The following is a 68,457-nucleotide window of genomic DNA, read 5'->3' as shown; positions in this document are numbered from 1 at the left end:
ATCCTAGTGGGGAGTCCTTTGGGATGGATGCTGTGGTTCCCATGAAAGAGGCAGGTGATGTTGAAAGAAAAGTTCCAAACCTGCAAGATTGTATTGCCACTGACTGAGTTCCACTGAAAAGGGTAAGAGAGGTTTTTAAGGCCAGCTGCATTAATGAGGGGATCCCTGCCAAAAATTGAATTCTCTTATTTATACCATCTAAATAGTATAAGTGAGCTGAGCCATGAATCTTAGATAAACCACAACGTGGACTCTGACAAAAGAAATGTCGAATAAGGCAAAGGAAAAAGAGAGGATTTCGATGGGAATAACCAGAGCAAGCAGGCTCTGGGCAATAGTGGCAGTGTGGATTGGCCAAGCAAAGCTGGTTTGGCCAAATCCAAGAAAGGAAGGAAGTGTTTGTTTAGTGTGCAAAATGAAACAAACAGCAAGGAGAAAAGTCCCCTGATTTCCATCCTAGTGCTTCTAGATCACACCTAGTAGGCATAGCGGCATTAAAACATAATCGCATCTATCTAATCTTACTGCGCACAGCTGTTAAATACCCAATCTCAATCAGCAATTTTAGAGATGGGGCCTTCAATGCTTTCTTGTTCCCAATGTTTCACAATCAAACGAATGGATATTGGGAGGCATGGAGGGGAAGAGCATGTTAAAATCCCTAAGACCAGTTAAATAAAGTCTCCTGAAAATGACAGTGAAACAGAAACAGCACCAATAAATTGATTCATGCTGTGAAGAGCACAAGGCAGATTAATACAAAGAGCATGGCAGTTAACACCCTGTGGTGCCAAACCCATTCTTCGCCAAGGGAGACATTACTGAGAGGGACCTCTCACCCCTTACATTTTAGAAGGGACTTTAACCTTCCTAAGTTGGGCCTCTAACCCAAAGCTGGTCAAGCGTCCTCCCTTTTATTAAGAGGGGCTTCTAACCCATTCTGTGTTAGGAAAGATTCTAAGTCCCCTAAGTTGGGCCTCTAACTCAATCCCATCCTTTACCCAGGTATATGAACTCCACTTACCTAAAGTCAGTCAGCTGGTGTGCACAGATGATTTTCCTTTGGACCAGGTGTGTCTTCAGTATTGTCACTTCCATGGTTTGCCAGAAAGATGTTACAGGAAAGGGGTCCTGATCCAGACCTTTAAGAGAGCGTTCTTGGATCTCATGCAAGAAAGAATTCAGGGTGAGTCCATAGTGCAAACCAAAACAAGTTTATCAAGAAAATAAAGTGGTGGCTGGGCACAGTGGCTCACGCCTGTAATCCTAACACTTTGGGATGTTGAAGGGGGTGGATCACTTGAGGCTGGGAGACCAGACTGGCCAACATGGTGAAACCCCATCTCTACTAAAAATACAAAAATTAGCTGGGTGTGTGTCAGTAAGTCGAGATCGTGCCACTGCACTCCAGCCTGGGCGACACTGTCTCAAAAAAAAAGAGCAAGACAGTACAGATCCTCCATAGACAGAGTAGGGCATTCCCGAAAGTAAGAGGAGGAACATGTCCACCCTAGGTACACCACTTGTTTATATATAGGATAAAAAAGATCATGGGGAGATATGCTCTGCTACAAGGGTTTGTGATAAAGAATTAGTTTTCTTAATATATTTTGCAAGAATCGATATTACTGTTTTTAAAGCAAAATTAGAAGTGCTTCTGTTCTCAAAACACCAGGATAAGGCCAGGTGCAGTGGCTCATGCCTGTAATCCCAGCACTTTGGGAGGCCAAGGCGGGCAGATCACGAGGTCAGGAGATCAGGATCATCCTGGTTAACGTGCTGAAACCCCGTCTCTACTAAAAATACAAAAATTAGCTGGGCGTGGTGGCGGGTGCCTGTAGTCCCAGCTACTTGGGAGGCTGAGGCAGGAGAATGGCGTGAACCTGGGAGGCAGAGCTTGCAGTGAACCAAGATTGTGCCATTGCACTCCAGCCTGGGCGACAGAGCGAAACTCCGTCTCAAAAAAGAACAAAAAAAATCAGGATATTAGGACACTCCCACATCTGGGTCTGTTTAGTAAACATCTAGAGGCTAGGAGTACCTAACTTTCTGGGAATGCAACCTAGCAAGTCCCAGCCTCATTTTCTTCGCCCTCACCAAAGATGGAGTCCCTCAGGTTCGAACACCATGACAATTTCAGTTACTCGTGGTCAACTGTGGTCTGAAAATAGGTGAGCATAGCACAACTAGATATTTTGAGAGAGAGACCACATCCACATAACTTTTATTACAGCATATGGTTTAATTGTTATATTTTACTATTAGTTATTGTTGTTAATCTTTTACTGTGTCTATTTTTATTTATTTATTTATTTATTATTTATTTATTTATTTATTTATTTATTTTTGAGACAATGTCTCACTCTATCACCAGGCTGGAGTATAGTGGCACGATCTTGGCTCACTGCAACCTCTGCCGCCTCGGTTCAAGCGCTTCTCTTGCCTCAGCCTCCTGAGTAGCTGGAATTACCGGCGCATGCCACCACAGCCGGCTAATTTTGTATTTTTAGTAGAGACAGTTTTCTCCATGTTGGTCAGGCTGGTCTTCAACTCCCGACCTCAGGTGATCTGCCTGCCTAGGCCTCCTAAAGTGCTGGGATTACAGGTATGAGCCACTGCACCAGGCCTACTGTGCCTAGTTTATAAAGTAAACTTTGTCATAGTCTCTATGTGTAGGGCAAGCTTGTCCAACCCACGGCCTGTGGGCCACATGGGGCCCAGGGTGACTTTGAATGCAATCTCACACAAATTCATAAGCTTTCTTAATACATTAGGAGGGCCAGGTGTGGTGGCTTACACCTGTAATTCCAGCACTTTGGGAGGCCAAGGCAGGTGGATCATTTGAGGTCAGGAGTTCAAGACCAGCCTGGCTAACATGGTGAAACCCAGTCTCTACTGAAAATCCCTTAGTGTGGTGGTACACGCCTGTAATCCCAGCTACTCAGGAGGCTGAGGCAGGAGAATTGCTTGAATCCGGGAGGCGGAGGTTGCAGTGAGCAGTGATCATGCCTTTGCACTCCAGCCTGGGCAACAGGGCGAGGCTCTGTCTCAAAAAAAAAAAAAAAAAGATTTTTTTTTTAAAAGTTCTTCAGTTATTGTTAGTGTTAGTGCATTTTAGGTGTGGCCCAAGACAATTCTTCTTCTTCCAATGTGGCCCGGGGAAGCCAAAAGATTGGACACCCTGGTGTAGGGAAAACATGGTATATAGAAAGTTTGGTATTCTATCTGGTATATAACGCAGTATACTACCCGCCGTTTGAGGCAGCAACTGGCGGTGGAGGGGGTCTTGGAAAGTAACCCCCTGAGGGTAAGGTGGGACTACTATTTCTGGACATTTGGGATGGGAGGGAGAGGCTCTGACATGTATTCAGCTTGCAGTCTTGGACTGGAACCATCTCCTACAGTGCTATCACTACCATAACTTGCCCCATGTTTGTAATAGGCAGGAAAATGGCTCTCCTCCCAAAGATGCCTATATCTGAATCTCCAGAGCCTGTGAATATGTTATGTTACGTGGCAATGGAGAATTACAGATGGAATTAGGGCTACTAATCAGCGGACCTTAAAATCGTTTTCTTTTTTCCTTTTTTTTTTTTTTTTCAGACAAGGTCTTACTCTGTTGCCCAGGTTGGATGCAGTGGTGCAGTCATGGCCCACTTTAGCCTTGACCTCCCAGGCTCAAGCAATCCTTCCACCTCAGCCTCCCAAGTAGCTAGGACTGTAGGTGCATACCACCATGCCTGGCTAATTTTTGTAGTTTTTGTAGAGACGGGGTCTCCCCATGTTGCCCAGGCTGGTCTCGAACTCCTGAGCTCAAGTGATCCACCTGCCTTGGCCTCCGAAAGCGCTGAGACTACAGGTCTGAGCCACTGCACCTGGCCTGACCATAAAGTAGGGACATTATCCTGGATTATACAGGTGGGCCCAGTGTAATCACAAGGGTCTTTAAATGTTGAGTGGGGCAAGAGAGTTAGTGTCAGAGTGATGTGATATGAGAAAGAGTCAGGCAGCCATTGCTGGTTTTGAAGATGGAGGAGGGTCACAGGCAAGGGAAGACGGCAGCCTCTTGAAGCTGGAAAAGACAAGAATGCAGGTTCTCCAGCCAGGCATGGTGGCTCACACCTCTAATCCCAGCACTTTGAAAGCCTGAGGCGGGAAGATCACTTGAGGCCAGGAGTTCAACACCAGCATAGGCAGCACAGCAAGAAGCCATCTCTACAAAAGATCAAAAGATAAAAAATTAGCTGGGCGTGGTGGTGCACACCTATAGTCCTAGCTACTTGGGAGCTTGTTTGGAAGTTCTAGCAGGGGAGCATAGTACTTGTATACCCTTGACCAAAGACCAGTCCTCCTCTATCAGGGATGGCCATCCTCTTCAACTGAGCACACAGCTTCAGAAGGAATGCACATGGAGAGGTGAGGGAGGAAGGAGACACCCATCTAGCCAACCAGATTAGCCCAATCAACCCTAGTAATCAATGGGGTGATAGAAGTCACAGTCATATCACCCTTACATCCAGTCCTAGCTGCCTGGGAAGCTGAGGCAGGAGGATCTCTTGAGACTGGGAAATTGGGGCTGCAGTGGGCCGTGATCACACTACTGCACTCCAGCCTAGCCAACAAAGCGAGACCCTGTCTTTAAAAAAAAAAAAAGGCCAGGCATGGTGGCTCAAGCCTGTAATCCCAGCACTTTGGGAAGCCAAGACGGGCGGATCACGAGGTCAGGAGATCGAGACCATCCTGGCTAACACGGTGAAACCCTGTCTCTACTAAAAAGTACAAAAAAAAACTAGCCGGGCAAGGTGGCAGGCGCCTGTAGTACCAGCTACTCGGGAGGCTGAGGCAGGAGAATGACGTAAACCCGGGAGGTGGAGCTTGCAGTGAGCCAGATTGCGCCACTGCACTCCAGCCTGGGCGACAGAGCAAGACTCCGTCTGAAAAAAAAAATAATAATAAAATAAAGTAAAATAAAATAAAAAATACAGGTTCTCCCCTGGTGAGAAAGGAACACAGCCCTGCTGACACCTTAATTTTAACCCAGTGTGACCCATTTTGGACTTCTGACCTTCAGAACTGTAAAGATAATAAATTTTGTTGTCGCTCTTGTCACCCAGGCTGCAGTGTAATGGCGTGATCTCAGCTCACTGCAACTTCTACCTCCTGGGTTCAAGTGATTCATTCTCCTGCTCAGCCTCCTGAGTAGCTGGGATTATAGGCGTGCATTAGCATGCCCGGTTAATTTTGTATTTTTAGTAGAAGACGGGCTTTCATCATGTTGGCCAGGCTGGTCTTGAACTCCTGACCTCAGCTGATCTGCCCTCCTTGGCCTCCCAAAGTGCTGGGATTATAGGCATAAGCCACCACACCTGGCGTATTCACCCAGAATCTAACATAGGATCTGGCACACAGTCAGGGCTCAGTAAATATCTGTCGAATGAACAAAAGAATGAAAGATAGCTCCAGCTTTGTGGTTCTCCAGAGGTTTTGAGAGTAAAAAGCAGCCTCTACGCTTACCTCAGTCCTGGAGACCCTAAGCCATGTGATCTCAGTTTTCTTGTTTCCTTTTCCCCATCGGCCCATGCTTAACACTGCAAGGTTAACTACTATTCTTTTGTTTGTTTATTGTTTGTTTGTTTTAAGACGGAGTCTCGCTCTATCGCCAGGCTGGAGTGCACCATCTCAGCTCACTACAACCTCTGCCTCCCAGGTTCAAGCGATTCTCCTGCCTCAGCCTTCCAAGTAGCTGGGACTACAGGCATGCACCACATACTTTTAGTAGAGACAGGGTTTCACCATGTTGGCCAGGATGGTCTCAATCTCTTGACCTCGTGATCCACCTGCCTCAGCCTCCCAAAGTGCTGGGATTACAGGTGTGAGCCACCGCGCCTGGCTGACTGCTATTCTATGTGCAGTTTCCTCCTTGCTGTGGATCATTTCCTTCCTCTCTCTCTGGTCATGTGTGTAGGGAGCTGAGATGGAAGACACTTGTCACATACTATAGGTGATTTTACCAACCAGCCTTCTGTGGGTTATGCCTGAAATAGCAGGTTGTGTTTTCCTTCCTGTCTTGGATTCTGTCTGCTTTCCTCTCTTCTCCATAACCACCTCTATCCATATTTTGTATCAAGTTTCTGTCCTTTGAAGACCATTTTTTCTTTTTTTACTTATTTACAATATTCTTGGGGTCTTCATCTCTCCTTTTCTTGTGTCCTGAATGAAGCACATAGTTCTGGTCTTTCTTATAGCCTTTCTTAACCCTCTTCTCAAATGGTTCCATGGCTTTCCAGGATAGACAGTGAAAAGAATCAAAGGTACTCTCAGATACCCTCGGGTTTACTGCAGAGCTCCTCATGGAAGCCCTCAGTTTATTTTGTGCAGAATGGTCAAGTCCTCTCAGGAGGGGAGAGCAGAGCAGATGCTGGGTCACTGGAATATTGTTATTCTGTTGCTTTCTTTTCAGTCAGTCATTCTCAGGCCCCAGCTTCTCTGATTTCTCAGTGAGCTTAGTTTCTGCCTCTCAAGCTTTCCCCCTGTGTGCCTCAAATTAAATCTCTTCCAGAACCAGGCTCTGATGAGCTTGCCTGGTCACAGTCTAACTCAGAGTTCTCATGCCAGACCTCCTCCAGTGTGGCTGATGTGTCCTGTATGTTTTTGACTTTGGTAACTGAGTTAATTCCTGGGCCAGTCTTTTGTGGCCAAGTCTAGTAGCAGAACCAATGTTACTTATAGAAAGAACTACCTCCGGCCACTCAATCCTGGGGCTGTGGCTACTACGCATACGGATTCCTCTCTGGTACAAACTCTTTTTACCAAAACTATATTTGGAGGTAATATTCATATCTTTTCATTCTCTTCCATCCTTCTCCCTTTCCTACTCCACAAAGATAGCAAGTTTTTTCACCCTGTTGCCCAGGCTGGGGTGCAGTGGTGTGATCACAACTCACTGCAACCTCGAACTCCTGGGCTCAAGCAATCCTCTCACCTCAGCCTCCTGAGTAGCTGGGACTACAGACACATACCACCATGCCCAGCTAAAGATACCAAGATGATGAAACAAATGAAACAAATTGATCATTCAGTTTCACCCCCATCATCCCAAATCCAAGTGTAACATTTTCATTTTGGTGGAATCTGTAGGTCTCAGTTATCTGATCTGTTGGAGGTTGCAGCGTCAGAGCGGGGAGGTCTAGACCCAGGAAAATGGCTCATATCCTAAAGGTGAACTATGCCATCTGTTCCCCTGTAGGCAAGGCTCCTGGGTCTCACATGGTTCAAGGTATCAGAAACAAGCAGGATCTGAGATGTGTATTATGTGGTTTGCTGTCATTCTTCATTCTTGTATGAAGATACTCTCTTCTCCCTTGTTTTCTTTTCTTTTTCTTTCTTTTATTTTTCTGAGATGGAGTCTCACTCTGTCTCCCAGGCTGGAGTGCAATGGTGCAATCTCAGCTCACTACAACCTCCGCCTCCTGGGTTCAAGCAATTCTCCTGCCTCAGCCTCCCAAACAGCTGGGACTACAGATGCACGCTACCCACACCTGGCTAATTTTTGTGAGGCAGGGTTTCACCATGTTGGCCAGGCTGGTCTTGAGCTCCTGACCTCAAGTGATCCACCTGTCTTGGCCTCCCAAAGTGCTGGGACTAAAGTCATGATGAGAGATGAAGCCAGCTGGGCTTCTGGGTCAGGTTGGGACTTGGAGAACTTCTCTGTCTAGCTAAAGGACTGTAAACACACCAATCAGCACTCTGTGTCTAGCTAAAGGTTTGTAAATGCACCAATCGGCACTCTGTAAAAACGGACCAATCAGCACTCTGTAAAATGGACCAATCGGCACTCTGTAAAATGGGCCAATCAGCAGGACGTGGGCAGAACCGAACAAGGGAGGAAAAGCTGGCCACGCCCAGTGGCACCCTGCTCATGTCCCCTTCCACTCTGTGGAAGTTTTGTTCTTTTTGCTCTTCACAATAAATATTGCTGTTGCTCACTCTTTGGCTCTGCACTACTTTTATGAGCTGTAACACTCACTGTGAAGGTCTGTGGCTTACACTCCTGAAGTCGGCGAGACCACGAACCCACTGGGAGGAACAAACAACTCCAGACGCAGAGCTGTAACACTCACTGCGAAGGTCTGTGGCTTTGCTTCTGAAGTCAGCAACAGCATGAACCCATCGGGAGGAACAAACAACTCTGGACGTGCCACCTTTAAGAGCTATAACACTCACTGAGAAGGTCTGCGGCTTACAATCCTGAAGTCAGCAAGACCATGAACCCACTGGAAGGAAGAAACTCCAGACACATCTGAACATCTGAAGGAATAAACTCTGGACACACCATCTTTAAGAACTGTAACACCCACTGTGAGGGTCTGCGGCTCCATTCAGCAAGACCAAGAACCCACAGGAAGGAACCAATTCTGGACACAAGGAGCCATCACACCCGGCCTTCTACCTTCTTTTCATCCCTGAAACCTAAGCTAGTAACAAGCATACCTTTCCTTACCCTCTTTAACTGTCAGTACTTTGTAGAGCCTACTCCAGGAAACTCAGGGGTGGCAGGGAAGCTACCAGCAGCCGCTCTCTCTCCACACAATAACATGGGGGTGAAGCCCCAGGCAGATAAGTAGTGCCTCTCTAGTACCAGAGTGCTAGGAGTTCTTCGTCATGTGCAGCTGGTGTTGGCGCTTGGAAGAACCAACTGGACATTTCTGATTTTAGGTGGAGTACTAGTCCTGGGGACTAAAACTTAGAAGAGTGTTTGCAAGTAAACAGAGTGATATCATAGCATGCCTTTGAGAAACGCAAACTCATTGATGATAGTATGAAATTATACAATAGCAGCCCATATATGTTATGCTACTTTCCAGCAACATGAATTTTTGAAATGGCATTGCATACCCTTTTTTTTTTTGAGATGGAGTCTTGCTTTGTCACCCAGGCTGGGGTGTGTGGTGTGATCTCGACTCACTGCAAGCCCTGCCTCCTGGGATCACGCCATTCTCCTGCCTCAGCTTCCCGAGTAGCTGGGACTACAGGCGCCCGCCACCATGGCCGGCTAATTTTTTGTATTTTTAGTAGAGAGGGTGTTTCATTGTGTTAGCCAGGATGGTCTTGATCTCCTGACCTCGTGATCCACCCGCCTCAGCCTCCCAAAGTGCTGGGATTACAAGCAGGAGCCACCATGCCCGGCTGCATACCTTTTTAATAAAGATAATTTTTTTTTTTTTTTTGAGAAGGAGTTTTGCTTTTGTTGCCCAGGCTGGAGTGCAATGGTGCCATCTCAGCTCACTGCAACCTCCACCTCCCGGGTTCAAGTGATTCTCCTGCTTCAGCCTCCAGACTAGCTGGGATTACAGGTGCCTGCCACCATGCCCAGCTAATTTTTGTGCTTTTAGTAGAGACAGGTTTTACCATGTTGGCCAGGCTGATCTCGAACTCCTAACCTCAAGTCACTCACTTCCTTGTCCTCCCAAAGTACTGGGATTTCGGGCATGAGCCACTGTGCCTGGCTGGGTCATTTTTAATGTCCTAAAGTTCTCTTGTTGTCTTCACATAGATCTGGCTTATTTCTCAAAACGTTATAAGCATGTGTGTATGTGTATTTATATCTAGAATTTATTTTTTGACTGCCATGATGAATGGGAATTTTTTTCCCTTTTAGACTTTGTTTTGTAAACGTTTTGTCTTAGTTGAGGTTCTTATGGTAGCAATTTACAGAAATACATTCAGGTTCTTAGGCCTAGGGAAAAAAAAAACAGAAAAAGCAGGGGAGAATTCTCTGGAAGGCAGCCAAGGCCTCCCCTACAGGCCAAGGGTAGAAAGGAGAGTGGGCCTCACAAGGGGGAGGGAAACAAGAACTACTGAGTCTCCTGTTGCTTTCCCTTAGTAGATCTATTTTTCTCTCCCTCTGTAGTTCAGCCTTCTCTGCTTCTGCCTTTGTCCCACTTCCACGTTTCTGAGAAGCAAAGGGATACAGAGCAAACCTGGCTACAGGGGCTACCCATATAGGTGGAGCAATTCTCAGAAAATAGCTATGGGTTGAAAAGGCGCGGCTGAAACGGATTTCAAGACACTGCAATGTCAGGGACTTCAAAAGTATCTGTTCCTTGCCCAAGAGGGGCAGAGTTGGCAGTTACCGTTTGGGAGAATCTGCCCTTCTAAGTTCCAGATGATTAATAAACAGGGACTGACAATCGTCAGGTTATGGGATTAACACCTCAACAAAATATACTGAGCTCTTACTCTGACTTTATATTTGCATACTAGTTAGCTGTTGCAGGGGCTGAAAAGGTGTGATACCTTTCTTCCTCATCATAAGGGTCAGAGCGGACACTCGTATAACAAAAGATAGGCTAAGAGAAAAACCTAAAATAAACTAAGAAGTTTATTTAATCAAAGTTTTACATGACACAGCCTTCAGAAATGGCTACCCAAAAAGCCAGGGAAAACTGTTTCTAATGCTTAGATTCTATGAAGAATGGACAGTCTGGAGTCATGTGGTTGGGCAAAAAGTGTGCCACTTAATAGTAACAGACGGCAGGGGGAAACCCAACAAAGCCTTTCTGTGTAGCATTCCTTCCTCCCAGGTATAAGGCAGTATCTTTTCCAAAATGAGGGTCTTACTGGCCTACTATCAGATAAGGTAGGCCACATAAGTTCTTTATGGCCAGCTTTTTTTTTTGATGGAATTTCCCTCTTATTGTCCGGGCTGGAGTGCGATGGTGTGATCTTGGCTCACGGTAACCTCTGTCTGCCGGGTTCAAGTGATTCTCCTGCCTCAGCCTCCTGAGTAGCTGGGATTACAGGCAGGCACCACCACGCCAGGCTAATTTTGTACTTTTAGAAGAGACAGGGTTTTTCCATGTTGGTCGGGCTGGTCTCCAACTCCCGACCTCAGGTGATCCACCAGCCTTGGCCTCCCAAAGTGCTGGGATTACAGCCACCACGCCCAGCCACAGCCAGCTCTTACATAGAAAGGTGGGGGAAGTTTAGGTTTTATGGCTGGCTTTGCAGGAGAGGGCTTCTAGTTTCTATGACTCATCTTGGGGAAGAGGAATTCTGGTTTCTATGGCTTGCCCTGGGGGAGAAAGAAGGCTGGGAGACAGGAGGGCAGGAGAAGGTCAGGGAGACTGTGCCTGAGGCTTCCAGTATCTTTTCGTTCAAAATAGTCAGCATGCCAAAGCGCCATATTTTGGGGTATTGTTTTTCTGAGCTCCAACACTGCTTCGGATGTATCTCCACTTACTTTTTTTAACCTAAAAGGCTTTCAGCTCAGGGCACAAGTAGTATGCCACGAATGCAAAATTGTGTGGTTCAAATATTCAAAATATTTGCCATTTCAAATATTTTGTCTTAAGAAAATAAAATCTTTCAAATCTGGCAACTTGGGATGACTATGACCCTATTCCTCCTTTCCACTGGCTTATGATTCATTTTGATTTTCCTCTGTAGAAACGGGGCACTTCATGAAAGAAACTTTCCCTGAAAACCAGGAATTCTGTTAAAAGACCTTTTTGCTACTCTAGTTCAGTAGTTAACGATAGCATTTGACGGGGAGCTTGGTGAAAGCTATGAGAATTCGGAAGCAGGAAACTTTCGCAGTCCTGGCGCTACTGGTTACTAATTGAACGACCTTCGCAAGTAACCTAGCTTCTGTGAACCTGTTTTCTCATTTTCAAACGCGGTTGAATAACTACTTTTCAACTAGGATGTTATGAAAGGTAATAGGGTAAAGACAAAGGACTAGGTTCGCGTGGAGCCCAGTACTGCTGAAGGAAAGATACACGAGTTTCGAGGGAGACTAAGGAAAAGCAGCAAAGGACCCCAGAGGGGATATCCTTGGTAGCCTCAGCTTTTACACGATCTAAGTCCATCCTACGGCGGACACGCTCTCCTTCCACTGGAAAATGACTGTTTGCTTCGAAATAATTTTTCTCTAACAGAAAGCTCCATTTCTCTAAACTTGGCTTCTCCGCCCAGTTTGTAAACGAGTCAGGGTTTCCTCACTGGCGCGGTAGGCTCGCCAAAAGCCAAGCGAGAGTCCCACACTGCGCAGGGCGGGGGAATAATGGGGGCCCAGATAGGGGACATGCAGCCCAGGACGCCACCGCAGCCACAACCGCGGAGAGACCGCCCCTTCCGAGCCAGCCCCCGCACCGCCCCTTTCCGATTCGTTTGCATGACCTAGGGCGCGGTTTCCGGCGGCAGAGGCGTGTTTTCCGGTCGTCCCTTGGCTCGATTTTCTTCCGGGGAGGGACTTCCTTTCCATCATTGATAGGCGCCGGGCAGCTGAGCTGGTAGGAGGACCAAACTGGGAGAGTCGGTATGTCTGACCAGGGCTTATGTTCCTCCAAAGGGCGGCCAGGAGGATGCTCCTCCTCGCCTCGCTCCTCTTTCTCGCCTTTTTCTCTGCACGACGCCTCGGTTTGCGTGGACGCCCTGGGCTTTTGGCACTACCGCCCACCTGAGGCTCTTCCGCTTCCTCTTTCCCCCCAGGCTCCGCCCCCTAGCGTCCGGTGGCCATGACGACCGCTCAGCGGGACTCCCTGGTGTGGAAGCTCGCGGGGCTGCTGCGGGAGTCCGGTGAGTGGACTTCCGATTGAGCTGGGCCTCGGACGAGGTGGGGGTGGTGCCTTCTGCAGACACGCCCTGAGAGTCACGGCGTTACGACTGGTAGGGTCACCAGGTGTCAGAGTTCAATTTCTTTACTATTCCCAGGTTTGTTCGCCCTTACAGTGACCTTTTCCTGTGATAGCCCAAACCCTAGCCGTTCTTTGAGGCCAAACTCCCTCCCTCTGTGCCTTCTCTGACACTGTCAGAAGGAAGTGATCGTTACCTGACTAAAAGCCCCTGAGGACCAGGGACTGATCTTAGTCATAATCATTGTTGTGTAGCAAGGTACTAAGTACAGTAGATGGAAGCACGAGATTTGGAGTCGGACCCACCTGGGTTGGAATATCAACCCTCTTTCAAACTTGCCAAACTGTTTCCTGAGGCTCAGTTTTCCTCACACATTGCCAAAATGATTGTACTTAACAGTTGTGGGGATTTGTTGTAATTCATGTATTTAGTACAATGCCTGCAAGTATAGTAACTGCTTACACTTGGGAGCTATTGTTATTGTAATGACTTCCCTGGTGCTTGGCACTGTGCCTGGGCATAGTGGAGCCACAGTAGTTGTTGAGTACTTGGTTGGCATTAATTGTGGTAGAAAAAGCCTTAGCTTTGAGATCAAATAGGAGAGGTAACTTCCTGCCAATTATATGATCTCAATCAAGATTTTTCACTTTTTTGAACCTCAATTTTCATATCTGTAAGATGGGGTTAACAGTGCTCTTTGGGAGATTCTGAGAAGGTTTGAATGAGATATCAAAGTCATCTGGCACATACTACAGTTAATGTTAGCTGTCCTCCATCACTCCATGCTCCTATTGATGATATCTGTGGAAGTTCTCTTTCTAGCAGTTTTCTTTTCTTTTCTTCTTTTCGAGACAGAGTCTTGCTGTGTCACCTAGGCTGGAGTGCAGTGGCGCAATCTCAGCTCACTGCAACCTCCACCTCCCGGGATCAAGTGATTCTCCTGCCTCAGCCTCCTGAGTAGCTGGGACTACAGGTGTGCACCACCATGACCGGCTAATTTTTGTATTTTTAGTAGAGACGGGGTTTCACCATATTGGCCAGGTTGGTCTTGAACTCCTGACCTCAAGTGATTAACCTGCCTTGGCCTCCCAAAGTGCTAGGATTAAAGTCATGAGGCACGGCACCTGGCCAGTAGTTTTATTTCCTGGCTTGTATTGATAACTTTGCAAATGTCTTATATCCTTCTCTGGGAAGAGACAACTAGGAGGCCCTTTGAGCGTGGGAAGAGTCCTTGAACCATGTCTGTATCCATCCTCAGTGTCTAGTACATACAGAATCCTTCATGTCAGGTTGCAGGACTTGTTAATTTATTCAGCGATGAATGGTGGGTGTGTGAATGTGTGACTACAAGGAGGTAGCAGGAGAAGAGCTTTGTGGTAGCAGAATAGTTTTGTATCTTGATTGCGTGGCTGCAGGAATGTATATAAACAGCATATAGCTATATATACATATTGTACCAACATCAGTGTCCTGATTTTTTTTTTTCTTTTGAGACCGAGTCTCGCTCTGTCATCCAGGCTGGAGTGCAGTGGTGTGATCTTGGCTCATTGCAACCCCCGCCTCTCAGGTTCAAGTGATTCTTCTGCTTCAGCCTCACGAGTAGCTGGGACTACAGGCGTGTGCCACCATGCCCTGCTAATGTTTGTATTTGTAGGAGAGACGGGGTTTCAGCATATTGGCCAGGCTGGTCTTGAACTCCGGACCTTGTGATCCACCTGCTTTGGCCTCCCAAAGTGCTGGGATTACAGGCATGAGCCACTGCGCCTGCCCTTTTTTTTTTTTTGAGATGGAGTCTAGCTGTGTCACCCAGACTGGAGTGCAATGGCTCAATCTCGGCTCAGTGCAACCTCTGCCTCCTGGCTTCCAGCTGTTCTCCTGCCTCAGCCCCTTGAGTAGCTGGGATTACAGGCGTGTGTCACCATGCCCAGCTTAGAATATTTGTATTTTTAGTAGAGACGAGGTTAGAGTCCTAGAATAATTTTTTGTATTTTTAGTGGAGATGGGGTTTCACTATGTTGGCCGGGTTGGTCCTGAACTCCTGACCTCAAGTGATTAACCTGCCTTGGCCTCCCAAAGTCCTGGGATTATAGGCCTGAGCCACGGCACCCAGCTCAGTGTCCTGACTCTGATGTTGTACTATAGCTATATAAAATGTAACCGTTAGGGAAAACTGGGTAAAGGATATAGGGGACCTTTCTGTACTGTTTCTGCAACATCCTTTGACTCCGTCTATACTTACTATATTTTTTAAGCCAAAAAAAATTCCTTCATGCCTAGCTTGTAGCTGCACTTTTTTAGGTGCAGTGATGAATACCAGGGTGATCAAAAGATGCCCTCAAGGATGAAAGTCTCATTAGAGAGAGCATTTTTAACAGACAGCAGTAACAATGCCTTAGTGCTGTAACGAATAGTTATTCTTTCTATGGCATACTTTTTAGTATTGTTTGAAAGTTTCTGCAGATGTGCTTTGCAATCAGAAAATGAAATAAAGATAAGACATCCAATTAACTTTTATGTAATAATGAGTGACTGCAATGTGAAAATTCAGCAGTATTACTTCTTGAGGCGGCTTCCTGGAGGAGGCTGGTCTCAAGCTGGGTGGTGGAAGTGGGTGTTTCAGAACATGAGAGAACTGTGAACCACGTTGGCTGTATTTCCAGCACTGTCAGTGGATGAGGCTCTTTTGAGCAGAAGGTGAAAGAAAATTTGGAAGAGTTGGTTGGAGTTGTGTAGCCAAGCAGTCTCATTAGGCTGAATGAAATGGTAGGACTGTTTTTTTTTTTTTTTGAAGATGAGGGGAGCCATTGAATGCTTTTGAGCTGTGAAGGAGATAGAAAATTTGATCCTGCAATAGAACATCTACAATATGGATTGGAGTGGGTATATTTTGGCATAGCAGAGTCTTAGAATAAAGGGAAAAATCTTTTCACCGTGTCTTCCCTCCTGTCTGCCCCTCTTTCTGCAGGGGATGTGGTCCTGTCTGGCTGTAGCATCCTGAGCCTGCTCACTCCCACACTGCAACAGCTGAACCATGTATTTGAGCTGCACCTGGGGCCATGGGGCCCTGGCCAGACAGGCTTTGTGGCTCTGCCCTCTCATCCTGCTGACTCCCCTGTCATCCTTCAGCTTCAGTTTCTCTTCGATGTGCTGCAGAAAACGCTTTCACTCAAGGTTCTGGGTGTGGGGAAGGGGCAGGATGTGCAAGGAGCCCAAGAGAATGATGGAAGTGGGGGATAGGGTAGGGGTGCAGAAGTCTGCACTGCCAGGATCCAGAGGGTATCAGAGGTACCAGTGGTTGTGCTAAGAAAGGAATGTTGAGGACAGGGAGATCTGCTGTGCCTCAATAAATGGAGTTATTTATTTATTTTTTTTCTTCAGCTGGTCCATGTTCCTGGTCCTGGCCCCCCAGGGCCCATCAAGATTTTCCCCTTCAAATCCCTTCGGCACCTGGAGGTATGGGGACACGGGGGGATGTTGGTGCACAGCACCCAACTTGAGGCCGCCCCTTGGGGATGGGAAAGAGAAGGGCCTCTTTGGTGAGGAGGCCGGGACTGAGTATACCCATTGCTCTGCAGTAATGTGATATCCACTGTCTTTCCATTTACTGCTTCCCTAAACCATAGCTGGGCTTTGTGGTCTTCTCCCTCCCCCCAACTAGGAGATATGGGGATGAGGTCTTTGTCTTCTGTGGGGTTCTGCCTTCCTCCCTCCCCTTTCCTTGTCCCAGCTCCGAGGTGTTCCCCTTCACTCTCTACATGGTCTCCGAGGCATCTACTCCCAGCTGGAGACCCTGATTTGCAGCAGGAGCCTCCAGACATTAGAGGTAAGGAGGTTGAGGGGTGAGCTCAGACGCCTCATCCTGAGAGACGTAGAGGAACGAGCTCTGATGTTCTTCCCTCTCTGCAGCTCTCCCTGCCTCCTGCTTCCTGCTAGACAGTGTCCTCACTCCCTCTCTGTGTTCCACAGCACTCAGTACCTGTATATTTATAGTCGTACCTACTGTATTACATTACATATTCTAGTGTCTACCTTCCCACTCTCCCCACAGTGAGTTCTTGGGTCAGGGACCTGGGCTTTAAGCCTGTATCTTCAGATGGAGTTCAGTGTATAAAAAATGAATGAGTGACTGGGTGGTAGAGCTTGGCCTTGGCATGGGGAGGAGGGAGAGAGTGGGGTAATGAAGCACCCATCCGCCCACTCAGGAGCTCCTCTCAGCCTGCGGCGGTGACTTCTGCTCTGCCCTCCCTTGGCTGGCTCTGGTTTCTGCCAACTTCAGCTACAATGCACTGACCGCCTTAGACAGCTCCCTGGTGAGTGCCTCGAGAGGGTTTCAAGGAAGGGCAAGGCCAGGCCTTTGGGGAGGAGGGCCAGGTGGTTGACCAGATAGTATTGTAGTGAACATCGATTCTCTGCCTCTTTCCCATCTCTCTCAGCGCCTCTTGTCAGCTCTGCGTTTCTTGAACCTAAGCCACAATCAAGTCCAGGACTGCCAGGGATTCCTGATGGTGAGTATGGGCAGTCTGGCAGCTGGTACACCATGGGTCTTTGATTGCTCTGTTCTCACTCTCTCTCCATGACTGGCTTTTACTCCCACCTTGCTCTTGCCATGAGGGTGGAGCTGCATTCTGGGAGATAGCACTGCTTAGGCACTAGCATCAGACAAACCAGAGTTCAAATCTCAACTTCTAATACCTGTACAACTTGGAGGAAGTTAGTTACCTCTGGGTTTCTTTACCTGTAAAGTAGAAATCACAAGAGTACCTGCTTTTTTTTGTTTGTTTGTTTTGAGATGGAGTCTTGCTCTGTCACCCAGGTTGGAGTGCAATGGTGCAATCTCAGCTCACTGCAACCTCTGCCCCTGGGTTCAAGCAATTCTCCTGCCTAGCTTCCCAAGTAGCTGGGACTACAGGCCCGTGCCACCACACCTGGCTAATTTTTTTATTTTTAGTAGAGACAGGGTTTCACCATGTTGGTCAGACTGGTCTTGAACTGCTGGCCTCAAGTGATTCACCCACCTCGACCTCCCAAAGTGAGCCACCACGCTTGGCCAAATACCTGCTTTTATAGTATTAAAATGATTGTGAAGAAGTACCCAATGTTACTTAGTCTAGTGCCTACCTCAGAAACTGGCAGCTTTTGTGATCATGATGAAGAACCTTTCTTCTGGGTCCTCCCATCCACCTGTCAGAGATAAAGCCGAACTAGTTAAAGTGGTAAGGACAGATTTTTATCAGTGATAAACTATTGCAGCGGGGAGGAGGGTGCAACGTGAACTGAACGCCACTTTAATTTGTGCGGAGGTGACTGGGCATTTTAAAAGGAGAGCGAGGGAATAGGAAGGGGAACTGTGAGGGTTTGAGCAGAGTAAGGGAAGTGGAAATGTACAAAAAGCAGAAGTGGAGGTTGGACCACATGAAGCCCTTCCGGGTTTGCTAAAAGTTAGGCTTCTACCTTCCCACAAAGACTGGGAGACGGGAGCCCCGTCATCAGGTGTTGGCTGGAACAAATGGGAAATTCTTTTGGCAGCCTTGACTTTTCCCAGGCAGGAACTTAAGGGGGCTAGAGTCGCCATTCTAGGGATGCATCCTTATGCTAGAACTTTGCTTTTTTTGTTCAAGTTTTTTACTGTGGGGGTTGGAGGAGTTAAAAAAATCATTTGTGTTGAATTTTGTTGAACTTGCGCTAAACAAGTCTGCAGTTCTTAACAGGCCAAAGTTGAGGCCTAGTCAAAAAGAAGGCCCAGAGGGGCCCGAGTAGGGTTTGATCAAGGTGAGAATCTTTGTCAGTCCCTCCTCCTCTAATTCGAGGAAAGAAGAGACACTCCTCCTTCCCCCGAACAATATCAATCCTTTTCTTCCTTGATCACTTCCTTTTATTCACTGAAAACCAACTGAGCCATTCGTTGGGACTTGGTAGGGGATGAGTTTTGCTGGATGGTGCGAGTGACCGGGCATTTAATGGTGGACATTTCTATGGAAACAAAAAGGAAAACAGATGAATGGTTGAAACAGGCTGTAAATCCATTTTCTGAGTCCAGAGGGCAGCCAGTTGAGATTTCTAGGTGTTGAGCTCTATGTTTCTTTAGATGGTGGAATGAGGATAGCGGTGGCAACCGATGGCTTTCTTGGTTTGTAGTTTGAATGTTTGTGGTGACGGCATAGGCAGTGTTGCAGTCATGCTTATTTCCCTGAACAGAGTCTGGAAGATACAGGAGTGTCAGTGGACTTTCTTTTTTTCTTTTCTTTTTTCTTTTTTTTTTTTTTTAATGAGACAGTGTTTTGCTCTTGTTGCCCAGGCTGGAGTGCAATGGCGCGATCTCGGCTTACCATCACCTCCGCCTCCCGGGTTCAAGCAATTCTCCTGCCTCAGCCTCCCGAGTAGCGCCCACCACCACACCCAGCTAATTTTGTATTTTTACACATAAAAGTGAAAGATGGGGTTACAAGTAAAGATGGGGTTTCTCCATGTTGGTCAGGCTGGTCTCGAATTCCTGACCTCAGGTAATCTGCCTGCCTTGGCCTTCCAAAGTGTTGGGATTACAGGCGTGAGCCACCGCACCCGGCCTCAGTGGACTTTCTAAGGGGCTCATATCACAGTAGCTCCAGGCATATAGGTTATCCACACGTGATCTGTAGATGATGTATCTTTTGAAGTTTGTATCACCTAGTCCAGCTTTAGCTCATAGGGCTTTTGTTAAGATCCTGGGGGGAGGCCTGGCGCAGTGGCTTATGCCTGTAATCCCAGCTCTTTGGGAGGCCAAGGTGGGTGGATCGTCTGAGGTCGGGAGTTCGAGACCAGCCTGACCAACATGGAGAAACCCCATCTCTACAAAAATGCAAAATTGGCCGGGTATGGTGCATGCCTATAATCCCAGCTACTCGGGAAGGCTGAGGCAGGAGAATCGCTTGAGCCCGGGGGGCAGAGGTTGCAGTGAGCAGAGGTCACGCCATTGCACTCCAGCGTGGGCAACAGGAGTGAAACTACGTCTCAAAAAAAAAGATCCTTGGGGGAAAGGGCAGCTATAAGTCACCTAAAATTCCACTAAGGATCTGGGCACTCAGGTTTTAGTTCTCAGTGATGCCAAGTTGGGAGGAAGAAAATTGGATATGTTAGTTTAGAAAATTGCAGCCAAATAATGAAGAAAAGGAGAAGAATTGAGACTTTGGTAAGGGCTGATGTGTAAGATAGCAGGACCTATTCCAGTTTACAGGTAGATAATACAACTTCAAAGAAAATGAGCAGGATTAGAATCTGGTAACCCATAAGTATGTGTTAATAGTTTTTTCATTAAAACAGATTTCTCTAAGGTCACTCCCCTTTTGATTCAAAACAGTGAAAGTAGGATTATTCTTTTTTACAGAATAAATCTGATCCTGTTAGATTTGGTCTGCCTATTTACATCAGTGTAGTAAGAATGGTAATTGACCACAGAGGCCCTTTTTAAGTTTGCTTTCCTGGAACTTTTTATAAGGACTCTCAGACTGGACTTTTAAACCCTCTCGAGGTTAGGAAGCCAAGAACGTGCCATCAGACTTCACGTAGAGTACCTATAGATTTGTGAATTTCTCTCTTCTTAATGTCTCCAAAATATCCTAAGATTCCTAGGCCTGCCAGGATCTAGCCTTTGCCACTAATTTGTAAGTCTGGGAACCCTGTAAGCCAAGTAGCAGGCTGGTTTTTCCAAGAGGGCTTTATAAGCATTGGCTCCGTAGAGTCAGCTTTAGTTCCTCAAAACTGGCCATATCTGATTTTATGTATTATTTTAAAACATGACATTCCAGTTATATTTTAAAAGTCCAGTCAAAACCTAGTTATATAACCAATTTTCCCAATTATGTCCTGTTACAAGGAGGGCTGACCCTACTGAACCTGTGAAAATAACCATATTGCCACGTAAATAAGAATGCCCAATGGGAGTTCCTGAATTCTGGAGGGATCAGGCATGGAGCAAAGATAAATGCTTCATATATGTTTTTTATAAAAGTATAATTTACTAAACTGTTTCATGTGATAGATCACATAAAAGAAAAGGGAAAGAGGTTCCTTATATCCAGAAAATAGGACATTCAAGAACCGACAGTATTTTAAACAAAAGCCATTAAAACTATACTCATTCTTCACCAGTTCATTCAGTTTTATGTAGTCAATTCTTATTGTGCTTGATCTTGGGTTAGCAGTGTTATGAATCCATCAGCTTTTTCATTAGAGTTTTGGAAATTCTGACTTGGTCCAGTGGTATGATACCCAAGTTGTTTAAGCAGTACCACCAGAAGCCTTTGCCCTGGAGGACCTAGCATAGTCCTTTTCTATGGGTCTCTGCAACAGTCTCTTTTTGTTGAAGGTGAGTACTCTGGGCTGTAGCCGATTGTAAGAACTTTAAGGAGGCAGGGTAAACCAGTAACTCTGTGGATGACAAGAGTTAAATGGTCTGTTTCCATGAGTTTTTTTTTTTTTTTAAACCCTCAGTTGGTTGCTTTTGAAGGTCTCTGAGTCCCTTGAGACCCCCTAAACTTTGAGTGACTGTAGGGAGTTGAGGGTCTGCAATATGAAGGGAAAGGTCTAGCAGGGTGAGTAGGGGTGAAGAAGGAGGGGACTTGAAGGGGAACCTGTCAGGGGTCAAGGGAGCTGAAGGAAAGAGGAAAGGTGGGAGAAGGAGGAAAAGGGAGCAGAGGTGATGCGGATGGGGGCTCTTAGAGGAGCCAGACTGGGGAGATCTTAAGTTTCCCAAATAAGCCGTTGAAGTTCCAGATTATCCTTAGTAGAGTGTTGCCAACAGGAAAGGAAATGGACAGAGTTAGTGCCGTAGTGGTGACATATACTGTATAGTCAGCAGTGGTTTGAGAAGAGGGTTTCAGTTGGCTGTGAAGTCCATGGGAGGAGCAGGATCAAGGATGGAAAACAGAAAGGACTCAAAACACAGCCATGAAGTACTTTTAGCCCAGGAGTAAGGGAGTGAATTCTTGCTTGAAACAGTGAGGAAGAACTTCCAGCCTAGGAGGTGCCTTTCACACGAAGCTTGGGACTCTAACCAAGCTTCGTGAGTGTACTTGGAATCATGAAAGTCAAAAGCTTCCTGGCCGGGCGCGGTGGCTCAAGCCTGTAATCCCAGCACTTTGGGAGGCCGAGATGGGCGAATCACGAGGTCAGGAGATCGAAACCATCCTGGCTAACACGGTGAAACCCCGTCTCTACTAAAAATACAAAAAAATTAGCTGGGCGAGGTGGCGGGCGCCTGTAGTCCCAGCTACTCGGGAGGCTGAGGCAGGAGAATGGCGGGAACCCGGGAGGTGGAGCTTGCAGTGAGCTGAGATCCGGCTACTGCACTCCAGCCTGGGGGCAGAGCGAGACTCTGTCTCAAAAAAAAAAAAAAAGCTTCCTAACTGTGCTTCAGTGGACGTTTGTCACAGGCACTGGGCTGGGAGTCAGACTCACTGATGAATCCCCATTGATCAGTCAGGAGTGAAGGCAAAGGCATCAAAAGTGTGCAGCTTGGGGTCCCAAGTGAGAGGGCTGGGGGTGTCTGACAATGAATCTGACCCAATCCAAGTCATGGCACTAGGTGGCTGTCATGGATAATGCAGGACACTAGATTTTAATCAGTAATAAACAATTGCAGTAGTGAAGAGGGTTGAGTGTAGTCCATTTTTGTGCAGGGGTCACTGTTATTTTATGTATTTTTTCTAGATGGAGTCTTGCTCTGTCACCCAGGCTGGAGTGCAGTGGTGCCTGCAGGTTCAAGTGATTCTCGTGCCTCAGCCTCCCAAGTAGCTGGGATTACAAGTGTGTGCCACCATGCCCAGCTAATTTTTGTATTTTTAGTAGAGATGGGGTTTCACCATGTTGGCCAGGCTAGTCTCGAACTTCTGGCCTCAAGTGATCCGCCCTCTTTGGCCTCCCAGCGTACTGGGTTTACCGGCGTGAGCCACTGCGCCTGGCCAGTTGGGCATTTTAAAAGGTGGGGGAGTGGGCAGGGGAATGGTAGGGCCTTGAGCAGAGCTGGGGAAGTGGAAATCAGGTTGGTCCACGTGAAACCCATTTGGGTTTGCTAACTAACTGGCACTTACCAAAATAAGGCCCTTACCCTTTTACAGAGACTGGGAGATGGGGCCCTGTCTTTAGGAGCTGGCTGAAACAAATGGGAAATTCTTTTGGCAGCTTTGACTTTTCCCAGGCAGGAACTTAAGGGGGTTGGAGTCGCCATGCTCAAGATGTGACCTTGAACTGTTAGGAACGGTGCTGGTGGTGTTCAAGTCTTTTAACGTGGGAGTAGGGGTGGATGAAATCATTTGTGCCGAGCGTGTGCAGTTTATGTAGGCCAAGGTTGAGGCCTAGTCTAGAAGAGATCTCAGAGGACCCTGACTAGAGTTTGGTCAATGAGAGAATCTTTTTCACCCCTGTACCCCTGCCAGGATTTGTGTGAACTCCACCATCTGGACATCTCCTATAATCGCCTGCATTTTGTGCCAAGAATGGGACCCTCAGGGGCTGCTCTGGGGATCCTGATACTGCGAGGCAACGAGCTTCGGAGCCTGCATGGTGAGTGGGGGTGTGTGATGGGGCAAGCATGGAGGGGAAGGGGGAGAGTGAGGTTCGGGCTGGCCTGGGTACCACATGCCTCTAGAGCCTTGAGAGGGCTTATGGGGAGTGCAGGGGTGCTCCGGCTGGTCTTTCTGCTTCACCCTCCCCGAGTGCATGTACCACACTCACCTGCGTGTACTCATCCGCATGCCCTTCCTTCCTTCTTGCCCCCATCCTAGGCCTGGAGCAGCTGAGGAATCTGCGGCACCTGGATTTGGCATACAACCTACTGGAAGGACATAGGGAGCTGTCGCCACTGTGGCTGCTGACTGAGCTCCGCAAGGTAAGATGGCAGTGCATCAGGGGCCTGAGAGCTACCCTTGCACCCACCCCCCCATGCTGGTTTGGTCAGTGCTTTCTTCACACAGGGAGGGCCAGGGCCCCAGGCCCTCCTCATTCTCCCCTTCCTGCCCCTCAGCTCTACCTGGAGGGGAATCCTCTTTGGTTCCACCCTGCGCACCGAGTGGCCACTGCCCAGTACTTGTCACCTCGGGTCAGGGAGGCTGCTACTGGCGTGAGTGATCATCCTGTGTCCACTCTGCTTCCTCTTTCCTGCCCAGTCCTCCCCTACCTTGCACCCTCTTGCCATCCCTGGGTGAGGGGCCGAGGACCTGGACCCTGCTTACTGTGTTGTCAATACGTGGAACTCAGCAGGATGGGCCCCACCACATACTCCCTTCCCCACCCTTTTTGTCTTTGCTCAGTTCCTTCTCGATGGCAAGGTCTTGTCGCTGACAGATTCTCAGGTCGGTGTGGTCAGGGGGCAAGGACTGTTGGGGAAGACATGAAGGGAGGGCCCTGGGGAGAGAACAGAGGGCTGGCTGGTGACAGGGTCTTCCTGGTCAGTGGAAAGTAGGATCCCACCTTTTGGCTGGCTTGGGCAAGGCAGAGGTGCACCCAGTCTCCATCCTCTCTCTCCTTCCTGTTGTCAAATACTAGACTCACACATCCTTGGGGCTCAGCCCCACGGGCCCACCTTTGCCCTGGCCAGTGGGGAGTACTCCTGAAACCTCAGGTGGCCCTGACCTGAGTGACAGCCTCTCCTCAGGGGGTGTTTTGGCCCAGGCCCCACTTCATAAGGTTAAGGTAAGCAGCGTCCTCTGCTGCCTCATGCCTGGGGTGGGTTGGGTGTCTCTCTGGGGACTCTGGGCTGCCATGGGCAGGGAATGGTAGGAACTGTGCTTGCACGTGGTCGGGGTTTCTTTGATAGGTTGGATGGCCAGCCGTGGATGGCAGGGCTGGAGGCTTGGCTTTCATAGAACTTCTTCCCTCCGTTAACCTCAGAGCCGAGTCCGTGTAAGGCGAGCAAGCATCTCTGAACCCAGTGATACGGACCCAGAGCCCCGAACTCTGAACCCCTCTCCAGCTGGTAAGTCAGCTTCACCCCACTAACCTCTCTCATCCACGTCCAGCTCACTCTGATTTTTAAGTTACGGTGAAGGTCTGCTGGAAGAAATGTTATTTTTTGTTGGTAGAGTATTATAGAGGGCTTCTTAGTCTGTCTTCTTTTCTTTTAGTTTAGAGAAAGGAGAAAACTGCTTCTGGGAGCATTTTGAAAACTTTTCGAGGAACATTAATTTTGTGAGGTGTCAAGAGATCATGTAGGCCAGGTGCAGTGGCTTACATCTGTAATCCCAGCAATTTGGGAGGCCGAGGTGGGAGGATTGCCTGAGCCCAGGAGTTTGAGACCAGCTTGGGCAACATAGACAGACGCCCATTTCTACAAAAAAATTTTTTAATTAGCCTGACATGGTGGTGTGCACCTGTAGTCCTATCTGCTTGGGAGACTGAGGCAGGAGGATTGCTAGAGCCTGATAGTTCAAGGTTGCAGTGAGCTGTGATTGTGCCACTGCACTCTAACCTGGTGACCGAATAAGACCCTATCTCTTAAAAAAACTAAAACCCAAAACCAAAAGAAAGTATATATGTATATATATATAAAATAATAGGATTGTGGCCAGAGAAGTTTGGGAAATGAGGTTGAAGAGAAATAGATGTGTTCGCTGAAGGCCGTCTCAGGACCTTTAGGATGCTGTCATGCATGCTGAGTCTCCAGAAGCAGCATTGGATGCGCAGCTTGGATTGATTGCACTTGACCACAGTGTTCCATAGGACACACTTCAGTACATGCCGTGGAGGGGGCGCCTGTAGCCTCCCTTGCCCCTATCCCCATACACAGTCCATTGCCCCCTCATTGCTGAGGAGCACCATTGAAGGATTTGGGGCCATCTGTGTGGGCTGGGCTTGCTCAGCTCTGGGTTCCCCTCCTGCCCAGGATGGTTCGTGCAGCAGCACCGGGAGTTGGAGCTCATGAGCAGCTTCCGGGAACGGTTTGGCCGCAACTGGCTGCAGTACAGGAGTCATCTGGAGGCCTCTGGAAACGCTCTGCGGGCCACCCCCACCACTCCTGCCCCCAGCGCACCTCCAGCCAGCTCCCAGGGCCCCGACACTACACCCAGACCTTCACCCCTGCAGGAGGAAGCCAGAGGTCCCCGGGAGTCACCACAAAAAATGTCAGAGGAGGTCAGGGCGGAGCCACAGGAGGAGGAAGAGGAGAAGAAGGAAGGGGAGGAGGAGGAGAAGGAGGGGGAGATGGTGGAACAGGGAGAAGAGGAGGCAGGAGAGGAGGAAGAAGAGGAGCAGGACCAGAAGGAAGTGGAAGGTGAGCCCTCTGTGGGCTGGGGCAAGCTGGGGCCAGGGGCCGTTGGGATGTTTGTGAGTGGTGGGGCCTGGTGGGTGGAGGGCCAGTGCGGGGGAGGGCGGCGTGTGGGTACTTTCCCTCCCTGCAGGGCTTCTTTCGGTCTCTCCACAGCGGAGCTCTGTCGCCCCATGTTGGTGTGTCCCCTGGAGGGGCCTGAGGGCATGCGGGGCAGGGAATGCTTTCTCAGGGTCACTTCTGCCCACCTGTTTGAGGTGGAACTCCAAGCAGCTCGCACCCTGGAGCGACTGGAGCTCCAGAGTCTGGAGGCTGCTGAGATAGAGCCGGAGGCCCAGGCCCAGAGGTCACCTGGGCCCACGGTGAGTTGGGAGCGGCAGGGCTCTGAAGGAGCCAGCTATGGGCACATGGCTGTTGTGTGCCCTGCACTGGGCTGGGCATTTCCCACAGTCTCTCCTTGGCACTAGGAGTCGAGGAGGGGAGCCTCAGAGGTCGCAAGCGCTCGGGAGGCTGGGCTGAGGAGCAGGGATTCCGTGCTCGAGCTTGAACGTCAGCACAGGCCTTTAACAGGCTCCAGAGCTCCTGCCGTCCTCCACGCTCTCAGCATCCCCTCATCCCTCTGATCACCGCTCCTGCTGTTTTTCACCTGGTACCCCTCTTCTGCGCAGGGCTCAGATCTGCTCCCTGGAGCCCCCGTCCTCAGTCTGCGCTTCTCCTACATCTGCCCTGACCGGCAGTTGCGTCGCTATTTGGTGCTGGAGCCTGATGCCCACGCAGCTGTCCAGGTGATGGGGCCTAGAGTAGGGGCCCAGGGGGCTATGGGGACTAAGAGAGCCAGAGGGGAGCGGCAGCAGGCCTGAGGACCAGGGGCCTGTGGGAGGTGTCCATCTGGGGTCCGCCTGCTCACAGCTGCCTCTGATCCACCCTCTGTCAGGAGCTGCTTGCCGTGTTGACCCCAGTCACCAATGTGGCTCGGGAACAGCTTGGGGAGGCCAGGGACCTCCTGCTGGGTAGGTTCCAGTGTCTACGCTGTGGCCATGAGTTCAAGCCAGAGGAGCCCAGGCTGGGATTGGACAGTGAGGAAGGCTGGAGGCCTCTGTTCCAAAAGACAGGTACAAGGCCTGCCCTTGACCTCTCTGCCCACACGCCTCCACTGTTGCAGGGAAAGTGGCTCTGTGTAGGGCAGTGTGAAGGGGAGCCCCAGGGAGAAGGGGCTAGAGTGGAGACCAGTTGTTCTGCCTGGAGGAAAAAGAAAACCGCCTGCCTGCTGCATTTACAAAAAGGAAAACAGAAAAAAAGAAGAAACTATATCCTGTTTTGTTTTTTTTTTGATTTTTTTCTTTTAACTCTAAAAGTCAGGAAGTGCAATCTCTGTAACTGTGCTTGAACTCATTATTTTTGTATAACTTGAAACCTTGTTATGTTGGGTTTTTTTTTTGGCTGATATTTCAGACACTACGTAAAACCTGACGAGCCCTCACGCAGTATTGGATGGTGGTGCTGCACCTGCCAGCAAGTGTAGCTGTTGAGTGACATGCTCGGGGAGTTGGCTTGGTTTGTCCTTCCCGGCTGACCTTGGAAGCTACATAATGTCCTGTGGCATTTCTTCATGCGCTAATCCTTAAACCAAGAATTGTTTCCATTGTAGACCAGTCAGAAAGTACTATCTTTGAAGAAGACATTGAAGAAGAAATATTCTTGATAACAGCTATGGGGAAATGCCAGAATTTTATTAGCCAGTTTTCTCTTCTTGGCGGCAGCTGGAGCAGGGGTTTACATTTTATTCAGAAAATGGAGCCCAGCTCTGTTCCCCACTGTGAACTGGCCTGGGCATGCAGCCTTAGCGACACAGCGCAAACAGAAACAGCCGCCAGACCCTCCCGGACCCTGGCTCTACACCATGAGTCGCTGTGGACTCTGGAGCCTCTTCCATGATGGCGTTATTAATGAACACTACTGTGGGCTCTGTTCTCCTTTCATTTTTTTTTTTGAGACGGAGTCTCGCTCTGTCACCCAGGCTGGAGTGCAGTGGCATGACTGCGGTTCACTGCAAGCTCTGCCTCCTGGGTTCACGCCATTCTCCTGCCTCAGCCTCCCTAGTAGCTGGGACTACAGGCGCCCGCCACCACGCCCAGCTAATTTTTTGCATTTTTAGTAGAGAAGGAGTTTCACGGTGTTAGCCAGGATGGTCTCAATCTCCTGACCTCGTGATCCGCCAGCCTCCCAAAGTGCTGGGATTACAGGCATGTGCCACCGTGCCTGGCCAACCGTTCTTTCATTTGCACCTCAGTTACCTCCTCTGAACAAAGAAGGGAATGAACTCACCCCATGGTGCTGTTATGCTACTTCAATGTGACAGTAAGGCACCAAGCAGAGGGCCTGGCACAACACAAAGGTCCCCTGTAAATGGTAGCTGCTGCTGTTGCCCCAAGCTATATGGTCCTGGGCAGCGTGTGTAAAGGATTTAATCTTTTCTTTCCTCTTTGCAAAATGGGATAGGGAGAGTTTCTCTGGTAATGAAATGTGATCATACTGGCATGGGAGCTAGCACACGCCCAGCACAGTGCAGCTGCTGAGTGCTGCTTCTCTCATTGCTGATCCATGTCCTGATTCCTTCCCAGCTTCCTGACACTAAGGATGAGTGTAAGAAAGACTCTATTGTCATCCCTAATTTATAGACGAGGAACCAGGTTCACAGAGCTTAGATAACTTGCCCACGATTACAGAGCCATTAATTGATGGAGCCTAGAATTGGACCCAAATATGGCAAGAGAGTTCTCTCTGTCTTTCGAGACCTGTTGGTTTTGGTCTTTCAGACGTTGCTAGGAGAGCCCTGAAGTACTTGATCAGCCGAAGTCTGTAGGAGGGCGTAAGAGCAGGGCCTGGTTGTGTTTGACCCAGTCAGAGAGGGCCTAGAGTTAGAAGGTAGAGTGCACTTTGAGGAGGTAGTGGGCCAGGGTTAGCTCATCCCTCCCTGGGATGGGGAGTGATCAGTCAGCAGCTGTGCTGGGAGAAGGGGAGCTGGTGGGCTGGTGGTTGTGTACGAAGCTGGAGACTTGGGCTCAGGCAAGACCTGAGAGTGGGGAAGGAACATCGTGAGCATGGTGGGAGTTCTGGCACTTTGTGGGGAAGGCTCATGAGGACCGTGTCCATCCTCCCTCCAGAATCTCCTGCTGTGTGTCCTAATTGTGGTAGTGACCACGTGGTTCTCCTGACTGTGTCCGGGGGAACCCCCAACAGGGAGCAGAAACAGGGAGAGCAGTCTCTGGCTCCCTCTCTGTCTGCCAGCCCTGTCTGCCACCCTCCTGGCCATGGTGACCACCATGACAGGGCCAAGAACAGCCCACCTCAGGCACCGAGCACCCGTGACCACAGTAGTTGGAGCCTCAGTCCCCGTGAGTATAGGCAAAACAAGACATAGATGGGTTTGGGGAAGGGAAGGGACACTGATGGGCAGGTGGAGGTGGAGCCCAGGGGCTGCCACGGGCAGGCTGATGCCCCGTCATTGCCCTCAGCCCCTGAGCGCTATGGCCTCCGCTCTGTGGACCACCGACTCCGGCTCTTCCTGGATGTTGAGGTGTTCAGCGATGCCCAGGAGGAGTTCCAGTGCTGCCTCAAGGTCTGTGCTCCCTGACACTGCCCATACCCCCAGCTGGCCAGGGTGCCCACTCGTTTCCATCATAGCCAGCTGAGTCAGATCAAACACTCTGGAGTCACCTGATGTTGGCTTCTGGTTTCAACCCCAGCAGCTGCTTGCTGTGTGGCTGTGGACCCATTCCTTGGTATTTGAGTCCCAGTTGTTGCCCATCTGCAATGGAGATAGCGATGCCTCCCTTACACACTGGAGTGCGTCAGAGGTCGTGTTAAAGCTGCCCAGCCCCTGGCACTCATCAGTGGGGCCTCCTAGCATTATTTTAAACTCATGATGTTGTTAGGCCTTTGTTGTGCACCTTTTGTGCTAGACACTGAGGATCTACAGATCCATTTTGCCCTTGATCTTACAGTCTGGTGTGAGAAGTTCACAATGATTGTGCAATATGCAAGTGCTGTAATCGGGCTAAGGCCCTAGAAGGGGTATCTGGTCCAGCTTGAGTGGGTCAAGGAGTCTTCCTGGGGGGTGATGTCTAAGCTAAGTCTTGAAGGATAAGTTAAGGAGTAGGGAGGAAAAGAATGTATTAGGTAAAGGGAGCAGCAAATGCATGGGGCCCGAGACTGTCATGGTAGGGGGAACTGTCCAGGATGAAGGCATCTGGATGTGCAGGGTGAGGGGCAGAAGTCCCGAGAGGACTCTGGGGGGCTGGCAGGGGCCAGGTCAGGAGCTGCCTCCTGTGTCTGCCAAGGAGTTTGGACTTGGTTTTGAGGGCCACCGGGAGCCACTGAAGGATTTGAAATGGGGCAGTAATGGTCAGTTTTGTGCCTTAGAACAGTTAGTCTGGTGGAGCGTGGAGTGGGTGAGGTGACAGGCAGGGAAGCCAGCGGCCTACAGTCTGAGCGGGCAGGGGCTGCAAGGCAGAGAGCAATGGTGGATGAAGAGGCTGTCGAGTGTCAGGGAAGCTCCATAGACTGGGGGGTGGGCAGTGGGAAGGTCAGGCTGAGGGTGCTGTCACCAGGAACTTGGCTTTCAGTCTAGCCCCACTTCCCCAGACCTCCCATCAGGTGTCTCACCAACTTCCTCTTCCCCCAGGTGCCAGTGGCATTGGCAGGTCACACTGGGGAGTTCATGTGCCTTGTGGTTGTGTCTGACCACAGGCTGTACCTGTTGAAGGTGACTGGGGAGATGCGGTGAGCGAGGGGGGAGATGCGGTGAGCGAGGGGGGAGATGGGGCGAGCGAAGGGGGAGATGGGGCGAGCGAAGGGGGAGATGGGGCGAGCGAGTGGGGGAGATGGGGCGAGCGAGTGGGGGAGATGGGGCCAGCGAGGGGGGAGATGGGGCGAGCGAGGGTGGGAGATGGGGCGAGCAAGGGGGGAGATGGGGCCAGCGAGGGGGGAGATGGGGCCAGCGAGGGGGGAGATGGGGCGAGCGAGGGAGATGGGGCCAGCGAGAGGGGGGATGGGGCCAGCGAGAGGGGGAGATGGGGCGAGCGAGGCGGGGAGATGGGGCGAGCGAGGCGGGGAGATGGGGCGAGCAAGGGGGGAGATGGGGCGAGCGAGGCCGGGAGATGGGGCGAGCGAGGGGGGAGATGGGGCGAGCGAGGGGGGAGATGGGGCCAGCGAGGGGGGAGATGGGGCCAGTGAGGGGGAGATGGGGCGAGCGAAGGGGGAGATGGGGTGAGTGGGGAGATGGGGTGAGCGGAGGGGGAGATGGGATGAGCGAGATGGGAGATGGGGTGATGAGTGAGGGGGGAGATGGGGTAAGTGGGGGGGAGATGGGGTGAGTGGGGGGGAGATGGGTGGAGTGAGGGGGGAGATGGAGTGAGCGAGGCGGGGAGATGGGGTGATGAGTGAGGGGGGAGATGGGGTGAGTGAGGGGGAGATGGGGTGAGTGAGGGGGGGATGGGGTGAGTGAGGGGGTGATATGGGGTGATGAGAGGGGGGAGATAGGGTGAGGGGGGGGAGATGGGGTGAGTGAGGGGGGAGATGGGGTGATAAGCAAGGTGGGGAGATGGGGTGATGAGTGAGGGGGGAGATGGGGTGAGTGGGGGGAGATGGAGTGAGCGAGGCGGGGAGATGGGGTGATGAGTGAGGGGGGAGATGGGGTGAGTGGGGAGATGGGGTGAGTGGGGAGATGGGGTGATGAGTGGGGGGAGATGGGGTGAGTGGGGGGAGATGGGGTGAGTGAGGTGGGGAGATGGGGTGATAAGCAAGGTGGGGCGATGGGGTGATGAGTGGGGGGAGATGGGGTGAGTGGGGGGAGATGGGGTGAGTGAGGTGGGGAGATGGGGTGATGAGCAAGGTGGGGAGATGGGGTGAGTGAGGGGGGAGATGGGGTGAGCAAGGCGGGGAGATGGGGTGATGAGTGAGGCAGGGAGATGAGGTGATGAGTGAGGGGGAGATGGGGTGAGTGAGGGGGAGATGCGGTGAGCGCACGGGGGTGATGCAGTGAGTGAGGCGGGTGCAGCCAGGGCAGGGCTTCCTTGGGACTCTCACTCCACCCTCACTCTTCTCCATCGCTCTGTCCCCTCTCCACAGTGAGCCTCCAGCTAGCTGGCTGCAGCTGACCCTGGCAGTTCCCCTGCAGGATCTGAGTGGCATAGAGCTGGGCCTGGCAGGCCAGAGCCTGCAGCTGGAGTGGGCAGCTGGGGCGGGCCGCTGTGTGCTGCTGCCCCGAGATGCCAGGCGTTGCCGGGCCTTCCTAGAGGAGCTCCTTGGTGAGGGGGGAAGGGGAAGGCAGGAGGGTGGGCAGGGTCCTGGGGCCGAGCTCCTCACCTGGTGCCCAGTAGCAGAGACAGAGAGGTAACAGGACTTGTCCCTTGTAGAAGTTTCTCAAATCCAGAAATGTGGAGAACAGGAAGGGATTGAGAGGTGGTGAGTTTAGGCTGGAGGAGAGCAGAGCCTTCTAAAGTTCCCTGGCCTGGCTCTAGATGTCTTGCAGTCTCTGCCTCCTGCCTGGAGGAACTGTGTCAGTGCCACAGAGGAGGAGGTCACCCCCCAGCACCGGCTCTGGTGAGTCGATAGGAGGCAGAGGCTGGGGTTGCTGCTCAATCCTCTTTTCACAGAGCACCAGACATGGCCCTGTGCTGAGTAGGTCCTGGGCAGCCACCTGTCCTCATGCCATGCCCCCCATGGGCCCCTAGTGTCTTCTCCCAACGCCCTGCAGGGCTTTCTTCCCACTCCCCTCCCTCCAAGTCCTTCCCACCCCCTAGCGGATCTTCCTGTGCCTACCATGTTCCCCCTAGGCCATTGCTGGAGAAAGACTCATCCTTGGAGGCTCCCCAGTTCTTCTACCTTCGGGCGTTCCTGGTTGAAGGTGAGGCCTCTGTGCTGCTGATGCTTCCCTGGTCTCTGTACCTCACCTTGTCACAGGCACTGGCCCACGCCCAGCACCCGTACAGTGCCTTCAGAGCCACTGTCAGTTCCTGGAACCTGGACTTCCTCTTACTTGAGAGCATAGCCAAGTAACAGCCTCAGTGTGCCCTGACTCTCTAGGCAGGGTCAGGAGGCCCCCAGGATCCTCAGTTACCCAGAGCCTTTGCTCTCAGGCCCAGGCTTTCTATGAAATGGAGCAGCGTGGCTGAGTGGGCCCTGCCTCATCAGTCAGAGAAGGCGAGCCTTGTTTCTGAGTAGGGTGGGTGTGGGGCAGTGGAGGGTGGTAGGCCTCAGACGTGTTCCAGACTAGAGATTCCTGGAGCTTGGGAAAGGGAGGGTCTTGGCCCCAGGGGCACAGGCTGCTTTGTGACCCACCTGAGTGTGGTTCACGCCTCTTTTCCCCAGCAGCACTGGGACGCTGGCCCCAGGAATCTGGGCCCCTCCATGACCTTCCACTCTGGGTGCCTCTTTCCCTACAGGCCCTTCCACCTGCCTTGTATCCCTGTTGCTGACTCCGTCCACCCTGTTCCTGTTAGAGGAGGACGCTGCAGGGCCCCTGGCAGAGGCCCCACCTCCAGCAGCATCTGGCGAAGCCTCTGAGAAGGTGCCTCCCTCCAGGCCGGGCCCTGTTGTGCGTGTCAGGGAGCAGCAGCCACTCAGCAGCCTGAGCTCCGTGCTGCTCTACCGCTCAGCCCCTGAGGACTTGCGGCTGCTCTTCTACGATGAGGTGTGTGTGTGTGTGTCCAGTGAGAGAGGGAGGGAGGGGAGATGGCGAGCACAGGTTGGGGCCATGAGGGCAGGGTGGGAAATGTGTCTAGGAACCCTGGGCATTGGCGGCAAGATGGCACTTACAGATGAGAGAACTGGTGTTGGAGGAACTGGGGGACTCTGGGCTTGGATGAGCACCAAGTCAGAGAGGGAGGCAGCTGTAGGTAGGGGAGACACCTGGACTGGGAGCCCAGCCATTTATTAGCCATGAGGCTTTCTTTTTTTTGAGGCGGAGTCTCGCTCTGTCACCCAGGCTGGAGTGCAGTGGCGCGATCACAGCTTACTGCAAGCTCTGGCTCCCGGATTCATGCCATTAGCCTGCCTCAGCCTCCCAAGTAGCTGGGACTACAGGCGCCGCCACCCCGCCCGGCTAATTTTTTTTGTATTTTTTAGTGGAGACGGGGTTTCACCATGTTAGCCAGGATGGTCTTGATCTCCTGACCTCGTAATCTGCCTGCCTCAGCCTCCCAAAGTGCTGGGATTACAGGCGTGAGCCACCGCGCCCGGCCAGCTGTGAGGCTTTCAATGAGGTTTCCGGCAGCTTTGAATTGGCAGGATTGGGCCGGTTGTATGCCAGCTGTTTGGCCTTTGTGACCACCACCTGGGGAGATACTGTTACTGGTCCTATTTACAGATGAGGAAGCTGAGGCTTGGGGCTGTTAACCAGTTTGCCCTGGCCAAAGTGGTGGAGCCGGGAATTGAATCCACAGTTCCCTGAAATTGTGTCCGCATCTTCTGTACAACAGGGAAGATGAAAGAGACAGGTCCTCTGGAGGCTTTCAGTAAACGTTGACTGGATTCTGTTTACAAAGCTCAGAGTCAGGATCTTTTATGCGGAGTGACACGGGTCTGGGGGAGGGGTGAGGCACTGAGCCAAGGTGGAGACAGTGAGGCCTTCCCGGAGACCTCCCCTGCACCTACCCTGATGTGGTTCCCCGAGCCTTGCCTTGCTAACTGCTCGGTCTGCCAGGTATCCCGGCTGGAGAGCTTTTGGGCACTCCGTGTAGTGTGTCAGGAGCAGCTGACAGCCCTGCTTGCCTGGATCCGGGAACCGTGGGAGGAGCTGTTTTCCATCGGACTCCGGACTGTGATCCAAGAGGCGCTGGCCCTTGACCGATGAGGGTCCCACGCCGACCTTGGCCCTGACCTCAGGAGCCACACTGTAGACATTCCCTCTGCTGGTCTCTGGGTCTGGCTTCCAGGCTCTGGCTGTGGACTTCTTCAGCCTCTGGGTACCGGCCAGTGAGGCCCCAAATGACCCAGGGCTTAAGGGAGAGGCGAGAGAATGATCTGGCCTCAGGGGACAGGCCACGTGGTCAGGAGGAATATTTTTCCTGCACTTTTTCTCAGGTATTAATAAAGTTGTTTCCAACTCATAGGTCATGTGTGGTACTTAGATGTCACTCGTAAGGCCTGCCGTTCCCCTAACCTCTTCTGACAGAAGCTATCCCGCCCATCACCTTTCCTGAATGGGCAGCTCCAAGCAGCCTTGTTTGTACCATGAGACCCCATCTCCAACCCAACTGTGGTCCCAGCGTGGGGGATCCAGTAGAACTCATGACCCACGGGCACACAGCCCCAAGCTGGCAGTGACCTGTCATGTGGCCTGGCATGGAATTGCTGCCGGGCCACACAGAGTCTTGCTCTCTTGAATTTTATGTGGGAAGTAGTGAGGACTTCAGGCCCTCGCAGAGAGTGTCTGGGGAGAGGGTGTGTGGAGTTGAGTGGTGACCTTTGCTTCCTGCCATTGCCTTCTCAGCACCGCCTCACTCAGCCCGGAGGCCTGGATGGTCAGCCCCACTCCCTCACCTCTTGTCTCCAAGTCTGCTCAGGAATCCTCATGTGATTTGGTTTGGCTTATGAAGGCCCAGCGCAGGCATTTGACTAGAGTAACCAAGAAAGAGGCAAGTTTCTTCTCAGGGTTGCTGAGAGGATAAGCCTGGAGCTGCTGGCTTTGGGGAGGCGCTTTCCTAAAGTGGAACCATGAGAGAGAGGAAGACGACCCGGGTGGAGAGATCAGGGCCAGATCCTGGGGATATCTTTGAAGCCCCTGGGTCTAGTTGTACGCAAAGACAGAAACCCCTGTGATTTCAGGTAACATAAGCTAAAAAAAGGATGCCCTCCCCGCCCCGTTTTTCTGGCTTAAGATAATTTGAAGCAAGTATGAACCACCAAGAGTTCCAACTAAACAAACCCTGATTCCAACTTGAGCTGGGCTGAGATCTGTTTCTTGTATCAAAGAATGAACACAATGGAAATCATTGCAGCCACGCAGTTGTGCAAAGAGGCCATGGTTCTTGGTTCCTGTTCCGAAGTGAGGCAGAGTGATTAATCCAGCTCACTTTTCTGTCAGGCCTATGGCCTTGGTCACTTTGTAACCCCACTGCTTGGTGGGACAGCAGGACTGGGGCTGTGTCACCGGGGACTTCAGCCTGGAAAGGATGTGGGAAGGGTTGCCTGGCCTAACCAGGCCACTACATCTCTTAAATCCATGGGGTGAAGTATTTAAAAATGAAAAGGGGTCATTGAAAATCCTGTACTTTTACATTTATTTAAAATTATTTAAAATTTATTTAAAAGATAATATATACAGGAAAAAAAAATGTACACTGCACTTAAGAATGTAGTGAGTTGCTCTCATATGCCTGACGCCCTAACTCTAGATTCAAGCATGCTTACCCATTTTTTGTGTATCTGCTCAGAAATCTCAGTGCATGTACACAATTTTCCCCAGAAAAGGGTAATTAAGCCACTCAATTCCATTTAAAAAAAAGATCGGCCCAGGCAAACATTGGCCCGGGCACGGTGGCTCACGCCTAATCCCAGCACTTTGGGAGGCAGAGGCGGGCGGATCATGAGGACAGGAGATTGAGACCATCCTGGCTAACACGGTGAAACCCCGTCGCTACTAAAAATACAAAAAATTAGCGGTGGTGGTGGGCGCCTGTAGTCCCAGCTACTTGGGAGGCTGAGGCAGGAGAATGGCGTGAACCTGGGAGGTGGAGCTGGCAGTGAGCCGAGATCGCGCCACTGCACTCCAGCCTGCGTGACAGAGTGAGACTCCATCTCACACACACACAAAAAGATTGATTTCTAAGATTAGTTTCTCCCTGGCAGGTCTGGCCTGCTTTGGTGGGAGAGTGGGGAGGAAATGGTAGGAGTTATGGAACTGGCTAGCTGGGAAATGCTGGCTGGGGTAGAGGCCCCTTGGAAATGCCTGCAGAGGCTGGGGGCCCAGAAAGATCTGTGCAGAGGCCCAGAAAATAAATTCACCTACTTCTGTTTTGCTTAGAACTGTCCTCAATTTTTAATTGAAGCAAATTAAAACTTCCCAAAAAAAGTCCACTTTCTTGGCAACGTGCACACCCCCTTCTCGGTCAGTGAGTTTGGACCATCTGCAAACAGGCGCTAGTGCTGGTCCTGAGGAACGCCTTTCCCTGGCCAGAGCCTGCCCTTCACACCAGGCCTGTTTGTAGGCACTTCCCCAAGTCGGGTCAAATCAGGCCATGGTGCAGATGGGGCAGAATAATCTCCAGTCACTCAGGGTGATTGGTAGAGAAGTGTGAGGCAGGGAGTTGGAAGAGGAGTTCCTTCCATTTCTTTGTGCTTATCATCTCTGTGAACACCTTGTTTTCTAGAACAGTGCAGTGGGGTCTTCTGCAGTCTTTATGCAAAAATGCTCTTTCTTCAGTGATGCAGAAGACAGAGGTCAAGGGTGAGGTCATCACCACTCCTGGAGGTGTCTGTCCCTTTAGTTCTGCACCTAACTAGGAGCAGGTGCCCCAGGTGCACCTGCCCCTCTGACCCTTCCACCCTCTGAGCAAAGGCGACTGATTTCCCACTGGCGCTCAGCACAGGTGTCAGTAGGAGGCCCTCGACCCTGGACAACTCCCAGAGATCGATTCCTCCATTCAGTCTGGCCTTTCCCCTCCAGCAAGTGCTTATTGATCCCCTGGCCTCTGTTTGGCCTTGGGGTTGCTGGCATGAAGGACGCAGACCTCTGGCTCCTGGAAAGCAGTGGAGAGAAGGGATCCTCTCACCTGAAACTAAATCCAAGGGAGAAGCAGGAAATTGGTGGTGGGGAATGAAGATGAGGATGAGGAGGAAGGGGCACAGAGGTGGTATTGAGGGTTTTTTTTTTATACTTAGAAAAATTAAAAACTCTCTATTATAGATTCAAAAATTATATTTAAAAATTTATATAAGGCCCTATGGGGGTTAGTGACTTAACTAAGTGATAGAAAACTCCGTTACTAATACTTCAGAAGCAGGGAGAAGGCCAGCTCAACAGACCTGTCTCTTTTTCTCTGTAGGAGAGGGGCTGTCTTTGCCACATGGAGGACGGGGTGACATCCTCCACCCTTGTCAAGATGCTGTGGTAGCTTCTGAAGAGACCCTACCCAGATTGCTTGGCTGCGGTTGAAAATTCAGCCATGGTTCTGTGTGTGATGTTTTGCCCATCACTGAGTACATGCACTATTTCACATCTATCTATTCATCTACTCAAGGGGTGGTGTGGTGTGGTTGTGGTATAGGAAAAGACACGGTGGAATTAGCTCTAAAGATCCAGGGTTATGCCTTAGTTTTGTGGCTACATATTTAATCACAAAAGTGCTCACGCTTGTTCCCTCATCTACCGCATGAGGATGAGACTGATTAGTAACTTACCTAATTCACAAAATTGTTGTGTGTAATCATGTATGTGGAAGTACTATGTGGTCCATAAAACATGAAATAAGTGCTGGTTAAAAACCTGCCTAGGCTGGGCGCGGTGGCTCATGCCTGTAATCCCAGCACTTTGGGAGGCTGAGGCGGGTGGATCACCTGAGGTCAGGAGTTCAAGACCAGCCTGGCCAACATGGTGAAACCCTGTCTCTACTAAAAATACAAATAATTAGCTGGGCGTGGTGGTGGGTGCCTGTAATCCCAGCTACTTGGGAGGCTGAGGCAGGGAGAATTGCTTGAACCCGGGAGGCGGAGGTTGCAGTGAGCTGAGATCACACCATTGCACTCCAGCATGGACAACACAGCGAGACCTCATCTCAAAAACAAAAAACAAAACAAAAAAACCCCCTGCCTATTACTTATCACAAGCTGCTTTGTTGCCTGGAAATTCTATTTGTAATCAAAAGAGGGAAGGGCCAGGCACGGTGGCTCACGCCTGTAATCCCAGCACTTTGGGAGGCTGAGGCAGATGGATCACCTGAGGTCAGGAGTTTGAGACCAGCCTGACCAAGATGATGAAACCCCATCTCTAAAAATACAAAAATTAGCCAGGCGTGGTGGCGGGCACCTGTAATCCCAGCACTCAGGAGAGTAGAGGAGAGGAGAGAGGATTGTTTGAACCCGGGAAGTGGGTTGCAGTGAGCTGAGGTAGTGCCATTGCACTCCAGCCTGGGCGACAGAGCAAGACTCCGTCTCAAAAAAAAAAAAAAAAAAAAAGCCTGCATTTTAATGTGTTTCTAAGTGGATATGTCCTCAGATGCTTCTGGGGACAGGAGTGAACCATAGCATAGGTGTTGTTCTTTTGACCCATCTTTGTCATTTGATTGTTTTGGACTCAGCAACTTCTCCATTCTCCACAAAAACATTCTTCAGTTTACCAGTTACTATAATTACTTGTGCACTTGCTTTCAATTCCACAGACGTTTATTGAGCTCTTAGAATGTGCCAGGCTGTATGTGAGAAGATGGGGGCAGGGATCCAAGGATGAATCAGACACCCTCCTGCCTTCAAGGAGCTTCTGGTCCAGGGAGGGAATGGGGAAAGGTGCCCTGGAGGTGGTCGTGAAGGCTGGGTAAGGTTACAGTAGGAGAATATTGCTATAGTGACTGTTTCTGAGCACCTGCTCTAATAATTTCATTCACGTTATTTCACTCAGTATGACCACCCTGAATGAAAAGTGTGATCTCCATTTCACAGGTGAGGAAGCTGAGGCTCAGGTTCAATACAGGGAATCTCACCAAGGGGATACTAGATGTCAAACTTGGGCCATCTGCCTGGAATCTGTGCCCTTTCCTCTCAACTGGGTTGCCTCTCAGGTCTTCCAGAGTGCCCACCCTGCTTCACCCTTCAGTCTCTTTCCTTTTTTTTTTTTTGTCTGGAGTCTCATTCTGTCGCCCAGGCTGGAGTGCAGTGGCATAGCCTTAGCTCACTGCAAGCTCTGCCTCCCGGGTTCAAGCGATTCTCCTGCCTCAGCCTCCCGAGTAGCTGGGATTACAGGCGTGCACCACCAGGCCCAGCTAATTTTTGTATTTTTAGCAGAGATGGGGTTTCACCATGTTGATCAGGCTGGTCTTGAACTCCTGATCTCAGGTGATCCACCCACCTTGGCCTCCCAAAGTGGTGGGATTATAAGCGTGAGCCACCGTTCCTGACCTTCAGTCCTTTTCTATTCATCTCCTTGTGGCACCAACTTCCAGGGAAACCACATTCTTCCAGAAAAACACAAACCAGATCACCTAAATATCCAGGCAGACTATTCTTTCCTGCCATAGGGCCTTTCCAGGCTCTTCCTTTTGCCTAGAATGTTCTCCTCTCCCCACTTCTCCAACTCACCCTTCATGGCATGGCCAGTTCTTTCGTTCCCTTCAGGTTTTTCCTCTTTGTCACCTCCTTACCGAGATGTCCCTAATTCTGCTTCCTGAATGTTCGCTGTAACGGGCCTTTCCCTTCATGGCCGTTGCCATGTATCTTAATTATACATTGTATTTGCTTGTTTGTTGTCTTCAAGGTGCCCAAGAACAGGGACCAGGATTTTTTCACCAATATATACGCAACCTGGCATGGAGTTCTGAGTGAGTGTGTGAGCTTCAGTTTACACACTGGGTGCGTGAAGTGTTACTTTACGACATTCGCAAAACAGCCTCATTTTATTTCAAGCGCCCATCCCACAGGGTTAGCAGGACTTACCAACTTCACTTTCTCCCCTCTCTACATCTTGGAGACCCTCCTGCTTTGCTGATTGGGGAGGTCAAAGGGTCTGCTCCTCCACTCCTTCCCCATCTTCCAGCCAAGACACTGTCTCTCCCGCTAACCCTCTTCCTCTTTCTTCCTTCACAAACCTCCCTTGGTTCCCTAAAGCGTTGGCTCTAGAAGAACAAAAGGCAGAAGGGCTCGTAGGGGATTTCTGCTTTCTGTCCTACCCATTCGCCCCAAATAACAAAACTCAAAGCAGGCTACCTGCTTGGGTAGGGCCAGAAGAGGAGCATGCAACGACATAGATCCATATCTCAAAATTCTATGTTAGCCAAATAAATCAAATACATCAGTAAAGACGGGAGCTGGAAGGTGGAGTCTGCAGGGGTGGGAGAAACTTCAGGGACATTGGTGCTGTCCTGAGATTGGATCTATTTAAAAGCTGAGTCCAAATTTACCAAGCAACCCATAAATTATAACGGGATAAACCACTGCAGAGTAACAACAATAGTAAATAATAAGAATGTCATTTATTGAGCACCTATTTTGTGCCAAGCATTGAACTGGCATTTTATATATAGCATCTCTAACTCCAGAGTCTGGGCTCTTTCTCAATGCCATGTTATCTCTTGTGTAAAAATAATGTCTTACTCACCACCAGGCCAGTCAGCAGCAAATGGCACTGGGTGCTCTGCTCTGGGGAGCAGGGAGATACTTTTCACAAGAGTCTAAGTGAAACTGGGGCTAGCTCAACCCATACCCTGCTCTATTCCAGAAACTCTCTAGCCTGCCAAGTTAGGGTTACCAAGGCAAAGACTGGTCCATGACCAAAGAGTGTCACAATCTACCCTGGTGGGGTAAAATTCATTCTGGACCTCCCCGCCTTCTTAGAGTTTGCAATTGTCATCTTTAGTATGGCTCTTAGAATTATTGCTCTGGTAAGGGCAAGCTTTTGCTTATTTTACGTGTGTACATTTCACCATTTTTTACACTGCAAGTTATTTGAGGACTTTTTCATACTTTTGTCTCTTAGATTTGTAGTAGTATTGAAACTAGCTAACAGTGCTGAGCACTTACTATAGGCCAGTCACTCTTTTATACAAAGGAACTCATTTCATCCTCTCAACAACCCTGTTATTATTGCGATTTTACAGATAGGCAATCTGAGTCCCAGAGAGAGCAAATAACTTGATCAAAGTCACACAATTGTCAAGTGGTAGAACTGTGCTATGAACTCAGGCTGCTTGGCTCTAGCAGTCTCACGTTTAACTACTCCCCCATACAGACACTAGTCGCAAAGATGCAGTCTCCTTGAAAAGTCAATCCGGGAAGTTAGTGGTCTATTTCAGTTTGTGCCCATGGCATGGAAAGTCTAACAGTTGTGTGAGGCATCAAGACCTGGTGGGGGAGGCTGGGCGTGGTGGCTCACGCCTGTAATGGCAGCACTCTGGGAGGCTGAGATAGGTGGATCACTTGAGGTCAGGAACTCGAGACCAGCCTGGCCAACATGGCGAAACCCCATCTCTACTAAAATTGCAAAAATGAGCCAGGTGTGGTGCCAGTCTGTAGTCCCAGATACTCAGGAGGCTGAGGCAGGAGAATCACTTGAGCCCGGGAGGCAGAAGTTGCAGTGAGCTGAAATCGCGCCATTGCACTCCAGCCTGGGTGACAGAGCGAGACTCTGTCTCAAAAAAAAAGACATGGTGCGGGGAGGTACTGTGGTATATGGGGATAAACATTAGATGTAAAGCCTGAAGCCCGTGCATCTGCTTCTTGGCCATGTTGCCTATGAGCCTTAGACCTTGGGCAAGCCAATTAAACTTCCCAAGCCTCATTTTTCTCACTTGTCAAATGGGATTGAGATGTTCTACCACAGAGGGTTGTTGTGAGGAACCAATGAAAATATGAATATTAAAGTGGCTTGTAAGCCAGGAAGCACTACCTGCATTTAAAATAATGAAGTTATCATTGTTGTTATCCTTAAGAGTACAGGATGGAGACGATAGGGAAAGACACAGTAATCATAAGAGAGGCAGGGGCTACCCAGGCCTGTTAACAGGAGGGCCATTCCCTCACATCCTCTCTGCCAGCTCCTTGATGTTGGCACCACTAATGTCTGGTGCCTGCTTATCCCATGACCTGGACTTAGAGCCCATTCCCCTGATTCTAGCAGTCAGGATGCCTAGTTGCAAACAATAGCCACTTTAAGCTGGAAAGGAATTTATTAAAAAATAATGAGGATTAGGTAGTATTCTGGGGAGGAATAGAGAGCAGCGACTAATGACCAGCCATAACACGAGAACTTCTCCGCCTTCCATGCCTGCAGAAGTCTGAGTCTCCTGTGCACGTTGCTCACTTCTAAATTCAGGTCTTGCACAGGTGAGTCTGACTGGTGGAACCGAGGTCGGTATCTGTGCCCTGGCTGCAAGGGTTTTCTGGCTTCTACCTTGGCAAGAGAGGACTTAGGAGAAATGATCAAAATGTAAAAGTGGGTTTTCAAAGATTTGGATGGCCACAGATGACAAATCTGTCACAAATCTGTGACAAATCTGCCATACTGGTCTAGTTCCCAGCATGCTGGGCTTGCAGAGTGATTTCAGGTAACAGCATGAGAGGAATCCACCCGAGTGCTTCTGGCCCATTCATGGGGAGCCCAGAGAACGATGTGCTTTGCCTCCACATCTGGGTGGTGTGGCAGGATGGCTCCTGCTCCCTTGGACTTAAGGGACAGGCTGTAGTGCTGCTGCACGTGCAGACAAGTGTACTGGGGTGCCAGCATGCAGGGTGGGGATGTTCCTGTGAGACTGGACCGTGGGGAAGGGTGTGACAGTTGGCTACTGCTCGGAGCTGGCCTGTTGGCTGGCTTCAGCCTTTGCTGTCACCTTTCCTGTCACCATTTCAGTGTCTACAGACTCTAAGCTAGAAGCTGACACATACCCAGAGTGGCCATCCTTTGTGCAAGAAAGGAGTGCTCTTTTGTCACAGAAATGAAGACCCCATCGGGAACACACCGTAGGGGACTGACGATTACAGGTGCGCTGCAGGCAGGATGTCAGAGAGGAGAGCAGGCCTAACAAAAGCATGCGTTTATGTCTAATAGGATGAGTTGGTACGAAACAACTTGGTGGGTGTCAGCATCATCTTACTGCCCCCAGCCTAGAAACAAAGAGATAAACATGGGTTTCTAAAGGCTCTTCAAGGGGAGATTTTGCTCCGTCGTCTCAGAGGGGTGGAGGAGAGAGGAAGGTCTGTAAGGGTAGAGAATGAAGCCGCAGACTCTGGGTGGGGTGCGGGAGTCTCCAACTGAAAGGATGGGGGTCTGGGGCTCCCAAAAGATGAGGACTTGTGCTCAGCATACTCCCTGGGGTGGGTGGAGCCTCAGAGGGGTGAGTCCTATGATACCCTTATGGCATCTTGGCGTGCAGGATGTACATGGATGTACACCAGGGCTCCCTGGTGGCAAGACCCTTCTCAGGCTGTCTCAGTATTAAAATAACTGCTGTCTGACTTTACAGGCTAGAGGAGCAGGGTTGGGAACACAATGTCGAGGTGGATTGAAGACCAGAGCCCTAGGAAAGATTCCAAGGCTCTTGAGTATCTCTAAGGACGTGAAGGCCCTACCAAAACAAAATTCAAGGTAGGGACTTGGAACCACATTGCCTGGCTCAGAGGAATAAAGAATTGGGATAGCTCTAGTTTGCTAGGCCTACTGTAACACAGAATCATAAACCAAGTGGCTTGAACAATGAAAATCTACTGTCTCACGGATCTGGAGGCTAGAAGCCAGACACAGAGGTGTCTGCAGGTCTAGGCTCCCTCTGAAGGGAGTAGGGAAGGATCTGTTTCAGGCCTCTCTCCCAGCTTTGGTAGTTCCTTGGCTTGTGGCCGCATAACTCCAGTCTTCACAAGGCGTTCTCCCTGAATGCACATCTCTGTGTCCAAATTTCCCCTTTTTACTTACATATATACACATGTGTGTGTGTGTATATATATAATATATACTATATATTATATAATATACAATATACACTATATATTATATAATATACAATATACAATATATATAATATATATATATTTTTAGATGTAATCTTGCTCTGACACCCAGGCTGAAGTGCACTGGCATGATCCCTGCTCACTGCAACCTCCGCCTCCTGGGTTCAAGCAATTCTCCTGCCTCAGCCTCCCAAGTAGCTGGGATTACAGGCGTGCGCCAACACACCAGCTAATTTTTAGTAGAGATGGGGTTTCACCATGTTGGCCAGGCTGGTCTCGAACTCCTGACCTCAGGTGATCCACCTGCCTCAGGCCCCCAAAGTACTGGGATTACAGGTGTGAGCCACTGCCCCTGGCCAATTTCCCCTTTTCATAGGAACACCAGTCATCATGGATGAGGAGTTCACCCTTATCTTAACATCTGCAAGAATGTTATTGCCAAATAAGGGCACACTCTGATGTACCAGGGGTTAGGACTTCAACGTATAAATTTTGGGGGATACAATTCAACCCCCAACAGCTGGGTCTCCCATTCTGGGTTTTGGGGCACACTTCACATGCTCTGCCTGGGCACAGCTGATTCCCACCCTAGGAATTCCCACCTTGGGACTCACCCTGTGAGACTTAGGAGGACAGCACATCTCTTTCAGTTAAAACTTTTGTTTGTGGTTTGGAGAGTCACCTTCAATACATGGATAATGATGCCCAAACCTGTCGGCAGCCTGCTTTCCAGCTGTGATCATGGCAGGTAACGAGCCTCCCTGAGTCTCCACTGTCCTCTGCTGACCAAATGGGAATCATAACAGCTCCTCTTATTATTATGCCCGAGACAAGGCAGCCAGTCTGGAGAGGGCCTACCTAGCTAGCACAGGGCTGTGAGCACACACAAGACAATGTGGGCGTCCAACAGATCCTAGCTACCTTCCCCTTGGAAGGCTATGCACACAGAAAATCTTTCCTTGGGTTGAGCTGAGGTCTAGATGAGGCCAGGGGTCAGACAGGGTAAAGTACCAAGGTCACAGGGCGGTAGGGGCATGGCACTGTGTAGAAGTCTAGTTTCATTGATCTCAGGATAGGGGCCGATTGGGGTCCAGAAGCTCCTTCGAAAGGCCTTTTGCCCTTGGAAAATGAGATGTGATCTCAGGGATGGGGGGAGAAGGGAGAGGAAATGTGGAAACGAAGCCATAAAATTTTAGAGGTGGAGAGAACTTTGGAACACCCCTGTTGCAGGCCCCTCTTGCTACAGTTGGGGAAGCTGAGGCCGGAGGAGGGGAGGTACTGTGTCAAGGTCAAACGTTGGGTGGTGCCGGGCGACAGAAGCCAGGACTTTGAGGGGCAAGGCTGTAGTGGAACTGAAAGGGGAGGTGGTGGGTGCTTCCAGGGGTCTGTGAGCTCCTTTCCCAAGACTGGAGGGGCCTGTGTCTGCGGAGGGGGGTGGCCTCCTGGGCTCAGGAGGGGAGGGGAGGTTAAAAGCAGGGTGGGGGAGCGAGTCTGGGGGATTGTGGGAATTTCGGGCAGCGCCCCCGACCCCAGCCATGCGTGGGGCGCCTGGAGAAGGGGCGCGCGGGCAGGTGGGGTGCTGCGGGGCCCGCGCGTGGGGGCCGCCCCGGCCGGGGCGGGGTGAGTCACTGCCCGCCCGCTCCCATTGTGCGGCCCGGCGGCGGCGGCGGCGGCGGAGGTGCTGAGCGGAGCGCGAGGAGGTGGAGCCGCGGGCTGCGGGCTCCGGCGCCTGCGTCCGCCCGGCCAGCCCGGCTCTGCGTTGCGAGAGGCCGGACGGGAGTCGCGGCTGCGCTCCGGAGCGAGCGCGGGGGACATGGGGCGCGGCGGCCCGCCTGGGCCTCGCAGGCACCGGAGCCCTGAGGTACCGCGAGGCGGGGCGCGCCGAGCAGGGCGGGGGACCCGGGCTGTCCCGGGCGTGGCTGGGCCTCGGAGGGGCGCTTGGGCCGGGAGCGTGGATCCGGCTCCCGGGTGGGGGGGCGCCAGCGCAAGGAACCTGACCCCGCCCTCCTCCCCCAGGGCTCCCCGCTAGGCCTCCTCAGTGGCCCCTCCTTCTCACCCGGGTCTCGGGTCCCTTAGTGAGCGAGAGCATCCCCAGCCGCCTACCCGGCCATGGCCAACGGAGTGATCCCGCCGCCCGGGGGCGCCTCCCCCCTACCCCAGGTGACCGGCGTGCGCGGGGGCGGAGGAGAGATGGGGGCGGGGGAGAGGGGAGGGGCCTTAGGGTGGGCTGAGGCGTCCTCTGGCAGACCCCGGGACCCACCCCACCCCCAGATCCAGGGATGAGCTGGGCTGGGGGTTATGGAGAAAGAGGGGGGCTTTTGGTATTTTCCAGATCGGTAGCCCTCTCTTTCTATAAGCTCTGGGAGCCCAGAGAGGGTGGTTTCTGGGATGCTGACACAGGTCTGGGAGCAAGGGGCGGGGGCCCGATGGTGCGAGAGCCTGCTGAGGTCCCCCAACTAGGGCTTGGAGTTGGGGTGGTTGTGGGGCCTTCATGGGTCAGGGGTCCTTAGCAGAGGCTGTCTGGGCCTGCAGGTCCGGGTGCCCTTGGAGGAGCCCCCTCTAAGTCCAGATGTGGAGGAGGAGGACGATGACTTGGGGAAGACCTTGGCTGTGAGCAGGTTTGGGGACCTCATCAGCAAGCCCCCGGCCTGGGACCCTGAGAAGCCCAGCCGCAGCTACAGCGAGCGGGACTTTGAGTGTGGGTAGCCTGGGGACCCCTAGTGCGGCCGCCCTCGCCACCATCACCTTCATCGCCACCATCACTGCGCTCACCTCCGGGCTTGGTCACCCAGTGCCATCCTGTGCCGGACACTGTGCTGGACTCTGTGCTGGGCCACATGCCGTGTTCAGTCATCCTGCCTCCCCCACCCATCGCCTGTCCGCCTGCCAGGGGAGGTGGGCCCCAGACCAGGGGAGATCTAGGGAGTTGGGCCTGGGCCCTTCCACGGTGACCTTCCCCTCCTCACTCCCTCCTTGTCCCACCTCGGCTCCTCCAATTCTGCCTTTCCCCTCCTTGCTGTATCACGTCTCGCCTCCCAGCCCCCTTCATGACCTTCCCTGTCCATCCGCCCTCTCCCACTCCACCAGACCTCATCAATGACAGGCACATGGACACAGGTGTTGGGGGGTCATGGCCCTGGAGGAAGGACTAGGGTGCCCTTGTTTGCAGCCTTGAGCTGGAAGGTGTGTGCCCTCGGGTGGGGAGGGCCCCCGTTTCTGCTGTGGGGGCCTCAACTGGATCTCCTGCACCTCCAGTTCACCGGCACACATCCCACCACACCCACCACCCGCTCTCAGCGCGCCTGCCTCCACCCCACAAGCTGCGGCGGCTGCCCCCCACCTCTGCCCGGCACACCAGGAGAAAGAGGAAGAAGGAGAAAACCTCTGCTCCCCCCTCCGAGGGGACCCCTCCCATCCAGGAGGAGGGGGGAGCTGGAGTGGATGAGGAAGAGGAAGAAGAGGAGGAAGAGGAAGGAGAATCTGAGGCAGAACCTGTGGAGCCCCCACCCTCAGGGACCCCACAGAAGGCAAAGGTAGGGGCTTCCCTTTGGAGGGGTGGCAGGTTAGGGGTCAGGGAGGGGTGCAGAGAGGAGGGGAGGAGCACATGTTGGGGCTTGTGTGAGGCTGGGTAGGGTTGGGGGCTGCATGGTAGGTTGGGGCAGGGCCCCAGGGCACATTCTGTGTCTGCAGTTCTCCATTGGAAGTGACGAGGATGACAGTCCAGGCCTCCCTGGGAGGGCTGCTGTCACCAAGCCCCTGCCCTCGGTGGGCCCACGCACTGACAAGAGCCCCCAGCACTCCAGCAGGTACTGGCTGCAGCCTCTACTCAGCAGGGTCCAACCCAGAGCCGCAGGGTCCCGAGCTCCTGGCAGTCACCTCCTTCCTGACCCTGGGGAGTGTCCCCAGCTCTGACCCTGAGAGAAGAGAAGCAGGGTATGGGAGGGGTTGGGGATCCTTCTCTGTCCTTGTGATTTACAAGGATGAGAGAACAAGGGGAGAGAAAATAAGAGACGAGCAGAGTGAAGAGGTTAGGAGTTCCCGGGAGAGAGTGACAGAGTAGAGAGGATGAGGAGAAAGGTGGAGGAAAGGGGGAGCCATGGGATGGGAAGGGGGCTCGGGTTAGCGTCCTTTCTGCCCAGGAGGGGCCTGGGTCTCATGCTCAGGGTCTACTCCAGGCCCTGCTCTGAGCTGAGGGACGGTGACGGAACCACCGACCTGGCCCTGTCAAGTCCAAGGCTGCTGTGTTGCCTCCCCAGCTCCCCCAGCCCCCGGGCCCGGGCCTCCCGACTCGCTGGGGAGAAAAGCCGGCCCTGGAGCCCATCGGCCAGTTATGACCTGCGGGAGCGACTGTGCCCAGGGAGTGCCCTGGGCAACCCAGGTGGCCCAGAGCAGCAGGTGCCCACAGATGAGGCGGAGGCCCAGATGCTGGGTTCTGCAGACCTGGACGACATGAAGAGTGAGTGAGACCTTGTGGCAGCCCCCATGGTTCACTGCGACGGACTCCCGGCCTCCGAGTGACCTTGGAGAGGCTCTGAGCTGTCCTTCGCTCAGGGCTGAGTCCTCTCTGAATCCCTGTCTGCTGGGATGTGGCCAGTGATGGGGAGCTCACCACCTCACCCAGCCACCCTCTCTGATGGCCAGAGCTGAGATTTCCTTTCCTGACACTTCACGCCTCAGTCCTGATTCTGTCCTCTGAGTCACCCCTAGAGAAAGGCAGCTCTCTTTTTCACATCATTGTATCCCTCCCCAAGGCCCCTCCTCTCAGGGTGAACTCTTTGTCTCCTAGCTCTTTGATCCCCTCCAAACCCAGGCCCTGAGTCTGAGTCATTGCTCTGGACCCCTGCCTCTCCCCGTGGCAGGACCCCTCACTCCCATCCCACTACCCTTGGCTGGGCCTGGCTGTGATCTCGGCACATTCCTTCCATCTTATCAGTGCCCTGGTTTTTGTGCCACCTGTCATCACCCATGGGGCTCTGTGCCCAGGCCAGGGGCACCACTGATCCCTCCTCCTCCTCGGAGCCACAGTGTGTGGGCGGGGTGGGGGGAAGGGTAGGGCTTTAAGCTCAATACGTCATGGAAAGTTGCCAGGGCCTGAGGACAGGGACAGGAACAATCCGATGGCAGCAGTAGCAGTGGGATGGGGCGGGGGGAGGGCGTGTTTACAGACCCAGGGTGGGAGCTGGATGCCGCAAGGAGTAGGCTTGTGGATGTGGGGAGTTGGGGTCGGGAGGCTGTGCCACCTTCAGCTCTGGTTGGACAGAAGCCACCCCGTCCAGGCTGCCACCTTGTAGGAGAGCCAAGGGGTCTGGCAGGGAGCAGGGGCCGAGGTTTCGGCCACCAGGAGAATGACAAGCCCACTGGAGGAGGACCCTGAGCCCAATGGGGCACTGAGCCCTGGGTCTGGGTACGCCAATAGCCGGGGCTTTGGGAGGGATCCAGCCCCCAGTCCTCGAGACTCACTGGCCTCAGAAGACTTAGAGATGTTTGTGCTGGACTTTGAGGATGGTGGCCTGTGGGAGTCCGTCAGGGGCCAGCTGGGCCCCATGGCACGGCCACCAACTTGTGAGTAACGGGGCTGCTGGCCTGGGTGGGGCAGGCAGGAGGAAGGGAGCGAAGCCCTGCCTGAGTCTGCTGGGCTGTGTACATTCGGGGAGGGGACATGGGTGTTGAGAGAGGGTGCATGGGAAGTGTTGGGGGCTCAGTGCCTCGGGACTCTGACTCAGTGCCAGTCATGGGACCCAGACAGGGAGGGGCAGTGGCCATGGCAGGGGCTGGAGGGTCTGGCTGGGGCTGTGGGCTGAGCTGGGTCTACCTTTGGATTGCACGTTGGCCGGTGGTCCCAGGTGACCATGGGGAGGTCCTTCCCTCTTTCTGAGCTTCAGTGTTCTTATCAGTGAAGTGGCCACATGGGATTATGTGGTTCCCTTCGGCATGGCCTGAAGGTGACTATAGAGCTCACCAAGTAGATGGGTTAGGCAGAAGGAGCTGGGCCGTGACCCCCGTGGCCCCCAGCTGGACCTGTGGGACCCCTAAGCCCATCTTCTCTGCAGGCCACCGACTGGAGGACAACCCTGGTGTGCGGCGACACTTAGTGAAAAAACCATCCCGGACACAGGGCGGGAGGGGCAGTCCCAGTGGCCTGGCCCCCATCCTTCGCAGGAAGAAGAAGAAGAAAAAGCTGGACCGGAGGCCTCATGAGGTCAGAATGCTGAGTGGGTGGGCCTGTGGCTTCCTCATGCCCCTTGGCCCTGGAGCCCTCCTCTCCTTGCCCTCCTGTCTTGCCCCGTCGCCGTGTTCCCCACACTTGTTGGTCCCCAGGCCCTCACCTTTGGCACATCCCCCAGGTGTTTGTGGAGCTGAACGAGCTGATGCTGGACCGCAGCCAGGAGCCCCACTGGCGGGAGACGGCCCGCTGGATCAAGTTTGAGGAGGACGTGGAGGAGGAGACAGAGCGCTGGGGGAAGCCCCACGTTGCCTCGCTCTCCTTCCGTAGCCTTCTGGAGCTCAGGAGGACCATCGCCCATGGTAGGGACCCCCAGGCCTGACCCGAGGCTGCATGCCGTCTTCAGTCTGTGCCAGGCTGCTCAGCTCCCAGGAACACTCCCTGGAGTCCTGGGCACAGGCAAGACCCAGCTGCCACCTGGGACTGTGGGGTCCATTTGCTTGGGCAGCCCGTGAGCCCCAGGGGGCAGGGCTGTATCTGGTGCAAGCAGTCAGTCAACAAGTGGTTTCCCCTTCCTTGGTGGGGAGGGGCCGTGCCCTCATTCCCATGCTCCATTTTCACAGCCGCTCTGTGGCTGACCTGTGGCAATATGGAGCTGTGTATCCGCCTGGGTACATTGGGCGCTTTGCCCTTCCAGCACATTCCCATGCTTTTGGGGGGCAAGGCAGAGTGGGAGGAGATTTCTCCTGTCTGATGGGACTGTGTGCCCTCTCTGTGCCTGACTGTCCCCCTAGGAGCTGCCCTCCTGGACCTGGAGCAAACCACCCTGCCAGGCATTGCACACCTCGTGGTGGAGACCATGATTGTGTCTGACCAGATCCGCCCGGAGGACAGGGCCAGCGTCCTACGTACCCTGCTACTGAAGCACAGGTGCCAGGGTTGGGTGCCTGGGAGGGGCCTGCCCAGCTCAGCTGCCCTTCCAGGAGCACAGCCTCTTCTGAGTGGCTCCCCGCCTCTGCTTGAATACCACAAGTGACAGAGAGCTCATTTCCATCTTTTGACACTTTCAATCATTAGAAAGTTTCTTCTTACACTGAGGCAGAGGGATGGAGGCCCTGACCCTCCACTACTCACCTCATGACCTCAGTCTACCATGAGCCTCTCCTCCTCACCTGCCTCACCCTGCCCCTTCCAGCCATCCCAACGATGACAAGGACAGTGGCTTCTTTCCCCGAAACCCATCGAGCTCCAGCATGAACTCGGTTCTGGGGAATCATCACCCAACCCCGAGCCATGGCCCTGATGGGGCGGTGCCTACCATGGCTGATGACCTGGGGGAGCCAGCCCCACTCTGGCCACATGACCCTGACGCCAAGGAGGTCAGTGCCCTTGCTCTCGCTTGGGCCAGGGGACTGAGAGGGTGTCCAGTTTCAGTTGAGGTCATCAATGACTTCACTGAATAGATTGGGAAGGTTGGGTTACTGGCATCATGCTGGGCATTGGGGGACCTAGTGGAGACCCGCATGAGGGGTCCCTGCCCTGAGATGCAGGAGCTTTGAGTGTGATGATGTGGCAGACCCACAGGAGCTGTTTAAATGAGATAAGGCTGGGATGGTAGTGGGGGGCATCGAGGCAGGGTTCACATCCCAGCTGGTGGCTCCCAGTGTGGGGCCACAGGGCAGTACCTGCCCACTCTGGGAGAGGGAAGCAGGTCTCAGAGCCAGGGCTGGAGCCAGGGCTGGGAGGGCCTGCCACGGCCTCCAGTCTGGGTCCCAGCCCTATTCCAGTTCTGCGTCCTCAGAAGCCCCTCCACATGCCTGGGGGAGACGGTCACCGGGGGAAAAGCCTGAAGCTGCTGGAGAAGATCCCTGAAGATGCTGAGGCCACCGTCGTGCTTGTGGGTGAGGAGGGCCGGGCGCGGCGGGCAGGGTCTTCAGCATGTGTGTGCCTCTCCTGGGGGCCTGCTTGTCTGAGCTCTGGCCTGGAGGCCGCCTCTTCCATCTCCCTCCAGGCTCCCACCTGGCCCCTGCTCTTCCTCACAACCTGTCTTAGCCCAGCCCTTTCTTTTGTAGTCCCCTGCCTGCTTCCTGTCCAGTTTTCTGCTATCTTGGACTTGGAATTAGAAAAAAAAGCAACTCTTCTTTAATACCCTGAGTTTCCATCTGTTGGTGAATTGTAATCAATGTATAGACACACAAGTGAATAGTGCCCCTTTACACTGGGGTTTCTTTGTGCAGTTTACAACCTGCTCAACTGTCCATGATAGCCCTAGATAGCTGTCCCAGGGCCTGCCTTGACTGCTCCCCTTTGCCCAGCGCCCTATGCTTTCCTCTTCCCCTAGGTTGTGTGCCTTTCTTGGAGCAGCCTGCAGCAGCCTTTGTGCGGCTGAATGAGGCTGTACTCCTGGAGTCTGTGCTTGAGGTCCCTGTCCCGGTCCGCTTCCTCTTCGTGATGCTGGGGCCCAGCCACACCAGCACTGACTATCACGAGCTTGGGCGCTCCATTGCCACCCTTATGTCTGACAAGGTTGGGCACATGCTGGCTCTCAAAGCCTCTTCTCCTAGGCCCTGCTTACCCCTGTCCCTCTCATTGTCTACAGTGGTGCCCATAGAGGCAAGGGTGCTAGAGGCCCCTGGGTGGAGGCCATGCCCTGGAGGGTGGTGGGGGGAGCTGTTGGCCCAGGGGAGAAGAGAGAGCCCTGAGCTGTGGCTGTGGGTGGGGCTGGCGACATAAGGGGAAAAGCCCAGACCCCAGAGCTTTGGATGTGACCTGAGACTTGATCAGGAGGGCTGGATGCGCTGGTCTTTGCTGTGGCTTCTCCTGGGATTAGATAGGAGAGTCCTTTAGCCAGGGGCAACGTTCACAATATTTATCAGCCTGTAAGGTGTGGCTGATCCAGTTGGAATGGCTCTGGAAGCCTCTCCTCAGCCAGGCGTTGTCCCTTTAGTTGCTGCATGTGGAAGTCTGGCATCTCCTGGGGGAATGGAGGGCACCTGGGGCTTTGGGGCAGTGGCTTGCTGGCCTGCTGGGATGGGTGTCAGTGTTCCAACAGCCAACACTGTTGGACTGGCCCAACACCTGCCTCAAGACTCCCTCCTGGAGGCTCCCTTGGCCGTCCCTGAGGGTCCTGGCCCTCTCATTGCCCCCAGCTGTTTCATGAGGCTGCCTACCAGGCAGACGACCGGCAAGACCTCCTGAGCGCCATCAGCGAGTTCCTGGATGGCAGCATTGTGATCCCCCCGTCCGAGGTGGAGGGCCGCGACCTGCTACGCTCCGTGGCTGCCTTCCAACGAGAGCTGCTTAGGAAGCGGCGGGAGCGTGAACAGACCAAAGTTGAGATGACCACACGGGGTGGCTACACGGCCCCTGGGAAAGGTCAGACCCTTGCGGGGTGCTGAGTGCCCCCAATACACACTCCCCCATCCCAGGGCCCTAAGGCTGTGACCCCAGCCCCATCCTGACTCCTGGAGTCCTTTGCATCCCCGATCCCAACAGCCTGGGGCTCCAAGCCAGAGGGAGTGGTCTGTGCCCCAGCAGCCCCTTGTCCCCCTAGAACTGTCTTTGGAGTTGGGGGGCTCCGAGACGACCCCTGAAGATGACCCCTTGCTGCGGACGGGCTCGGTATTTGGGGGGCTTGTGCGGGATGTGAGGCGCCGGTACCCGCACTACCCCAGTGACCTGCGAGATGCGCTGCACTCCCAGTGTGTGGCCGCTGTGCTCTTCATCTACTTCGCAGCCCTCAGCCCTGCTATCACCTTCGGGGGGCTGCTGGGTAAGGGACTGGGGCTTGGGGAATTGAGGGGCTCCTCTGGTCACTTTTGGTCCTAGTCTCACTTGCAGGATTCTGGGTCTGGGTGTGATTGCATTAGGGGCCAATGGTTAGATGTGCTAGCAAAGGTGTGAGCACCTTATAGAGATGCTGGATCAGGGAATCCCAGAGATCACCTTTGGGGGCTATGAAGTGAGAGGGTGTGGGAGAGGTGTAAGGGATGCGGGATCCAGTGATCACCTTTGGGGGCTAGTGGGGAGGGTCTGGGAGCAATGGGGTATGGAAGGGGCCCTGCCTGTCGTTCTAAGGGGCTGCTCTGCTTTTGTTGGGGGCCCCAGTTTAGGACAAGCTAGATGAGGAAGGGGACAGATAGACAGAGCCAGGCTAGGGCCATCCTGCCCGTGCTGCCGCAGGAGAGAAGACCGAGGGGCTGATGGGCGTGTCCGAGCTGATCGTGTCCACCGCTGTGCTCGGCGTCCTCTTCTCTCTGCTGGGGGCTCAGCCCCTGCTCGTGGTTGGCTTCTCTGGGCCGCTGCTCGTGTTTGAGGAAGCCTTCTTCAAGGTGAGGTGAAGCCTTGCCCTGCTCCATCCATCCTGCCCCACACTCTTCCTTACCTAGGGGATGCGTCCCTGCATTCTCCCTCTTCCTTGGAGTTCATCCACTGCCTATTCCAGCGGGCACGGACACCCAGGGCAGGCCACCTGTGGGTAATGACCGCTTCCACCCCCACCTAGTTCTGCCGAGCCCAGGACCTGGAGTACCTCACTGGCCGGGTGTGGGTCGGCCTCTGGCTGGTGGTCTTCGTCCTTGCCCTAGTGGCCGCCGAAGGCAGCTTCCTGGTCCGCTACATCTCGCCTTTCACGCAGGAGATCTTTGCCTTCCTCATCTCACTCATTTTCATCTATGAGACCTTCTACAAGCTCTACAAGGTGGAGGTCCAGAGAGGTCTTAGGGGTGGCAGAGATGGGGGTGGACGTTGCCCTGGGGGGGACAGCATGGGAGGGGGAGGTACGGAAAACTGAGGGACAGGGAGAGGGACTGTGTTGGGAGTGAGGGGTTGTAGGGACATCCTAAGCTAGGTCTGAACTGAAGGGGAGGGAGTCAGACCCAGAGGGTGGGTGCCAGGCCGCGACTCCAGGCACCTGGTTGGAGGCTTAGTAATAAGTAATAAGGACTCACCTGCACAGGTATGTGATGGGGAGGGAGCTGTCAGTGCTAAGGGGCTGGTTGTCCTTAGGTCATCTTTTGTAGAGGAGTGTGTGTGTGTGAGTGTGTGAGTATGTGTTGTGTGTTGTGTTTGTGTGGTGTGTGGTATGTTGTGTGTGTGGTGTGTGTGTTGTGTGTGTGCCTGTGTGTGTGCCTGTGTGTGCATGTTGTGTGTGTGTATGTTGTGTGTGTGGTGTGGATGTGGTATGTTGTGTTTTTTGTGTGTGTTATGTGTGTGTGGTGTTGTGTGTCGTGTGTGTTGTATGTGTGTGTTCTGTGTGTTCTGTGTGTGTGTGGTGCAGCTGGATGTCCGTGCATTACTGTTGTCTGACCAGGTATTAAGGGGCCACCCTCTCTCTCACAGGTATGCTGATGACGATGAAATCAGGTCACCTGCCAGGTGAGTGACAAGGTGTCCTTGTTATCCACACACAGGTGTTCACAGAGCACCCACTGCTGCCATTCTACCCCCCCGAGGGGGCCCTGGAGGGGTCCCTGGATGCTGGTCTGGAGCCGAATGGCAGTGCCCTGCCCCCCACTGAGGGCCCACCCAGCCCGAGGAACCAGCCCAATACGGCACTGCTGTCACTCATCCTCATGCTCGGGACCTTCTTCATCGCCTTCTTCCTGCGCAAGTTCAGGAACAGCCGCTTCCTGGGGGGCAAGGTGCGTGGCTGCTGGGTGTGGAGTCCCCAAGAGTCCCACAATTCCTGCTTTTACTGCCAGGCTCAGCTCCCCAGAGAGGCTGCACCCCTTCCCCGATCAGCCTGTGGACCAAAACCCAGCCCAGGCAGCCCCTCACCCCTTTGGAAGCCTCTTCCCTGGGTGTCATCTTGCCCTTTGCTCAGAGAAGTGTAATCAAGACAATAGCCTCCCAGGCTGCACTGGCACCTATGGGGTTGAGAGGCAGGTGGGGAGGTCTTCTGACTCCAGCTTGGACCCAGGCAGAGCCAGAGATGGCAAGCCTCGTGGTTAGTGTGCTGACCTTGCCTCCACCTTTTGCTCCCTTCCCCGACCGGCCCCTCTCAAGGCTCGCCGCATCATCGGGGACTTTGGCATCCCCATCTCCATCCTGGTGATGGTCCTGGTGGATTACTCCATCACAGACACCTACACGCAGGTGAGGGAGCCCCAGCCTGTGGCAGCTGCTCTCACCCCACGGCCAGGAAAGGGAGCCAGCGACACACCTCCATGAGCCCTGGGGTTGGGATCAGGCCTGAACTCAGCTTTCCCAGCGGAGTGGCCGCCCTGTGGGGTGGGGCTGGGGCTTCTGGCTGAGGGCCTTCCCCAGGGAGCTTGAGTGAAGAATCCAGGAGAAGCAGGTGTGGGGCTGGGAGCAGAGTGACAGGTATCCCACACAGGTCCCCGGAAGCTCTGGGGCTCAGGGAGGAGGCACTTCATTTCCCTGCCCTCTATTGGATCCTTGGAAGGACAGTGAGTTTTGGAGGATACAAAACTAATTTCCCCCTAACCTGTTCACACCCCAACTCCCTGAAGTCCTGGTACTGGGGACGCAGCCTGGTGGGCTTCCCAGCATGGGGAGGCTGTGGCCCTGAACCCTGTTTTCCTGCCATGTAGAAGCTGACTGTGCCCACAGGGCTCTCAGTGACCTCTCCCGATAAGCGCTCATGGTTCATCCCACCCCTGGGCAGTGCCCGTCCTTTCCCGCCCTGGATGATGGTGGCAGCCGCTGTCCCCGCCCTCCTCGTCCTCATCCTGATCTTCATGGAGACACAGATCACGGCGTGAGAGAGATGGGAGGAGGAGGTGGGAGGGACGAGGCCAGGCTCCTTGGCTCCTTGGCTTGGTTTCAGGGTTATAGTGGGGACATCATTATCAGTATCAGGGTGCCGGGAGGGTGGGAGCTAGTGGCAAGCCTTGAGGAAGAGAGTGTATGTGGAGAAGCTGGCAGGGGTGAGGAGGAGGTGGGGGAGGAGCAGAGAGCAGTGGCATCCGGGGCAGGGGCATGGTTTCCCCGTGATGGTTTGACGTGACGTCTATCTGTTGCCACCACTCTTTGCAGGGTGGCACTTGACAGTGCTCAGAACACTCTAGCAGTCTAAGCTTGCACCCAGGGATGCTCACATGTATCTAATTTTGGTTAAACCACAATAACGTGGTAAGATCTGGCATCTGGCTTTTGTGGTGTTTTAAATATTCACAGTATGAGAATTTGGCTCACATTTGCTTCAATGTGAGAACTTCAATTTGGGAACTTGAAAGAAGCAGCTGGCAGTCCTGGGGAGAACTGTTGTCTGCACGTCCTCCCCCTACCATCTCGTCTCTGTGTGTGCCTGTCTCTGTCCCCTGCCCCTGCCAGGCCAGCCACACCCCCCTTCTCACCTTCTCCCTGCAGGCTTATCGTCAGCCAGAAGGCGCGGAGGCTGCTCAAGGGCTCTGGTTTCCACCTGGACCTGCTCCTCATTGGCTCCCTTGGGGGGCTCTGTGGGCTGTTTGGGTTGCCCTGGCTCACGGCTGCCACGGTCCGCTCTGTCACCCATGTCAATGCGTTGACAGTGATGCGTACTGCCATCGCGCCTGGTGACAAGCCCCAGATCCAGGAGGTGCGGGAGCAGCGGGTCACTGGTGTGCTCATCGCCAGCCTTGTGGGTGAGAGCCTGCCTCCACCCTGCACACCCCCTTCCTTGGGCCCCATGGCCTTACATCCTCTCTATCCCAGGCTTGACTCTGAATCTCCCAATGTGCTGTGTGTTGCCCTCGATCTGACTCCTAAACCTGCTCCCCAACACTCCCCTAGCCGCTTCCTCCCGGAAGGCTCTCTGTCCTGCTCCCTCTTCTCTTGTTCATGGTGATAAAGCCAAGCTGATTGGTCCAGTGGGTCCATGTCGCCTCCCCACCAGGCCTGTCCCTCTTTCTGGTGACTGTCTGAGGGGTCAGACTGTCTGTATCACCTCCTTCAGGCCTGTCCATCCTCCTGGGGGCTGTCTGAGGGGTCAGGCAGATCCGTGTCCCCTCCTCCAGGCCTGTCCATCGTCATGGGGGCTGTCTGAGAGTCAGGCGGGTCTGTGTCCCCTCTTCCAGGCTTGTCCATCGTCATGGGGGCTGTGCTGCGTCGGATCCCGTTGGCTGTGCTCTTTGGGATCTTCCTGTACATGGGGGTCACGTCCCTGTCTGGTATCCAGCTGTCCCAGCGTCTGTTGCTCATCCTCATGCCAGCAAAGCACCATCCTGAGCAGCCCTATGTGACCAAGGTAGGGCCAGGAAGCATGGGGGTGGGGCAGTGGGGTGATAGGAAGGGGATCCAGAGGGATCTGGGAGCATCGATGGATGGGATGAATATGAAGGAGAAAGTGGGACCTGGGAGCCAAATTCCCCACGATGTGGGTGGGAGCAGGCTGGGATGCTGTGCACCGAGGCCCACCGGCTGCTCCCTCAGGTGAAGACGTGGCGGATGCACCTGTTCACCTGCATCCAGCTGGGCTGCATTGCACTGCTCTGGGTGGTCAAGTCCACGGCGGCCTCACTCGCCTTTCCCTTCCTGCTGCTGCTCACGGTGCCTCTGAGGCATTGCCTTCTGCCCCGGCTCTTCCAGGACAGGGAGCTGCAGGCGGTAAGGGGGTGGTGGTCTGGGGAAACAGTATGAGGGTGAATGGGCACTGGGTTCCAATCTCTGTTTGGCCACCCACTAGTTGTGTTAGTTGTGAAACTTGTGTTGCAAGTTATCTCACCTTCCGAAATCTTATTTTCACCTGTATTATAGAGGTAATCATAGATCCTACCTTATAGGACTGTTGGGAGGGTCAAGTGCTAGTCCAGGTGAAGGCTTCAGGATGGTGGTTTTGTACGGGAGTAGGCACGGGGCTGCTGCACACAGCTGTGCAGGTGGTGCCTGACCAGAAACACCCAGCTGAGAGGCTACAGGGTTGATGTGGCACTGGCGTTCACCCTGAGCCCTGTTTTTGTCAACTAGAGGAAAAGATATCTTTTTGCAATTTATCCATACTCAAACATGGTGTACAAAGGTACCACAGCAACTAGAAGTAGTCTCAGGAAAGAGCTTCGTAATAATCATTATTATTATTACCAGGAGGGGCCAGGTATCTGGTCTGGGAGGTGACCTGAAGGCTTTGGCCAAGGGCAATGCTGCCACCCAGGGTCATGGTACTTGCAGAGAGGCTCAGGAAAGGTCGGGGAGCAGGGAGGACTGCAGGTTGGAGGAGCTGGTGAATGGGAGGGGATAAGCATGCTTCCCTACCTGCCCCAACCTTTCTGTTCCCTCTGCAGCTGGACTCGGAAGATGCTGAACCAAACTTCGATGAGGATGGCCAGGATGAGTACAATGAGCTGCACATGCCAGTGTGACCCTGGAAGACAGTGTCCCTCAGAGACCCCAAGACCTTAGAGATTGACACCTGGGCCTCAGGTAGAGCCCAGCCCCGGGCCGGGGGGCTCCTCAGGACCCAGAGATGTGCCTGGAACCACTCCTGATGCCATGGCTAGAGTGGCCCCCATGACTTCTGCCCGGGGCTTTGACCTCGCCTCACCTTTCACAGACCAGACCGGCACAGGCTTTGAGCTCATTATAACCACACTCCTTGTCTCGTGTCTGCCTCACTTTCTTGGTTCCATCTTTGGTTTCTCAGGTCATACTTATCCATTTGGAATTGGAAGAATTCTATTTTCAGGGTCATCAAAACGAGGGAGAGGTTTGAGTCAAGGACAGAGTCCTTGGGAGAAAAAGAGAGAATCAAGACTACAGAAGGCCAGAGCTGGGCCTTATCATCACCCCCCAGGCCCCCTCAAGTGCCACCGAGGAGCGGGCAGTGGGGGTGGGGGCACTCAAGGTCTGCTCAAGGTCACGTGCCCATGAATCCAGCTCCTGCTTAGCAAGAGGGAGAACCAGGGAGGGGAGAGGGAGAAAGTTGCTCCCGTGTAGCCACTGGGGAAATCAGAGGCTGTGGGGCCACAGAGGGAATGGAAAATGTCTCTCTTCTTTTCTGATCTCTGGCCTTCCGAGGAGCAGAGATAGCAGCCCAATCCCCTAGACGCCAGGGTGGTGCCGGATTTGGGGACCCTGGACCATTTTAGATTCTGCTGTTTTAGAGAGGCAGTTCTGGGATTCCTGAGGCCACTCCTTGTGCAACAGTCTCAGTTTTGCCAGAAATAACCTGGGAGACTTGAGGGGAGCGGGAGCCCATTGCGTCATAGTTGCTAGGCAACCGCCAGCCTGAAGGAGCGCATCGTCCCCCGTTGCCCTCTGGTGGCTACTCTCGCGTGCTGCAGGCTCTGTCCCGACTGAGGAATAGCAGCACTGCCACCTGGTGGATCCGCGGAGCTCAGAGCGCCCATTCAAGCGCATCTAGTTCCTCCCGGGGAGACCAGCTCAGTCAGGCAGGTTCCGTGTTCTGCAGCTCTGGGCCCCTCAGAGCTTCTGAGGCCGAGGATCCCTCAGCCCCTAGCAATTTCCTCCGGAGCTGGTGCTACTGGTTTCTTCTCTTTTTCCAATTTTGCTCCCAGATGTGCTGAACCCCTATCAACTCCAGTGGCGAAGGCACCAGGCTCAAGAGGTGGAAAAGAGACTCAGACTAGCAAACAAGACATGGGGTTTTACTGAGTCTTACATACAGGAGAGAGTCCAGAGGTGGTGAGCGGGGGCAGGAGGAACCACAACCGCTTGCAAAAAGCAGTTTCTATAGCATTTCCACTTAGCACCTTCCCCCTAACAACCTCCACCTGGGGTTCTTCATTCAGCCCAGACTTGGGCCTGGACCTTTACCTTTATGGCTCATGTTCCACAGCCCGGGGGCTCAGATGTTTCTCGTAGACAAGGAAGGAATCTCCAGGTTGGCGACTCCTGGATTCCCTAGCTTGGAACATACATTCAGGTGCGCCTGCCACACAGGGCCATTCTCAGGCTGTGCTTAAGTTCCTGCGGTCAGGTGCGGTTATCATACACTCCCAGGTTCAGGTCAACAGCTGGTGCCCCGAAACTGGTCAGGAGAGAAGGGACAGGCCACCGTGAGGCTGTTTGTTGTGTTCCTAAGGAAGAGAAGAGTCCTCCACATGCCCTGGATTATTGTCCGGGTGTAAGTGTTTTATTCCTGTCCACCTAGGCTCCCTGGGTCTCTGGTGCCATGTGGCCTCTAACTACATTTAGCCTCTCCCCTGGTGTATATGAGGACAAGATTCCTTTTCGTTTAGATTGGCCAAGGTTGGGTGGAATTTCAAAAGAACTTTGCCAAGGAACAAAGTCAAGGTCAAACGCAAAACCTAGAAGGGACCAGCGCAGAGAAGATTCTAAACACAGATGGCAGGGGCCACTCAGACAAGTTTGGTTGAAAGGCTTTGTACGTGAGAACCCTGGTTCCTTCCCAGAGTCCTGCTTCTCCTTGCCAGCCTGGATGCGGTCAGGTTCCCCTGTTTGGTCTCGGGGATTCCTAGACCCCACAGGAAGGAACACTGCACTTTTTCCAGCCCCTGCAAGGAAATGTCAGTGTGGGTCTAGAAGGCTGGATTCCTCACTGGACACAGATGGTGTCAGTCATCTCTGCTTGGCAAATAGCTGCAAACTGTGCGTGTTCCTCCACTGCAAAATGAAGAGGGGCGGGGCCTTCTGACACGGGGAATGAGCCCTGGTCCCGGCTGGTGGGTCCCGGTGGACTCCAGCAAAGCTGGGGCTTGAGGCCTCGGAGCAATAGGCAAAAAAGCTTCTATGACAGCCAGTGATAACTGCTTGTCACCCTGGCAGCGTTACTCATTTAAAGATGACCACATCCATACCAAGGGAGGGCAGCCGTCGTTTAGGAAGGGCAGGAGGCCAGGGTTAGCTAACATTCTGAGCTCACCCAACACACCCAACATACTCAGGGGGACCATGGAGGATTGAGAAGACCCAGGATGCTGCAGCAACCAAAATGTCTGCCAGGGATGCAGACCCAAGGGGATAGGAGAGGAAAGAGAGACCCAGCTTGAGTGTGTGACACGGGGGACACCAGACACACGGCAAACCCATAGAAAGGCGATGGGCCTGGGCTGGGGCTTGGCTGGTCAGAGAGCATGTCATTTGGGGACATTTAGAGTTTGTCCTGAAGCCCTTTGTAGCCGGTGTTTCCTCCTCTGACTTTCTCTTCACCGGGCCTCTGACCTTCCCCTCTTGGAGTGCTGGGGCCCTCAACTCCGGCCCTCTTCAAGGTGCAGAGGAGAGTTAGTGGAGGGGAGCCCCAGCCGGCCCTGATGGCCCAGCACTGGGGGGTAGGACAGGACAGTTACTAAAAAGGGGACAAAGGCCATTGTATTTTTGAATATCCGGCCTCTCTGCCATCTGCTCTGGACTGGAAGTGGCTTTGGGAATGTGCACGTGCACCAGCCCTTCAGTAAGGACATCCAGCCTGTCGCCATTTCCCCCGCCCCTTACTGCTTTCTGAGTCGGGTTATGGCCACATCCTGGGCAGCTGCCTAAAGCTTTCATTATCCCCGGACAAGTTCAGGCCCACCTCAGGCCCTGAGGAGTGCTAGCTCATTCTTTTACTTTGGGCAAAGAGGGCGGCTGTCACTTTCTTGTTCATGCTGAGGATTCGGCTCACTCAAGATATCTGATGCCCTTGTGACAGCGTCTGGCTGTCAGAGCTCATAGACCATCTGCTGGGATTGCCCTGGACCCCTCCTTTAGGGCACAGAACGTGGCAATAATGTGTCCCATTTGGCAGCCTGTGTGACATTTCTTCTTGTATCTTATCAGGTGACTCAAATAATGATCATGCCTGTTGACACTTGGAGCTCTCAAAGGGAATTCTGAGCAGCAAAGGAAAGGTGACACAGAACTCAAGGGCACCTGCGCCGAGCACTGCCCGTGCAGCTTGCGATTAAGCCATTGCCGAAAACAACAATAAAACAGATTTTGGGCAAGCAGGGAGTGGTGGATTGAATCCAGTGTGGCAAAAAAGGAAATGCAAAGTGAGGATGTAGTTTTCAGATAAATAAATTATATAATTGTGATTCACCACTTGTGCAAAGAGCAGACTCCAGTGTTTGTAGGATGTATGTTCTGGAAGGAAGATTAATATTTCAGTGTGCTGCTGAGATTATTTTTAATTTTGTTGGAACTGTTTCTTTTTACTGAACAATGCTTTATTAAGTGCTGACTAAGCGGACAGCCACTGGGATGTTCTCTGGATGGTGGATGAGTCACAGTTGAATTTGGGAGATGGAGAGGGGGAGCAGGGAGCTCTTTAATGCCTGCAATTCCAGGGACAGGGCTCAGTACCATGGGAGAGGAGGGACAAAGAGGAGGTGGGGCACAGCTGGAGATGAGGAAGGGGCTGGGAGCAAGGGCTCAGAGCTGGTAGGAAGGTGGGGGTGAGGGGAGCATGGAGGAGGGTGCAAAACCAGACTTTTATTTGCGAGTCCCTAAGCATCCCCTGCCACTCCTCCTCTCTCATTGCATGCCCATTGCGTGTTCTTTTCTGTCTCCTTCTAGGCTGTGAGATGGGCAGAGACCTGGCCTGAGTCTCCTTTGCACTCCTAATGCCTCCTACAGTGCCTGGTCACAGGGGTGCATGGAGGGCAAGGGGGTGAGCTGGTGGCAGAGAAAGAAGGACCAAGAGGTCACAGACTCCACCACATTTAGATCCAGTGAGCAGTGCATCCTTGTCTGTGATAACTGGTTATCGAAAGAGAGACCATAGCGGTCCTTGCGCTCTAGGGCCACCAGGGAGCTCTTGCAGCTTTTCCAGGCTTGGGAGAGAGCAGGTGGGTCGGCGAAGCTTAGGAAGGAGACACTCTCAGGAAGTGGTGTCTCTTCCAGGGACATCCTGCCTAGACTGTAAGGCCTAGAGCAGCTGGTCAGGATATCAGACTCTTAAGAAAGGTGGAATTTTCCTACGAATGTGGCCCACACAGCAAACAACATTTTTAACTTAATTTTTAAAATTATTTTTATTTCAGTAGGTTTTGGGGAACAGGTGGTGTTTGGTTACATGGATAACTTCTTGAGTGGTGATTCCTGAGCTTTTGGTGCACCCATCACCCGAGCAATATACACGGTACCCAATCAGCAAACAACATTTTAAAATAACCAAGTTGTGTCGACAAATACAAAGCAGCAAGTCCTCAAAACTACTGAAAAGAGCCCAGAACTGGGAAACATTTCTCTGAGATCAAAGGAGTCCCCAGGCAGTGTTTCTCCAAGTGGGGAAGAAGACCAGTAGTGGTGCGTGAGACGACTGTAGATGGGGTTTTGATAGTTTAGCTGTCAGAGTTATATATTTTCATGTGTTTTAGAAAAAAACATAATAAGAACTTGAGCCCCATAATTTTGCAGACAGTATTGTGTAGGATAAGTCTAAATACATATGTTAAAAATAGTGAATTGATTTAAAGGAAAAGTACTAAGTTTATAACTGCACAGTTAGTAGGCATATGATATGGTTTGGATCTGTGTTCCTGCCCAAATCTCATGTTGAGTTGCAATCCCCAGTGTTGGAGGCGGGGCCTAGTGAGAGGTTATTGGATGATGGCAGCAAATTGCCCCTTGGTGCTCTTGCGATAGTTGAGTGAGGTTTCGTGAGATCTGGTCATTTAAAAGTTTGTTGCACCTCCCCTCTCTCTCTTGCGCCTGCTCTGGCCATGTAAGACATGTCTGCTTCTCCTTCACCTTCTACTATGGCTGTAAGTTTCCTGAGGCCTCCCCAGAAGTAGAGCCTCTGTGTTTCCTGTAACAACCTGCAGAATCGTGAGCCACTTTTCTTTATAAATTACCCAGTTCCAGGTATTTTTTTTCTTCTTTAGACGGAGTCTCACTTTGTCACCCAGGCTGGAGTGCAGTGGTGTGATCTCAGCTCACTGCAACCTCTGCCTCCCGGGTTCAAGCAATTCTCGTGTCTCAGCCGCTCGAGTAGCTGGGATTACAGGTGTGTGCCACCGTGCCCGGCTAATTTTTGTATTTTTAGTAAAGATGGGATTTTGCTGTGATGGCTAGGCTGGTTTCGAACTCCTGACCTCAGGTGATCCACCCACCTTGGCCTCCCAAAGTGCTAAGATTACAGGCATGAGCCACTGCACCTGGTCCCAGTTTCAGGTATTTCTTTATAGCAGTGCAAGAATGGACTAATGCAGCATACACAGCAAGAAATTGTGACAATGCCAGGGAAAGGACTAAAATATCAGAAATCATTGCTTCAAGCCAGAGGATCTTAGCTCTGGCTAAACACTGGAATCATCTGGAGTGTTTCAAAACATATCAGTGTCTGAACCTCATCTCTACAGGTTCACACTGGTATTAAATTAAATTAATTAATTTTTATTTTTTGTAGAAATAGGGTCTCACTATGTTGTCCAGGCTGGTCTTGAACTGAGCTCAACTGATTCTCCAGCCTTGGCCCCCCAAAGTGCAGGGATTATAGGTGTGAGCCACCGTGTCAGGCTCACACTGGTATTTTATTTAACATTCCCTTCCCCCTGCCTTTCCCTCAAAGCCCCAGAGATTCTAATATGGAGTCAGGGTTTGAGAATCATTGTCCTAAACCAATATATTCTTTCCTATGGTTGATTTCCACCATGATTTCCACTGTGGTTGAAAGTTATTTCTTATTATTGCTTCTCCTTGATATGGAAATGCAAATACACAGTATGCATATTTATTTTAGAAAGTAAGCTTGAGGGCAGGACCCATGCCTATTTCTATTCTGTTTATCAACCAACAGAAAGGGCTGCACATAAGTGCATGGACTTAGGGAGGGGAACAACACACATTGGGCCCTGTCAGGTTGGTGGTGGGTGAGGGGAGGGAGAGTATCAGGACAAATAGCTAATGCATTAGGTGACGGGTTGATAGGTGCAGCAAACCACCATGACACACGGATACCTATGTAACAGACCTGCACATTGTACACATGTATTCTGAAACTTAAAGTTAAAAAAAAAAAAAAAGAAAGGGCTGCACGTAGCACATTCTAATGTTTAGGCTGCTTGGTTGGGGCTGTGATCTGTGAGCACCTCTCTTGCTTTGCTGGCTTTGCTGTTGTTGATGGCATTGCAGTTGGGTGGCCAGAACATGGGGACTGGCAGTTGGGAATCCTTGGTTCTGGCCTCACTCAGTCACTAACTGGACTTTGGCTAAGTTGTTTCATCTTTCTGAGAGATTAGGAATTTGGCTCCAGCACCTCCTTCATAGACCTTTTTCTTTCAACAGACCCTGATCACTGCAGTGCTTGCTCAGGAAGCAGGGGATTCAGGAGCGGGGAAGCAGTGGCTGTAGTGCTATAGGAACCCCCGAATAATCTCTCAGCAGAATTACTAGGCTTAGGAACTTTCTCCTTTAGTTTCACCAGGTCAAAAGGTACGTAGATCCTGGGGGAGTCCATTTTTGCATTCCTAGGGGAATCAGGAACTCAGAGACCACAGAGGGCAGGATGGGTAGGGTGAGGGGTAGGGGTGAGCAGTGACTTGGAGAATGATCTCAGGATGTTGGACAAAGCTGTGAGAGATCACCAGAATTCAATTAGGTGACGTTTAAACATCTGTAAGAGGTGTGTGGTCCTATGAGATAAGAAGCACATGAAAACAATGCAGGATTCTGTAGAGATAGATGGACAGATATATAGTTATAAGCCTTAAGGGTCACATAAATACACAGTCAGGTATAGAACCTGGATAGGGAGTTATGGACTCCACTCTGGCTTGACCGTTAGTAACTGATCACTTGTAATCAAGGGACTAATCTACTCAGCCACCTCCATCTTTAAGTTAGAAAGTTAGAAACTGGAAATAGGGCTTGATAGGTCCATAGAGTCAGCAGCTAGGGTGCAGTTAGCATCCTACCCAGAATCTCTGGTTGATTAGCAACCTCAGGTGGCTGAGAAGGGAATACCTCTCTTGTGGGCAGACATTTTAGTAGCCCTGGGAAAATTTATTTTCATTTCATTTAATTTTTTTAGCCCTGGGAAAATTTAAAATTAAGCACATAAATGTTTAAGGGAATCAAAACTATAGTTTTCATATTTTCAAGTTAAAGAATTTGTGCGGCCGGGCGCGGTGGCTCAAGCCTGTAATCCCAGCACTTTGGGAGGCCGAGACGGGCGGATCACGAGGTCAGGAGATCGAGACCATCCTGGCTAACATGGTGAAACCCCGTCTCTACTAAAAAAATACAAAAAGCTAGCCGGGCGAGGTGGCGGGCGCCTGTAGTCCCAGCTACTCCGGAGGCTGAGGCAGGAGAATGGCGTAAACCCGGGAGGCGGAGCTTGCAGTGAGCTGAGATCCGGCCACTGCACTCCAGCCTGGGAGACAGAGCCAGACTCCGTCTCAAAAAAAAAAAAAAAAAAAAAAAAAAACAAAAAAAGAATTTGTGCATATACAATATTTGTGTAGGCATAATTTTGGAGAATTTGGCCTATTGGAATATTAGACCACCTTCTAATTCAAGTACAGATATTTCATTTTAATGTATGTACTTGAATAATTAATTGAAATTTGTGATAAGTTGAAACATTTCCAAGTTTACATATAGTTTGGACATTTAAGAGAATTTAAGGTTCACTCTGTCTTGTATGCTGAATTTATTAAGTCTGTAAGAATTACTTTTGTACTTGGGAAGGTTTGTCAGTCAGATGAAGTACTTAAAAAGGAATTGAATTTATTTAATTTATTAAATGCCATTTAAAATGTTAAAGATGTTTAATTAACTAAGTGTGTAAATGGGGCTAAGCATTAATCAAGACCCTCTCAAAGTGATTGTTAATATTTGCTAGACTTAAAATAGGATAATAAGATTCCTAAGGTGATTTTAAAAGCGTAAGGAAGAGCTATAAATTTCTAAATCTATAAATTTAATAAATTGAATA

General features: G+C 52.1%; 2 protein-coding genes and 1 long non-coding RNA gene across 16 annotated transcripts; 2 read left to right on the top strand and 1 right to left on the bottom strand.

The window, feature by feature from the left end:
- Positions 1 to 12,210: 12,210 nt before the first annotated feature.
- On the top strand, positions 12,211 to 34,982 carry STK11IP (serine/threonine kinase 11 interacting protein). 6 transcript variants are annotated; one of them, XM_033230086.1, is made up of 25 exons: positions 12,211 to 12,293; positions 12,493 to 12,579; positions 15,602 to 15,807; positions 16,015 to 16,089; positions 16,364 to 16,459; positions 16,839 to 16,946; positions 17,070 to 17,141; positions 23,046 to 23,172; positions 23,394 to 23,497; positions 23,633 to 23,728; positions 23,919 to 23,960; positions 24,154 to 24,300; positions 24,499 to 24,583; positions 25,490 to 25,876; positions 26,027 to 26,232; positions 26,539 to 26,655; positions 26,805 to 26,982; positions 29,035 to 29,265; positions 29,386 to 29,489; positions 30,555 to 30,652; positions 32,000 to 32,178; positions 32,392 to 32,473; positions 32,707 to 32,777; positions 33,316 to 33,563; positions 34,575 to 34,982. In XM_033230086.1, exons 2-25 carry the CDS (start codon positions 12,519 to 12,521, stop codon positions 34,722 to 34,724), a joined length of 3,270 nt encoding a protein of 1,089 aa, XP_033085977.1. In that variant the 5' UTR covers positions 12,211 to 12,293; positions 12,493 to 12,518; the 3' UTR covers positions 34,725 to 34,982. The 6 variants fall into 6 exon arrangements, 5 of the variants coding, with proteins under 5 accessions (XP_033085977.1, XP_033085979.1, XP_033085980.1 ...); XM_033230088.1 differs by lacking the exon at positions 34,575 to 34,982 and adding an exon at positions 34,351 to 34,559; XM_033230087.1 differs by having other exon boundaries at positions 12,247 to 12,319.
- Positions 34,983 to 37,426: 2,444 nt separating this feature from the next.
- LOC117094473 lies at positions 37,427 to 43,548 on the bottom strand. Its single transcript, XR_004441561.1, has 3 exons — positions 43,460 to 43,548; positions 40,517 to 40,695; positions 37,427 to 37,650 (listed from the first exon to the last, which is right to left on the bottom strand). It is a non-coding gene; the product is annotated as an uncharacterized LOC117094473 (long non-coding RNA).
- Positions 43,549 to 45,977: 2,429 nt separating this feature from the next.
- Positions 45,978 to 60,223, top strand: SLC4A3 (solute carrier family 4 member 3). Of its 9 annotated transcripts, none has more exons than XM_033230076.1 (23): positions 45,978 to 46,379; positions 46,535 to 46,678; positions 47,051 to 47,216; positions 47,774 to 48,051; positions 48,209 to 48,324; positions 48,694 to 48,974; positions 50,569 to 50,717; positions 50,863 to 51,043; positions 51,476 to 51,611; positions 51,877 to 52,060; positions 52,483 to 52,582; positions 53,023 to 53,207; positions 53,831 to 54,056; positions 54,235 to 54,453; positions 54,864 to 55,012; positions 55,186 to 55,380; positions 56,093 to 56,323; positions 56,688 to 56,777; positions 57,236 to 57,402; positions 58,014 to 58,267; positions 58,700 to 58,869; positions 59,055 to 59,228; positions 59,903 to 60,223. In XM_033230076.1, exons 2-23 carry the CDS (start codon positions 46,628 to 46,630, stop codon positions 59,978 to 59,980), a joined length of 3,780 nt encoding a protein of 1,259 aa, XP_033085967.1. In that variant the 5' UTR covers positions 45,978 to 46,379; positions 46,535 to 46,627; the 3' UTR covers positions 59,981 to 60,223. The 9 variants fall into 9 exon arrangements, with proteins under 9 accessions (XP_033085967.1, XP_033085969.1, XP_033085971.1 ...); XM_033230078.1 differs by having other exon boundaries at positions 46,160 to 46,379; positions 47,051 to 47,413; positions 59,903 to 60,216; XM_033230077.1 differs by having other exon boundaries at positions 46,264 to 46,379; positions 48,775 to 48,974; positions 59,903 to 60,221.
- The last annotated feature ends 8,234 nt before the right edge of the window (positions 60,224 to 68,457 follow it).

The sequence above is a fragment of the Trachypithecus francoisi genome, unplaced genomic scaffold, assembly GCF_009764315.1.
Source record: "Trachypithecus francoisi isolate TF-2019V2 unplaced genomic scaffold, Tfra_2.0 Lachesis_group13, whole genome shotgun sequence".
NCBI lineage: Eukaryota > Metazoa > Chordata > Mammalia > Primates > Cercopithecidae > Trachypithecus > Trachypithecus francoisi.
This window is presented reverse-complemented; position numbering and strand designations above follow the sequence as displayed.

Bases quoted from the DNA above. Each gene is read 5' to 3' on its own strand.
- STK11IP (XM_033230086.1), top strand. From the start codon at position 12,519: ATGACGACCGCTCAGCGGGACTCCCTGGTGTGGAAGCTCGCGGGGCTG. The intron at 24,301-24,498 runs GTAAGCAGCGTC...CGTTAACCTCAG, and splicing joins CCCCACTTCATAAGGTTAAG to AGCCGAGTCCGTGTAAGGCG. The intron at 30,653-31,999 runs GTGAGCGAGGGG...CCCTCTCCACAG, and splicing joins AAGGTGACTGGGGAGATGCG to TGAGCCTCCAGCTAGCTGGC.
- SLC4A3 (XM_033230076.1), top strand. From the start codon at position 46,628: ATGGCCAACGGAGTGATCCCGCCGCCCGGGGGCGCCTCCCCCCTACCC. The intron at 47,217-47,773 runs GTGGGTAGCCTG...CTGCACCTCCAG, and splicing joins CAGCGAGCGGGACTTTGAGT to TTCACCGGCACACATCCCAC. The intron at 53,208-53,830 runs GTTGGGCACATG...CATTGCCCCCAG, and splicing joins CCACCCTTATGTCTGACAAG to CTGTTTCATGAGGCTGCCTA.